Here is a 72,089-nt window from a genome sequence, read left to right as displayed (position 1 = left end):
CATCCTACTTAATCTGGAACACAGACTGATGAGCAATTTTTATCTGGAATGTGGCAGGTCTCATGGCAGAGGGAAAAGAGACAATGTCGAATCACAGACTCGCTCTTAAAGTTTCTGCTCAGAGGAGAGAGTTACCTCCACTTGCTTTCCATTGTTAAAGCCAGTTAGGCAGCCAACTCTGCTTCACTGAGGAAGGGAAATAGAATTTTCTCACAGGGAAGCATAGCAGGTGTTTTGAACAATAGTACCAAATCTACCACTTACTCAGTGAATGTGAATGGGACTCAACTGAGCATCATTATTTAACTCTGTACTCCAGATTTTCCTGACACGAAGGAGAGGTCAGGAGAGATGCAATGGGGGTGGGGTAGGGGAAAAAGCACACTGTGTGTACAATATTCAAAGAACCCAGCATGTCTGCTCACCTTTCTGCGTTCTGTTTAGGCACATTTCTACCTGGGAGGAACGAGGAAAGCTTCAGTTCTAGTCTTTTCCTTACCCGTCTTCTCCTTTCCCAGGGTCATGGCTGGGAAGAGAGTCTAGCCATCCAAGCAGGATCAAAGAATAGCAGCTCTCTGATTTCAAACCATTCCAGCTCTGGGGCTATAATATGAATTCCTTCAATTATTTGACACCTATCCCTTGCCAAGTGCCAGGTACCGGGCACTGTCCAGGGGCCCATGAAGGTTTCAATGATGTCAAGGTTCTTGCCTTCAGGCAGCTTGCACTCAGTAGAGGAACAAGACATGTGCAAGTAATTCTAAGTGATGGGACATATGTCAAGCCCTCGATGCTTGAAATTCCTGTGTTCCAGCCCACTTGAGTCTCTCTGGTTGCAAGTCCTGGCCAGTTTGGGTTTAACCCAACACACTAGGTGAAGATGGAGTCCCAGTGGTTATTAAAGTGACTCCTGCCTTCTCCAGGAAGCCTTTCTCAACTCAGACAGAGGAGGCTTAAGTTCCTACCAGACTCAGTCTGACCCTTTCACTCCCCTCCTTTGCTGTGTGCTTTGAATGTAATTATAAAGATATTCAATTGAATTATCTATCAAATATTTGGGTGTGTCATGGCTCCTGTGATCCACCACCCTGAAATACAGTTATACAAATACAACTGGATTTTTCTAGTGATGCCAGGTTAGAATTTGGTCACCACCTTGGGAAGATCATTTCTATCCTGATGTACTAATCAGACAAGATAGGCATGACTAGAGTCCTTAGAACACACCCCGGGCAGACCACAGGCATTCTCAGCTGTGACAGTCCCTTCCAAGGCCACCCTAAGGACCACAGCAAGCCTCACAGAGAGTCACTTAGCTCCTAGGTGAACTGTTTCACCATCCACGTCTCACTAAGTGGTTTTGGGAAATTTAGAATTAGCTAAGGTCTCAGGACACATTTCTTAAAATGATCAGGGTTTAACCATACTCCCAAGCATACTTCCCAGCAGATTCTAGAGTTCTGATCCATTAACATTCTGATTCCAGGTTGACATCTCAGACTTCCGTTTTACCCATGAAAAACTGTAGTTTCATGTAGGGAGATTTAAGCAAGTTTTCCTAAGGTCATATATTGTCGATTGAAACATTCTACAACTCTAAAACGTTAGACCTATATATGAACTGGAATCTGTTAGGACATTTGATGGCCAGAAAGACAGGACAAGTTTTCATGAGTTCTGTGTTTACGAAGATGTGTCTTTTTATATTTTTCAGTTTATAAGAGTCACGTTAAATTAGGTAGCTCTGGGGAGCATGTGCTGCTTGTTTCACAATAGTACTGATACTTTAAAAGTCAGATTTCGGAGTCATGTTGAGTTATTCATACAAACAAAACCTGAACCTGGGAAATGAAATAACAGGGACAAACACAGTGATGTCTTGTCTCTTCTATAGAAGGCTAGAGAGACCCAGAAAGGAAGTTTCTCCAGGAATTAGGGCAAAGTTGAATATTGAGCATCACCCAATTACAATGACAGATAAAGGAAAATCATGTCTGCTGAACTCAACAAAATTGGTATATTGTCTTTAATAAACAACAAACTGCTGTTGGTGTGGAATTTAACTACTTAGTTAAAAGTGAACTGTATTATGAACTCCACTTTACTGGCTCCATGAATATCCTTATACTTTTGGGGTTCCTTTTTGGACCCTACTTCCTCTTCTCCAGGAGTCAAAATACTCCTTGTTTTTCAGGGACATGCTTATTCATAAGTTTCTTGATCCCTCTGGTTGGAAATACCTCCCCTCTCCTTGATTGCTTCTGATGGTGATTTGAATAAGCATCCTTTATAGCCTTCATTATACTCTAGCCAAGCACATATAATTATCATCATGTTTAATTTCCTCTGCTGTATAATAAGCCACCTGAAGATAGGGATTGTGTCATTTCTCCTTTGTGTCCTCATAAGGTCTAGCACTGTGCCAAGTGCACATTCCATATCCTCCAAATGTTTGTGCATTTAGTGAAACTGAATTATATTTGAATCGATAGGGCCACTGCTGGGGCAAGGCCTAAAAAACAGTCTGTTGATATAAAAGAAAACAAAGAAATGGTGAACATTTTAAACATCAGAATTAAGATGGAGGAACAGGTACTTTTCAAACTTGGAGAAAATTTTCTCTTCTGTTTATTGTATATTTTGTATGATATGATTAATATATATTATCAAAAATGAGTTAAGTATATTGTTTCATGCTTGAAAGAAAATATGCTTCCTTATGAAAATAGTAAAAAAAGACTTTGACATATTACTTTCCTCCTTTTCTATGCTTCTACTATCCTAAATAATACAAAGGCCACATTAATGACCTGCGTTAGAAAGTTGGCTTTTAAAAAATCACTGTAATACAAAGGCCACATTAATGACCTGTGTTAGAAAGTTGGCTTTTAAAAAATCACCATAAGGTGTTATATTATTATTTAAGTTCCATTTGCAGGCTTAGCCCATTTACCCTTTTTACCCTTTAAAAATTCTCTGTATTCACTGGTGGACTAGAGGGCCCGACCCTGTGGAAACACTGGCATATTTTATGAGTAGACAAGGCTGAGGCCAGCTCAGTCTAGAGTGAGAAAAAGATTAAAGGGACAAAGGCCAGCCCATGGCCCACTGTCGGCCTGCAGGCCCTAGTCAACACCTAGCAGATGTAGTGCAACCTCTCCACAGAAGATTCCTTCAGTAGATGAATCACTCTAGTTTACGGTGACATTTTGTGTGGTCAGTTGTATATAATTGGGTTGTGTTAAGAGAGTTTGTACAGACATTTAAAATGTATTGATACTCTAGGTAGTATGTGTATGTGTTATAAGGAACCAATACACAGGGAGAATGGATAAAGGAGACAATATTTGTTGAGTACCTGCCATGCTTTAGTTAATATAACTTTAAATAATTATAGTAATAATAATGATGATGATGGCAAAAGTAATGTTATTTTTAATAAATACTTGCTCTGTCCACACATTTAGCTATTTAATTCTTCCAACAAACTTTAAATGTACTCTGTTTGTTTTATAGAGGAGTGAAGAACCTTGGGGATTTTAAGTAACTTGTTCAAGATCTCATAGTCAGTTAGTGCCGGAGCCAGGATTTGACCTGATCTAGCCAGGGATGGTTTAGTTGCAGGCTCAGACTTTATCTCAGGCTAGCTCAAGGAACAAAAGAGGTATTTTCTTTAATTAAATTAATTAATTAACTAATTAATTAATTTTGGGGGGCTCTGACGGGTCTTCGTTGCAGTGTGGACTTCTAATTGTGGTGCTTGGGCTCCAGGGTGCGTGGGCTCTGTAGTTTGCGGCCCGCAGGCTCTCTCGTTGAGGAGCGCGAGCTCATTAGCTGTGGCGCACGGGCTTAGTTGCCCCACGGCATGTGGGATCTTAGTTCCCTGACCAGGAATCTAACCTGCATCCCCTGCATTGGAAGGCAGATTTTTTTTACCACTGGACCACCAGGGAAGTCCTCTATTCCTTTACTTAAAAAAATTTTTTTAAAAAAATTTTAGAATACTTTAGACAGAAAAAATTGTGAAACCAGTACAGAATTTCCTTACACTCAACAGTTTCCCTTATTGTTAACATATTGTATATTCTCTGTTATAATTAAAAAATAAATATTGACACCTTATTGTGAACTATGATCTATAGTTTATTCAGATTTCCTTAGTTTTTACCCAATGTTCTTTTTCTATTCCAGGATCCTACCCAAGATACCATATGAAATTTAGTCATCCTGTCTCCTAGGGCTCATCTCAGTTGTGATGGCTTCACACACTTCCCTTGTTTTTGATGACCTTGACAGTTTTCAAGCATACTGGTCAGGTATTTTGTAGACTGTCCCTCAACTGAGGATTGTCAGTGTTGTTCTTATACTTTGACTGAGGTTATATGTTTGGGGAGGAAGAGCACAAACATAAAGCACCATCATCATCGCATTGTATCAAAGTTACATGCCATCAATATGACTTGTCACTGTTAATGTTGAATCTGATCACCTGGCAGAGGTAGTGTTTTCAGGTTTCCCCACTTTAAAGTTACTCAAAACAAGTTTTTTTTTGTTGTTGAAATAATTCAGAGAAACTTCACAAAAATGAATTCTAGCTGGTTCCTCAGGAATTGAAAATTATCAGGAAGCTACTGATGTTCTCTCTTTGGGACTATAGGCTCTCTCATTTCCTTTACTTTGAGTGTTTTCTTCATTATCTCTTTTTTTTTTTTTTACTAACTGGTGATAGATTTCTGGCTCTCAGTAACTCTATTTTCTGATTTCACTATTCTCCTCTCACTATGCTTTTTGACTTGGCTGCCAGCAACCTGCCCCACATCCCTCTCACCTCTTCCTGGTCATGAACCTCCTCAGCTTGTGTCTCACTTTCTTCTAGTTTCTTTTCCCATCACAGGTGCCCCTTGATCTCACCTGGTGCCAGTCACTGTCCCAAGCACTTGTCCTTGAACTAACTTGATCATTAAAACAACCTTATGAGGTGGGATTTCATTGGTGGTGGTCCAGTGGTTAGGACTCAGTGCTTTCATCGCTAAGACCCTGGGTTCAATCCCTGGTAGAGGAACTAAGATCCTGCAATCTGTGAGCCATGGCCAAAAAAAAAAAAAGAACCCTGTGAGGTAGGTAGAATATCCCTATTTTATAGATGATGAAATTGAGGTTGAAAGTAGAGAAGGTTAAGAAACTTTCTTAAATTGCTATAAGTGATAGACTTGGCCTTGAAGCCAGGTTTTTCAGACTCCAAAACCAATGCTTGAAAGCCTAAAGGCACATCACCATCCTATATTGAGCCTCTAGAACTCCCAACAATCCTTTAAGGTTAAGGAATTTAAGTGGGACAGTATAGGATTGTCTTTGCCCTTGAGTAGCCAGCTAGTAAGTGGTGGAGCTGGGCTTAGACCCCGGTTTTCACAGCCTGAAGTCCACCACAACAGCTTGTCTTCCAAAATACTGAAATATATAAATTAACCAGATGAATTTCATTGTTTTAGGCCTGTTCTGAAAATAAAGATGTAAAATCTAATACCCAACTATTCCTGACTAAATCAGTTCAGATCCAGGCTTTGTCACTCATCAGCATTCACCTTGAGTGAGTACTGAATCAGATAAGGCAACTTTAGATCTGAACCTTGTGATTAAAATATGTATTAAGAAGTTTGGAAGGCTAGTGGATGAGAAGAACAGAAAGATAAATAAACAATAAAAATACTGAATCTTCAGTGGCATTATTTACAATAGCCAGGCTGTGGAAGCAACTTAATTGTCCATTAGCAGATGAATGGAGAAGACGTGAGATATATATATATATATACATATATATAGGCATATATATGTATATATACAATGGAATATTACTCAGCCATAAAAAATGAGATATTGCCATTTGCAGCAACATGGATGGACCTAGAGATTATCATACTAAGTGAAGTGAAGTAAGTCAGACAGAGAAAGACAAATATCATATGATGTCACTTATATGTGGAATCTAAAAAACTGAACCAAATGAACTTATTTACAAAACAGAAACAGACTGACAGACATAGAGAACAAACTTACTGTTACCAAAGGGGAGACAGGGAGGGATAAATTGGGAGTATGGGATTAACACTCCCATATATAAGATAGATGAACAACAAGGATTTACTGTATAGCACACTTTATTCAATAACTTGTAATAAACTATACTGGAAAAGAATCAGAAAAAATATAGATATATACATATCTATATATATAACCAGATCACTTTTCTGTATACCTGAAACTAACACAATACTGTTCATCAACTATACTTTAATAAAAAAAAAATACTGAAGCTTCCATAGTTGGTAAATGTGCTGTTTTGTGGATCTTAATGTGTATGTACATTGGTGCAGATGCTGGGAACCATGCATGTTGAGGGTGTTTCCTGATACCCCTGATATCCTGAGATATTGAGTGACTGCCATGGCTTTGAACTTGTAAGAAACAGCCCCACTTAATCTTGACTTTTCTTAGTATGTCAGTGGATATAGTAACCACAAAGTAGTTAGTAAAGGTGAAAAATGATGGCATCTTGGATGAGATAGTACTAGAAGGGTAGAGAAAAAGAATGAGTGGTTTCAAGACATTGAATGTAGAGGCAAAGATGTGGAAGTCGTCAAGGATGATGGCATGCAAATTAGTGTCATTTACTAAGACAAGGACACCAGAAAAAGACCATGTTTGGTTGGGTGGTGTGGGGTGGGGGCGATCATGACTATGGATTCTTTAGACATCCAAAGGGATATGTCAAGGGTAGACCACTAGATATATGACTAGAATTCAGGGAGAGATCTGGGCTAGAGTGATGTATTTGTGAGTCGTCTACATATAGGTAAGTAACACTATGGGTATTGTTCAAAGCTCCTAGAGAGTGAAAAGATAAGAGGGCCTAATGGCTAGATAATGATTAATTTTCAAAGGAGAACAATAAGTGATAGGCTAATAATTGGAGACAAGCTGGAAAAATTCCACATGAATAAATATGAGAACTGGAAATAATCTAGTGCCAGGAAAGAGACTATTTCAATAAGAGAGATAAGTTACAGATTAACAAACTATGGAATCATTAGTTAATTCATCAATTAATCAGACAGATAGTGAAAATTTCTTCTGTGCCAACAATGGTTAAAAACTGGGACTATTAAGACTATTAGGACCCTAAGAAACGTAGTTCTTTTTTGTTTTGTTTTGTTTTGTTTTTTTGCAGTATGTGGGCCTCTCACTGCCATGGCCTCTCCCGTTGCGGAGCACAGGCTCCGGATGCACAGGCCCAGCAGCCACGGCTCACAGGCCCAGCCGCTCTGCAGCATGTGGGATCTTCCCGGACCGGGGCACGAACCCGTGTCTCCTGCATCGGCAGGTGGACTCTCAACCACTGCGCTACCAGGGAAGCCCAGAAACGTAGTTTTTTGATATGGCCTCTTGAGTCAGAAACTGGTCATGGATTACTTGTGCTAGTCACTCTCCTCCTGATTTCTTCTCCACTTTATTTTTGTCATTTCTTTGCATTTAGCACTTCCATGAAGGACTAGGCAATAATAGAGAAATGAAGTTATAGTAAAAGCACTAGTTTTTTTTCCTCCATATTTCCTAGTGCTGATACAAAATTGATGGTGTAGGAATAAAATCCTGGGAACGACTAGGCTTTTAAAAGTTTGTTTTTTATTGTTGTCACTGAATCTCAGAGGTTGACATTACTTAAAGTGGACTACAAAGTATCTAACTGTATGTATTTTTCTGATCAGTCTCATGTAGTATTTCAAAGTAATTCAAGTAAATATAATGCATCGAGAAAAAATGAAGAAGCTAATATTATTGAGGAGACAATATGCATTTGACAGCTAATATTTCAATGTCTTTTATGTTCAAAGCCATCTAAATATTAAGAAGGTAATAACATGTACAGTTAAATACAGGATCATATAAAACAGTGTCCTACTAGCAAAAGTAATTATTTTCCATCCTCGCTGATTGTTATCCCGGAGGGGGAAGAACCTTGATATATCACAACTCCAAGGTTGCACTGGGATGGGATAATGTAAAAACTCAGAATAACTTGAAAATGCTTTCATTTCATTTAGAGACAAAACAGGATTCATTTTGTGAGAGTCCTTTATTATGCAGAAACTTCTTATATTCCTAGTGTATCCTGACTGATACTGACTAAACGTTATTTAAGATTACAGCTTTCAGATTGTTGTATCTTTTGGTATGAAATGACATTATGTAGTAGAAAGGCCATCTATTTGCTGGCAAACCTATCATTCAAATCAAATATTCTGTCACGCCGTTTCACACCAGAAACAGAGCCAGGTCTGGCATTAGGAGCTCGGGAGGAAGCAAAAACCTGTCTTCTGCGATTTAAGGTCTCTCCAAAAATTCTTTGCTCATAACATCTCCATGCTTAACTCCCACCCTCAACCAGCCATTGTGTGAAGAATTCCCATTACTCACTCTTTTGAATAAAAGCACTAACATAGAAATGTTATCTTGGAGTGATAAGATATAAAGTCATTTTTTTAAGATAAGACATTTCATTACTTCTTGGGAATGAGACATTTGGATATGGGAAACAGCCAGTTAAATACTCAGTACCATGTTAACTGTATTGCATGATATAAAGTAGTATGTTTTGTTCATGTCCTCACACAAGTTATATTCTAATTTTAAGCTATACTGAACAGAAACTGAGCTAGGCATTCATCTTAACATTGTGAAGACACAAGAAGAAAGGAAAACATAGAAAAACAGTGCGTTCTAAACAAAAGGAAAATGACCAAAAGAGATCCTAAGTTTGATCTAGGTACTTTAATGATCTTTTAAGGGGAAAAAAAGAAAATAGCCAGGTCTTTTAGGCAGGAACTTCAAAATCCCACTTTAATGGCTCATGGAGTTACCATTCCTTGTGTTTAGCAATGTTACTCTTTATTCTCTGGACCATTCATTTGTTTTTCATATTTCACTTATTGACATCCATTTCCCCATTACAAAAATTGACCCCCAGGTGGGATATACTGTGGAAATTTGCTCATCTCACTACTTACTTACCACATCGCAGCAAACTCCCACCAACAGTCTCCAGTGATCTTGACCATAACTGAAGGGCCAGGACTCTCCACCTGGGAGTCATCCTAACACACGAGCCTCCCTGTGCACAGGCAGAAAGGCGCCTGCTTGTGAAATAATGCTATTCCCTTCGTTCCTGGATCAGGGAGTCTACTTCTGCCAGCTTGGTCCAGCTATGAACCTTGGTCACTAAGGAACTTCTTTTAACTTCTTCCCCTCCTCCCCCAGCTCTGCTGCTCTTGACCATCTGTGCTGTAGCTCATTATCCTGCAAGGAAGCACTTCCCAGCGTGGGACGAACACTTATCTGCAAGACTGACTCTGCACATTGTCGTTCTGGATGACTGTGGTCACTAACTAAAATTTAGACAATAAGTAAGTCAGAACATGTGAAGGGTACTTGGAAAAAAACAGTTAAAGAAAAATTACTTGGGTGGAAGATAAAAGTCCAATATGTTTTCATTTAATTTGGCTGAGATAGCATGGTATTAAATTATCCAATCATCCATATTCATAGCCAGAGAGTCATTTTTGTGGTAGCTAAATCTAAAAGAAATCTGTAATAAATAGACATCCATAAATAAAATCAGCTGCCTTATAATTTTTATTGGCTTCAATGAGAGGATAACATAAATAGTATTTTGTTTCTATTATAACACAGTTATTAAGTCAGGAGAGTCAAACATTATTGTAGCTCCTCCTAATTATATAATTGCTATTATATAAATCAGTTTCCTTTCTGCTGGTTAAAGAAGAGACTTTCTATTTTATAGCAGGTCAACAATGTCACTGGTGTGTTAACAAAGCACTATTTGTATCGTTCAGGATTCACCCATCATTTTATACTCACAAAGTTTTAATCAACATCATCATTGCCTCTATTTGGAAGGTGAGAATTTTACTTTTGCAGGAGAACATAAGCTTGCCTTATTCATAGAGTGGATTTTTATTAAGAACAAATTTCCATACAAAATAAGTGATGAATGTTCTTTCCAGTTGGAAAAGACACTGGAATGTATAGTGTGTTCTTTCCTTATGGACTATGCAAAACTAGCTTCATTTCTTCATTTCTTAACCTGTAATAGAAGTCTTGGCCTGCTTTACAAAGCCTATTGCCTTGAATTGGGGTAAATTTGAGATGTTCTCAGACCATCTTTAATCAAATGGGCAGAACAGATAATATATTTAAAATAATAGCATGCCTGTAATCCTTGTTCACAATTCTTTATAGGAAAGACAGTAGATTTCCTTCTCTCTATTTCTTGGACATGGCTAGAAAAGCAACTGGCTTTAGTGGAGTCAGAAACTCTGGCCCTGTGATGCTGGGAAAGACGTTTAGTATATTTGAGCCTCAGTTCTCTCTCTGCAAAGTGAGATGTTGAATGGGATGTTCTTTGAGTTCCCTTTAAATTGTATAGAAATTGTAAAAAGCTGATTAAGCTGGCTTTCCATACTTATTTATGAAGGTTCTTTGAAACAGATGATGGAGAGAAAAACAAGCAAAACAGTGGAGGAAGAAAACCCAAAAAGTGGAGAATGTGTAGGACGAAGTGAGGGCGGCTCATCGTGGCTGGCAGCCTGACTCTCCTTCCTCCCTCTGTTTCCGATAACTTTCTCCACGATGCCCTGAATGATCTCACACCACGAGGAAAGTCTGGGTGTGGGTTGAAAAGGAAGAGGGTGAATTTTACTTGTTGAGAATGCCAAGTTTAGTCTGAAATTCATTAGTTCCTTAAGTGATAGTTAAAATAATGGAACATTAGGTCAGAGGGGCAGTAGTTAAAGACAGGCAAAAATGACTGCTAATCCCAAATTCCCCTGTAATGTCATTCGAGGCAAAAGTTTTCCAGAATTAAAAAAAAAAAAAAGTTTAGTTATATCATTTAGATGGTCAACATATGTCATACCCCAAAAACATATGCTTCTCCCTAAAATGCTACTTGGAAAATGTTATCTTCTAAATTTGTATCCTAACTACTCTTTCACTGTGTGCGTGTGTGTGTGTGTGTGCATCCATGTGTTTATTTTTTATAAAGTCACCTGGAAACCTATGAGGGCCTCAAGTAAATCTGCCTGCTGCCTGAGGCACATTTTTTTCTTGGCTCTATGTTTCCTCGAGGTCTGTGTTTGCCATAGTGTGCTGTGGTGGTTTGTCTTCATTTCACCCAATGAGAGAAGTCCCTTGAGGACATAAATTACATCTTATATTTTCCCAGAGCCCAAACTGCCCATGGATCAGGATGGATCAGTCATGGTGCTAGGGTGGTCGATGGACAAATGCAAGTCCAAACTTAGATGCTTAGAGTTCAGTGGGGGTACCTGGAGTGAAAAATGTCTATGATGTCAATATATGGCAATAGATCCTCTAATTGATATGTGAGCCAGGGGACAATAAGTCATAAAATATTTGCTTGTAAGGGCAGAAGAATGAGAAAGAGTGATGATAGAGTAGCTTGCCTTATAATCACTGAGTATTAGACTTTTCCCATTACTACTAGATAATGCTGAAGTTAAAGATAAGAAATGCTGAATTAGAGAGTACGTTTCCTCACTTCCAATGAGATGATGATGTCTCATAGTTCCACACAGGTGCGACATGAAGTCAGGATTTAAAAAACTGAACAGTAGGCAATAGCCCCACATTGCTCCCAACTCCAACTGTGGGCCCCATACTCCAAACTAGGAGAAGATAAACGCAGACTTCACCTCCAGCTTCTGTCCACACAGTTTGTTCTCTGGGTCTGGAAATGCTTCCCTCCACTTTTCTGTCTGATGATTTCCCACACATCTGTGATAGGTTAAAGATGGCTGCAAATCCTCTCATTGAGAGATGGAGTCTGTATCTCTTCACTTTGAATCTGGTTCAACTCTGTGACTACTTGATAGATAGAATTTGATGATCCCAAACCTCAGAGACTGGTGGCTTCCACTTCCTATCTCTTGGAATGTGAACACTGGAGGAAGCTAGCTGTCATGTAATAGGTCTGGCTACCCTGAGACTGCCATGCCTGTGGGAAGCCCATGCCCCGAAGAGAGGCCATGAAGGGTGAGATGTCATGTGAAGAGAGGAGAGGCTAAGGGACACTGAGGTACCAGACAGACAAGTGAGGGAGCCTCTTGGGAGTGGATGCTCTGCCCCATTGCCTCCACTAACACCCATGGGTCAGAGATGAACCATTCACGTGAGCCCTTCCTGAATTCTTGACCAACAAAATCATGAACAAAATAAGATGGATATTTTAATGCAGTAGGTTTTAGTGTAATTTGTTACATAGAAATAAAAACCCAAAGCAATATCCTTCAAGACCTGGTTCATATATTATTTCCCTTGGGCAGTAATTTTCCTGTTTGTGGGGCAGATTTAGTCTTCCCTTCACTTCCCATGTTCCTCTGTCCAAAGCAGTCATAGCAGTTGCCTTTGGTTGACTATCTCCTATGTGTTAGGCACAGCACTTGGTGTTTTACATACATTTTCTCACTGATCTCTCAGAACAAATCTATAAAGAAGATATTCTCATTACATTGACCAGTAAGTTGGGGCTGGGAATTACCTGAGATTATTGAAGGTCCCCCAGGGAAACGTTGTGGAGCTGGAATCTGACCCTCTGTCTGCCTGACTCTTTCCACAGCAGAGCCCTGTATCCATTCCAGCCATTGTCTTTCTAGATTATGATTATCTCCTTATGAATCTTTCTTCCCACACTGTGCAAAGGAGAGTTTTCTATTCACTGTGATGCTCTCCAGTGTCTAGCACAGTGTCTCATGCTCAACCAATCTTCCTTGAATGAGTGAACAGCCTGCAGAACAAATTCTAGAAAATCAACACAAGGCCCTATTCATGTAAGAGAGTTGCCTTCCAGTGGAAAGGGAACAAGTCTCAGCCATACTTTGAAACCCAGGTTCTGCGATCCCTACCTATTCCATCCTGAGAATATTGGCAATGGTAGCATCCAGTGCATAGCCACAAGCCTGGCCTATCTTTACCTGAGTCCTGAACAGATAATATGTCAACAGGTTAAAAGGGAGTGAATATTGTCTGCAGTTCCTGTGAGAAAACCTGTCTAATAAATGAGCTTGCTCTAAATAATAGAGAACTCAGTCACCTCTATGGTGAGAGGATTCTTCTATCTTTCACAGCTAAAGCTATGGGAATTGAGAATGCAGAGCTGATGCTTACTTAAAATCAGGGAGACAGATAAGAAGCCTTAGATAAGGCAAAGGCCAGGTAGAGATAAGATGTCCCAGAGGTGGGGCTTTCTGATTTGCTGGCGCTCTCACTCTTGTTTATTATGGGCAAGAATTTTCTCTGGTCCCCTAAATCTTGCACTCACTGACATCGTTCTCCCTTTGACACTTTATTGGGTGCATTCCATAAGCATTTGCCCAACAGGAAATATTCAGCAAAGAATATTTAAGAGAAAGCAGTTCAGTCCAACTCCTTTTGTGAAAGCAGAGCTGATGCAAGGGATTTCCAAGCAGAGCAAGGCAAATAAAATGTCATCTTAGAGCTTAAATCCTGCCAGAGGATCAGAGATAACTTACACAATGTGCCCTTTTCCCAAGCATGTTTGCCTGCAGGAAGGGCTACAATAAGAAGTGAGAAATGGTCTGCAAGAAAGAATAGACCTTGAGATGTCACTTGGTGTGTCCTGTGAATATCCCTCAGTGTGCAGTTAAAGACAAGTGAATCATTTAGGAGAGGGTAGAGATTTTGTTAATTTGTCCTGTATTGAAAGAGAGAAATGAATTTCCGTTATAATTCCTTTACATTTTGATAATGGATTTGAAGAAAGAGACAGATTTTTTGATGGATTGATTTTTAACTAGCTTTCTGTTCCACTCCTGAGTACAGTGAGGTATAATAATAATAAAAAAAAAATCTTTAGTCTTATTGGGGTCAAACAGCTGTAATCTTGTGGGTTTTGGGATGAGCATGCACCATTTTGCCGGCCATGAGAGGGTCTGCACTCTTGTTAGTAACACGTAGGTATTGTCTGCTGTGTGAGGAATGTGTTTGAAACTCAAGGGGAAAATATGGATCATCCAATGCTTGTATTATATTTCTTTCTTTGCATGTCTGTCATTTTTGTTGGAACATTCAGCGAAATTAGGTCAGTTATGGTTTTAGTTAGCAATGCAGCTCTTGTGTTGTACACAAATCATATGATGTTTCTAATTATGTCTGCTTTTTAACATCGATCTGAAACCAAATCCTTAACTATGCATGGCTTAGAGGTGTTTCCCTCTCCCCCTCTCCTTTTTGCTTTGACTTCTTTCTGGGGCAAATATGGAACTTAATCTTGCAATAGCAAGATACAATATTTTTGGCTTTACAGGCAGCTTGAAAGCCCAGGGTTAAGAGGCAAAGAAATGGATAATTACTGGATGTATAGTTGTAGATGGAAATTTTTGGAGTAATTAATTGGATGATCCATTACTCTACCTCTGAGAGGTACTGTGATGCTTATCTGTATTTTCTGGCTATACCAAGGGACCTTTGGAAATCTCAGTGGTCTGCCTTAGGCCAAGAGCTCTAGATTTTCTGACTCTTGAGCTGTGCTCAGTTTCCAAGGGTATGGAAGCAGTTGGAAAGGATTTCTGAGGGTCTCAAAATGTGGGTTTCAATGTGGTGACAGAGGGAGGGGAACCTGGGAAACGCAACATGACATGTAAGGAGACAATAAGCTTTATTTTTTTAACCAAGTACTAGTGGGAATGGAGTCCCAAAAAGAGTTTTTCAAAAGCATGTCTCTGTTGGCTTTTAAAAGCAGGATTGATTCTGTTCAGTCTAGCTTATCAGATGCTAGGATGATCTAACTGTACAGATGTACCTCAAGGCAGAGACCAATGACTTCTGAATGCCTTCAGATCTGCAGCTCTGTAAAGAGACAGGAAAACCATCAGTGTTAAACCATCAGTGTTACCTGGCCCTCTGGGGCTGGTCCTTGGTTATGTTCCTTGAGAGTCCTAGGCATGATTTGCAACAACATGGATGGACTTGGAGGACATTGTACTAAGTGAAGTAAGTCAGGCAGAAAGAGACAAATACTGTATGATATCACTTATATGTGGAATCTAAAAAATACAACAAACTAGTGACTAAAACAAAAATGAAGCAGACTGACAGATATAGAGAACAAACTAGCGGCTCCCAGTAGGGAGAGGGGAGGTGGAGGTGGGGCAAGATAGGGGTAGGGGACTTTTTTAAAAGGGTTCTTATGGGGTTATATGAAATCATGTGTGTGAAATTTTTGAAAATTGTAAAGCACTATAGAATTTTTAAATAAATAAATGATTTTTAAAAAAGGCTTAGGCATGGAAGATTCTTGGAAGCCTAAGACTTGAGAGAAGCTGTACATTAGGAAACGAGAGAGACAATTTCATTTATAACCCACTTGCTTTTCTTTTCCTTCTTCAGAAACATATTTATTAAGTACTTATTAAGAGCTATGATAAGCCATGGGGATTAAGAAAAAAAAGAGTAGGAGATGGTCCTTGCCTTCAAGGAGCCCAACGTGTGATGGAAGAGACATACATGTAAACAAATTCTTATGATACAGTTCTGACAGAGGAATTGTAGTGAATTGAGTTGTGTCCCACAGAAAGATAGGTTCAAGCCCTTACCCCTGATACCTGGGAATGCAAGCTTATTTGCAAATAGAGTCTTTGAACATGTAGTTAAGTGTAAGTAAGATCATCCTGGATTTGGGCTGGGCCCTAAATCATTGACTGGTGTCCTTATAAGAGAAATGAGAGGAAAATTTGAGACGCAGAGACACACAGAGAAAGGCCATGTCATGACAGAGGCAGAGATTGGATTTAAGCAGCCCAAGCCAAGGAATTCTAAGGTTTCCAGCAGCTATGAGAAGTGAAGAAGAGGCAAGGAAGGACCATCTCTCAGAGCCTTCAGAGGGAACCATCCCTGGCGAACCCTTGATTTTGTACTTCTGGCCTCCAGAGCTGAGGGAACATACATTTCTGTTGTTTTACGCAGCCTGTGTTAATTTGTTATGACAGCCTTAGGAAACGATTACAGTTATGTATAAAAGAAGAATCAAAGAGTAGTCATGTCTAAAAGCTCAGGGAGGGCTTCTCAGAGAAGGAGTCACTTCAGCACAGTCTTGAAAGGAGAGCAGTTCACCAGTTGTGCAAGGGGGTAAAAGACATTACAGGCAGAGGGAGCCTAACAGTGAATTCAATGTTAACAAAAGTGATAGCCTTTAAGAAATTCTGTGTCATCAGTGTCGCTGGAGTACAGAGGGTGATGTGGGGAATGAGAGACAATAAGAAAACTTGGAGCAAAATTGTGAAGTCTTTGTACGGCATGCTAAGGAAAAATGGAATTTTCTCCAGGCTATTTGTCCTCAATTTCTATGCCACGATGCAGTGTGTCTATGAGATATATTGCAAGTGATTTATTAAGAGTAATAAAGTGCTGACGTTTTCTAAAATAATTAGTTTGACTTTCAACTCGAGATGATTTGAAGTTATTCAGGTAAATAAGTCATCCTTACTCCCTTGTATTTTCGATGTTTCTTCATTGGGAGGGAAAGGGGCAGAGCTATGACAAACATTCAGAGAACGGTGTATAACTGGTACCCATTGGTGAATATGAACATCTGTTCTCTGTGTGGCAGAAAAGAGGTTGAGATTCACTGATTTGGGCAGTAGGGATCTAACGGAGATTTTGAAGCTGAACAGTGAGAACATGATTTTGACTTTTCAGGATACCTTTGAAGGTGATGGTGAGAATGGAAAAGAAATGAAAAGATGTTTGTGCTGGGGAGTGGGTGGTAGTAGTTGTGACGAAGATCAGTGAAGTCGTGATCTTAGACAGTGACTTTGGGGATGGAAAAGTGAGGGGGCAGTTTTCAAGAGATGTTTCTGAGACAGAAATGACTAGTCTATGTGATGAGGATGATTTCTTCAAAGCTTGGAAGAATAGATGGCGATGCCATCAACTGAATTAGGGAATCCTGGCCGGAGTGGGGGTGGCATGCGGAAGGAAGGGGATAAGTTTGTGAGAGAAGATAATGAGTTGAACTTGGGCATATTTGATTTGAATTGAACATCCAGAACATCCAGAAAGAGGTGGCTGTGTTCTTCCAGAAGATAGAGTACTGGGTATCAGCGCCCATTATGGAGTCTGAGACCATGACGGGGAACTCTCAGTTGAAGGAAAACTGTCTAAGGTATACAGAAGAAGGCCAAGAACAAAACACTGCAAGAACATCTCCTGATAGGAAACAAGAGGAGGATGAGCCAAAGAAGGGTCTTGAGAAAGACTGATCATATATATAAGGGTAAGAGGGTAACAAAAATGAAGGCTGTCTTGAAAACAAAGGAAGAACTGGTGTACTAAGGCTGCCATAACAAATTACCACAACCTTGCCTTAAAACAAATATTTATTCACTCACAATTCTGGAGGCTAGAAGTCTGAAATCAAGGGCCCAGTAGGCCCATGCTCCTGGTATGGGGGGAGAATCCTTGCTTGCCTCTTCCAGCCCCTGCTGGCTCCTGGTATTCCTTGGCTTGGGCAGCACAACTCCAATCTCTGCTTCTCTCTTCACATGGCCTTCATCCTTTCACCTCTGTGTCTCAAATCTCTCTCTTCATTTCATTATAAAGACACCACATGTCATTGAATTTAAAGCCCACTCTAAATCCAGGATGCTCTTATGTTGAGATCCTTAATTTCATTACATCTGCAAAGACCCTATTTCCAAATAAGGTTACATTACCTGGGGAACTGGAGGTTGGGACTAGGACATAGCTTTTTGTGAAACACAATTTAACCTGCTACAGAAGTCATGGTAAATGTCAGGGGAAGGAAGACTGGGAATTGGATTTGACAATAAGAAGGTTACTGATGACTTGAATCACAGCAATTCCAGCAGAAGAGGGGCTTGGAAGCCAAACTAGGGGGTCAAGCAACAGATAGGAAATTATTTCTCTCTCAAAATATTTATTCATCTCATGACTTGAGAAACCTACAGGTATTGATGGGTATAGCGTTCCCCCTAGAAGAAGGCAACGTCAACACCGCAGCAGGCAAGATAACCCAGTTTACAGATGATCTGGCAGAAGACGAGAAAGGTTAAGTAATTTGTCCAAGGTCATATAATTGGAGTTCAGCCTAGATTTCCATCTTCCAGGGCTCTGTTCAGTTTTATTTATTTTTGAAAAATACAGAAATCTCTCCTCGAAAGTAAAAATCATTCATAAACCTGTAGCTTTAGAAAATAACCTGACAGAGGGTTAGAGAGGTTAGTATTCTACTTTGGGACTGAAGGGGAGTAGGGTAGCCAACAATTCCCTGTTTGCCCAGACCTGGAAGTGTTCCTGGGACACTACTTTAGTGCTAAAACAGAGAATCCTCAGCAAACTAAGATGATTTGATTACCGTAATTAGAGGATGGAATTATTATTGGGACCCAGCAAGAACTGTAGCTCAGGGACAGAAGCAGAATACAGCCACTGAGTAACCAAGGTCTAGCATAGAGGGCGCTGGAGGTAGGGAAGGTGGAGAGAAGGAGGTGGAAAGACTTAGGGAATAAATACCCCATCCTCTCTCTCCTCCCAATTTCCAAACTGCTGACTTAACTAGAGGGTTGAGGAGTCCAGGTTTGTATTCCATCAAGGTCATTCTCCTGGACACTTAGAAGTTTAGGGAAGTGCTGAGAATGGATCTGGGGAAACAAACGGCAGATAACCCCCAGAAGCATCTATTATGTGCTGGACATTGTGCTTGATGTTTTAACAAAAATTATCTCCTTTAAGAACAGTATGGAAGTTCCTTAAAAAACTGAAAATAGAGGTACAATATGATCTTGCAATCCCACTCCTGGGCATATATCCCGAGAAAACCATGATTTGAAAAGATACATGCACCTCAATATTTGTTGCAGCCCTGTTTATAATAGCCAAGACATGGAAGCAACCTAAATGTCCATCGACAGATGATTGGATAAAGAAGATGTGGTGTATAAATAAATAAATAAATACACACACACAATGGAATATTTCTCAGCCATAAAGAGAATGAAATAATGCCATCTGCAGCAACATGTACAGACCTAGAGATAATCACACTAAGTGAAGTAAGCCATACAAAGACAAATATCATATCACTTATATGTGGAATCTAAAGAAAAATGATACAGATGAACTTATATATAAAACAAGAATAGACCTACAAACATAGAAAGCAAACTTAAAGTTACCAAAGGGGTAGGAGTGGGGAGGGATAAATTAGGAGTTTCGGATTAACGTATACACACTAACATATAGAAAACAGATAAACAACAAGGGCCTGTTGTATAGCACAGGGAACTATACTCAATGTTTTATAATAACCTATAAGGGAAAATGATCTGAAAAAGAATATATATATACATATATATATATATATATATATATATATGTATATATATATATATGAAACTAAATCACTTTGCTGTATACCTGAAACTAACACAACACTGTAAATCAACTATACTTTAATTAAAAAATTATCTCCTATAATCTTCAAAAGCACTTTGAGAGGTAGAGATCACTAAGTTCAGCATTCGCAGATGAGGGAGTTTGTGCTTAGAGGAGAGTAAAGTAACTTTATTCATGAATGCTTTCTTATGTCCGGCCACAATACAATACCTCAATTTCCTCCTTTAAATCACATAATCATCCTAGTTACCCAGATTTGACTTGGGAACTTCCAAATCTGTATATTTATAGCTACAAACTTATTGATAATTTCTAGGGTTACTTTTACATATTTTTCTCTTCATTCTTACATAAAGAATTTAAATTATTTCATTAAAATATAGACAATCATAAAGAGTCAAGGATGGCAAAAAATGTAGCTTTGAAAAAAGTCAAAGACTGAAAAACAAATTGAATATAGATACTGAGGTTGCAAAGAATTATCAGTTGCTATAATTGGGCTGAAAACTTGACCTGAATTTCCTGGTGGTCAAAATGAAAAGGGAAACACGGGCAGTCACATAATTCTTATTGTTCCCAAATGATAAAAATGAGCACTTACTATGAGATAAATACTCTTCTAAGTGCTTACATGTCTATCTCATATGACCCCCCACCCTTATTTGTAGATGAGGAGAAAGTGGTATTGAGAGGTTAGTAGTTTACCCACAAGCATATAACTAGTATTTGGTGGAGCTGGGTTTCAAACCCAGACCATCTGACTCCAGGTCTGTGCCTTAACCACTATACTAGGCTGTTCCTAAAGGCAACCATCTGTCCTCAAGAGAAAGAAAAACTTTTTCAAATACTTAGTTCTATGTTTTCTAATGTGGGACATTATACATAGAAAACCCTAAAAGAAGTAGTGGATCAATGTCTTAATGATCCTTCTTTGCTCAAAATGAAAGATTTACCAAAAATGAAAGTTAGTAGGTAGAATCCTTCCTGAAACCAAGACAATATGATACACACTTGGGTAATTCACCTATGTATTAACCTTTGTTAGTCTCACTAACTGATTCCATGTTCATGAAATACCTTGCTTTTTTTCTTATGCACAATACAAAATATAAGCCATGTGTGCATAGGCTATAATGGTAGTGAGGAAGATGAAAGAAGGAAGGGCTGGTTCTTCATAAAAATGCACACCAATGCAAGGAAATTAAATTACTAGGGTCTGGAAGAGGGATTGGTGTTATGGACTGAAAAACTTCCCTGGTAAGAGTTAACTGGTGTTTAGCCTGCAGATATGGAATAAACACATGGATTTCAATACTTTGTCATGATTTATTTCATGTTATGTTGAAAGGTCTTTGAACCGTGACAAATGTCTTATGATCTGTTCCAAGACGTTTGGTCATTAGGATTTTTCGAGTATAATCATGATCGCTGAACATTGGAGAAACACACATCTTGACCAATATATTTTTCATGTCGTGTGCACAGGATTTAGAAAGTTTTAGGTCTATGCACACTTGGTTAGCCTGCAGGTGGCTTGCAAACAAAACAATTTACAGTATAGTTCCCATTATGTAGCTTGGATTAAAAATATTTGGCATTGAGGGACTTTTTACTGCTTGTTTGGGAACCTGTTGTCAATCTTCTGTATCATTATACATTCAATCCACAGTAGGCGTCTACTTCAGACATTTGTCAGAATGGTTACAGTTTTGATTTATTGATTTTTGTTGGGTCATTTTGGTTTTGGAGAGACCATTTATGCCATCTTCACTGCATGCATGTCAGATAAATGTGCTCTCTCTGAAGGTGGAAGACCCAGGGCATGTGAACAGCTTGGTGGGAACGGGGAGGGGGACTGGCACAGAACAGGTTGTTGACTGCTGGGAGTATCTATGCTGAAAATATATGAGGTAGAGGCAATGATGTGGCTGTGCATCATTTTTTTTTTTTTTTAGTTTTTTTTAATTTTTTTTAATTTATTAGTTTCTGCTTTATAACAAAGTGAATCAGTCATACATATACATCTGTTCCCACATCCCTTCCCGCATGCATCTCCCTCCCTCCCACCCTCCCCATCCCACCCCTCCAGGCGGTCACAAAGCACCGAGCTGATCTCCCTGTGCTCTGCGGCTGCTTCCCACTATCTATCTACCTTACGTTTGGTAGTGTAATATGTCCATGCCTCTCTTTCGCTTTGTCACAGCTTACCCTTCCCCCTCCCCATATCCACAAGTCCATTCTCAAGTAGGTCTGTGTCTTTATTCCCGTTTTACCCCTAGGTTCTTCATGACATTTTTTTTTTTTAATTCCGTATATATGTGTTAGCATACGGTATTTGTCTTTCTCTTTCTGACTTACTTCACTCTGTATGACAGACTCTAGGTCTATCCACCTCATTACAAATAGCTCAGTTTCGTTTCTTTTTATGGCTGAGTAATATTCCATTCTATATATGTGCCACATCTTCTTTATCCATTCATCCGATGATGGACACTTATGTTGTTTCCAGCTTCGGGCTATTGTGAATAGAGCTGCAATGAACATTTTGGTACATGTCTCTTTAGGAATTATGGTTTTCTCAGGGTATATGCCTAGTAGTGGGATTGCTGGGTCATATGGTAGTTCTATTTGTAGTTTTTTAAGGAACCTCCATACTGTTCTCCATAGTGGCTGTACCAATTCACATTCCCACCAGCAGTGCAAGAGTGTTCCCTTTTCTCCACACCCTCTCCAGCATTTATTGTTTCTAGATTTCTTGATGATGGCCATTCTGACTGGTGTGAGATGATATCTCATTGTAGTTTTGATTTGCATTTCTCTAATGATTAATGATGTTGAGCATTCTTTCATGTGTTTGTTGGCAGTCTGTATATCTTCTTTGGAGAAATGCCTATTTAAGTCTTCTGCCCATTTTTGGATTGGATTGTTTGTTTTTTTGCTATTGAGCTGCATGAGCTGTTTATAAATTTTGGAGATTAATCCTTTGTCAGTTGCTTCATTTGCAAATATTTTCTCCCATTCTGAGGGTTGTCTTTTGGTCTTGTTTATGGTTTCCTTTGCTGTGCAAAAGCTTTGAAGTTTCATTAGGTCCCATTTGTTTATCTTTGTTTTTATTTCCATTTCTCTAGGAGGTGGGTCCAAAAGGATCTTGCTGTGATTTATGTCATAGAGTGTTCTACCTATGTTCTCCTCTAAGAGTTTGATAGTTTCTGGCCTTACATTTAAGTCTTTAATCCATTTTGAGCTTATTTTTGTGTATGGTGTTAGGGAATGATCTAATCTCAAACTTTTACATGTCCCTGTCCAGTTTTCCCAGCACCACTTATTGAAGAGGCTGTCCTTTCTCCACTGTACATTCCTGCCTCCTTTATCAAAGATAAGTTGGCCATATGTGCATGGGTTTATCTCTGGGCTTTCTATCCTGATCCACTGATCTATCTTTCTGTTTTTATGCCAGTACCAGACTGTCTTAATTACTGTAGCTTTGTAGTATAGTCTGAAGTCAGGGAGCCTGATTCCTCCAGCTCCGTTTTTCGTTCTCAAGATTGCTTTGGCTATTCGGGGTCTTTTGTTTTTCCAAATAAATTTTGAAATTTTTTGTTCTAGTTCTGTGAAAAATGCCAGTGGTAGTCTGATAGGGATTGCATTGAATCTGTAGATTGCTTTGAGTAGTAGAGTCATTTTCACAATATTGATTCTTCCAATCCAGGAGCATGGTATATCTCTCCATCTATTTGTATCATCTTTAATTTCTTTCATCAGTGTCTTATAATTTTCTGCATACAGGTCTTTTGTCTCCTTAGGTAGGTTTATTCCTAGATATTTTATTCTTTTTGTTGCGATGGTAAATGGGAGTGTTTTCTTGATTTCATTTTCAGATTTTTCATCATTAGTGTACAGGAATGCCAGAGATTTCTCTACATTAATTTTGTATCCTGCTACTTTACCAAATTTATTGATTAGCTCTAGTAGTTTTTCGGTAGCATCTTTAGGATTCTCTATGTATAGTATCATGTCATCTGCAAACAGTGACAGCTTTACTTCTTCTTTTCCGATTTGGATTCCTTTTATTTCCTTTTCTTCTCTGATTGCTGTGGCTAAAACTTCCAAAACTATGTTGAATAAGAGTGGTGAGAGTGGGCAGCCTTGTCTTGTTCCTGATCTTAGTGGAAATGGTTTCAGCTTTTCACCATTGAGGACAATGTTGGCTGTGGGTTTGTTATATATGGCCTTTATTATGTTGAGGAAAGTTCCCTCTATGCCTACTTTCTGCAGGGTTTTTATCATAAATGGGTGTTGAATTTTGTCGAAAGCTTTCTCTGCATCTATTGAGATGATCATGGTTTTTCTCCTTCAACTTGTTAATATGGTGTATCACATTGATTGATTTGCGTATATTGAAGAATCCTTGCATTCCTGGAATAAACCCCACTTGATCATGGTGTATGATCCTTTTAATGTGCTGTTGGATTCTGTTTGCTAGTATTTTGTTGAGGATTTTTGCATCTATGTTCATCAGTGATATTGGCCTGTAGTTTTCTTTCTTTGTGACATCCTTGTCTGGTTTTGGTATCAAGGTGATGGTGGCCTCGTAGAATGAGTTTGGGAGTGTTCCTTCCTCTGATATTGTTTGGAAGAGTTTGAGAAGGATGGGTGTTAGCTCTTCTCTAAATGTTTGATAGAATTCGCCTGTGAAGCCATCTGGTCCTGGGCTTTTGTTTGATGGAAGATTTTTAATCACAGTTTCAATTTCAGTGCTTGTGATTGGTCTATTCATATTTTCTATTTCTTCCTGAGTCAGTCTTGGCAGGTTGTGCATTTCTAAGAATTTGTCCATTTCTTCCAGGTTGTCCATTTTATTGGCATAGAGTTGCTTATAGTAATCTCTCATGATCTTTTGTATTTCTGCAGTGTCAGTTGTTACTTCTCCTTTTTCATTTCTAGTTCTATTGATTTGAGTCTTCTCCCTTCTTTTCTTGATGAGTCTGGCTAATGGTTTGTCAATTTTGTTTATCTTCTCAAAGAACCAGCTTTTAGTTTGGTTGATCTTTGCTATCGTTTCCTTCCTTTCTTTTTCATTTATTTCTGATCTGATCTTTATGATTTCTTTCCTTCTGCTAGCTTTGGGGGTTTTTTGTTCTTCTTTCTCTAATTGCTTTAGGTGCAGGGTCAGGTTGTTTACTCGAAATGTTTCCTGTTTCTTAAGGTGGGATTGTATTGCTATAAACTTCCCCCTTAGAACTGCTTTTGCTGCGTCCCATAGGTTTTGGGTCGTCGTGTCTCCATTGTCATTTGTTTCTAGGTATTTTTTAATTTCCTCTTTGATTTCTTCAGTGATCACTTCGTTATTGAGTAGTGTATTGTTTAGCCTTCATGTGTTTGTATCTTTTACAGATCTTTTCCTGTAATTGATGTCTAGTCTCATAGCATTGTGGTCAGAAAAGATACTTGATACAATTTCAATTTTCTTAAATTTACCAAGGCTTCATTTGTGACCCAAGATATGATCTATCCTGGAGAATGTTCCATGAGCAGTTGAGAAAAAGGTGTATTCTGTTGTTTTTGGATGGAATGTCCTATAAATATCAACTAAGTCCACCTTGTTTAATGTATCATTTAAAGCTTGTGTTTCCTTATTTATTTTCATTTTGGATGATCTGTCCATTGGTGAAAGTGGGGTGTTAAAGTCCCCTACTATGAGTGTGTTACTGTCGATTTCCCCTTTTATGGCTGTTAGTATTTGCCTTATGTATTGAGGTGCTCCTATGTTGGGTGCATAAATATTTACAATTGTTATATCTTCTTCTTGGATCAATCCCTTTATCATTATGTAGTGTCCTTCTTTGTCTCTTCTAATAGTCTTTATTTTGAAGTCTATTTTGTCTGATATAAGAATTGCTACTCCAGCTTTCTTTTGATTTCCATTTGCATGGAATATCTTTTTCCATCCCCTTACTTTCAATCTGTATGTGTCTCTAGGTCTGAAGTGGGTCTCTTGTAGACAGCATATATATGGGTCTTGTTTTTGTATCCATTCAGCCACTCTGTGTCTTTTGGTGGGAGCATTTAGTCCATTTACATTTAAGGTAATTATTGATATGTATGTTCCTATTCCCATTTCCTTAATTGCTTTGGGTTCGTTATTGTAGGTCTTTTACTTCTGTTGTGTTTCTTGCCTAGAGAAGTTCCTTTAGCATTTGTTGTAAAGCTGGTTTGGTGGTGCTGAACTCTCTCAGCTTTTGCTTGTCTGTAAACGTTTTAATTTCTCCATCAAATCTGATGAGATCCTTGCTGGGTAGAGTAATCTTGGTTGCAGGTTTCTCTCCTTCATCACTTTAATTATGTCCTGCCACTCCCTTCTGGCTTGTAGAGTTTCTGCTGAGAGATCAGCTGTTAACCTGATGGGGATTCCCTTGTGTGTTATTTGTTGTTTTTCCCTTGCTGCTTTTAATATGATTTCTTTGTGTTTAATTTTTGACAGTTTGATTAATATGTGTCTTGGCGTATTTCTCCTTGGATTTATTCTGTATGGGACTCTCTGTGCCTCCTGGACTTGATTAACTCTTTCCTTTCCCACATTAGGGAAGTTTTCAACTATAATCTCTTCAAATATTTTCTCAGTCCCTTTCTTTTTCTCTTCTTCTTCTGGAACCCCTATAATTCGAATGTTGGTGCGTTTAATGTTGTCCCAGAGGTCTCTGAGACTGTCCTCTGTTCTTTTCATTCTTTTTTCTTTATTTTGCTCTGCAGCAGTTATTTCCACTATTTTACCTTCCACCTCACTTATCCATTCTTCTGCCTCAGTTATTCTGCTATTGATCCCATCTAGAGTATTTTTCATTTCATTTATTGTGTTTTTAATCGATGCTTGAGTCATCTTTTGTTCTTCTAGGTCCTTGTTAACTGTTTCTTGCATTTTGTCTATTCTATTTCCAAGATTATGGATCTTGGAAATAGAATCTTGGATCAGCTTTACTATCATTATTCTGAATTCTTTTTCAGGTAGACTGCCTATTACCTCTTCATTTGTTAGGTCTGGTAGGTTTTTATCTTTCTCCTTCACCTGCTGTGTGTTTTTCTGTCTTCTCATTTTGCTTATGTTACTGTGTTTGGGATCTCCTTTTTGCAGGCTGCAGATTCGTAGTTCCCGTTGTTTTTGGTGTCTGTCCCCAGTGGCTAAGGTTGTTTCAGTAGGTTGTGTAGGCTTCCTGGTGGGGGTGACTAATGCCTGTGTTCTGGTGGTTGAGGCTCGATCTTGTCTTTCTGGTGGACAGGTCCACGTCTGGTGGTGTGTTTTGGGGTGCCTATGGCCTTATTGTGTTTTTAGGTAGCCTCTCTGCTATTGGGTGGGGTTGTGTTCCTGCCTTGCTAGTTGTTTGGCATAGGGTGACCAGCACTGTAGCTTGCTGGTCGTTGACTGAAGCTGGGTGCTAGTGTTGGGATGGAGATCTCTGGGAGATTTTCGCTGCTTGATATTATGTGGAGCTGGGAGGTCTCTTGTGGACCCGTGTCCTGAAGTTGGCTCTCCCACTTCAGGCACAGCACTGGCTCCTGGCTGCCGCACCAAGAGCCTTTCATCCACCCTGGTGCTCCGGACCAGACCTCCTCCTGTGAAATGGCTGCGCAGGCTGTGCATCATTTTTTAATGTTCTTATTATTAATATTTTTTTGGCTTTAGTTCTGTGATTAAATTTAAACGTGGGAGGATCTTGTGGGTGTGTGTATTTTACATGAGAAAAGAAGTTCTTTGATGATGCTATGAAAGTTTGATTTCTTCAGTCAGGTTCACAGCAATTCACATGGTCTCAAGCCACAAACATTACCTCATAAATGGCACCATGGAAATGTGTCAACAAAATTCGACCTACTGAAATCAGGTCTTAGAATAACAGCTGCTGGTGCTCTGGCTCAAAAAGCAGGTGTGAGACCACCTACGGTACCAGCTCAGGAAGTTTCCTGTCAGTATGAAAACAGCCTGGGCTTCCCCCAAGGTGCCAAATAATGCAGCAGATAGGGTAGCAACATGAAGATAAAATGTTAATACAATTTGCTTTTCATAAGCACTTGGGTTAGCGCCAGAGAAACAAATTAATTATGAAACAACTGCTCAAACCAAAGCGCTCAGCCTGCAGCTAATGTACCAGGGTCTGTTTCTGAACATTTATGTTTTTCTGTTTATGGAGTACCAGGCTGTGAAAATCTTTGTGGATGGAGGTGGGGGGAGACAGGCTTGGTTTAATCCATTGTAGTCCAGCACTTTGCATCTGCTTTTACAAGAAAGGACATGTAATGTGAGATGTATGTGCGTGTGTTAGAGGGTGGGGGGTTGGGAGTGATTAAGAGTGGAAAACTGAGAGGGCCATCAGGCATGGTGGTGTGAGAGTCCTCAGTCAGGGAGGTCCAAGGTTTTATTGCCTGAGAACTGTCTAACTCACTGCCAAAGGGGAAACGGCTCCACCCTCCCTGTGCAAATGAAAGCTACAAAAGCAAAGGACAAGTGAAGAAATCATTAGGAAATCCTTGCCTACAACACAGAAACAGCATGGTGCTCCCTGCTGTCCTTGAGGGGACAGCCCCTACCCTTGCAGTTCTGAGCCAGGCAACGTTGTGTTCACCGTGTTGGAAAAGACATTGTGTGAACTCTCAAAATCTTGAAAATTTGGCTTGCCTTTGCTTCCCTGCTACTTGGAAATTTTTTTTTTTTAATCACTGCATGCTTTTTTTTTTTTTTTTTGCTGTAGCCTCTCCCGTTGCGGAGCACAGGCTCCGGACACACAGGCTCAGCAGCCATGGCTCATGGGCCCAGCCGCTGTGCGGCATGTGGGATCCTCCCGGACCGGGGCACGAACCCGTGTCCCCTGCATCGGCAGGCGGACTCTCAACCACTGCGCCACCAGGGAAGCCCTCACTGCATGCTTTTAATAGCAATTTACCTTAAAGCTCTCTGGTTAATTTTATAGTTTATTAAATGTCTAAGGTTTTATGGTACAAATGAATATGGGCTGGGATTAAGTGTTGGAGAAAGGAGCAAGCTGGCTGACTATACTGCAGGAAGCTGCAGGCAGAGCAGAAAAGAAGCAAGAAACTGTTTTGCTTTTATGAATTTCATCTTGATATGAAGGGTGTCTGGATTTGAGAGGGCCATATATACTCTAAGTAAGGTTGTCTATGGCAGCTAATGCATACTGTGTGGTAGTCTAAGAGTGTTTTTATTATGTTGTTTGCTCACTACAATCTATTTTCCATGAAACTGATATCTGTGAATAAAATGTAATAGTTCAGTACTAAGGCAGCAACAATTACACTGATTAAAATTGAATCCCATGAGGTTTACTCTCTTTGGAAATCCAGCGTCCTCTGATAAAGGAGGGCAAATCAAGCCAGGTATGACTGTACTGTTCTCAGTTCAGCCTCGGTTCTTATTTGGGTTGCCTGGGACCAGGTAGGAGAGAGATTATTGCAATTAAAAAATAAAACTCTGAGGAGATATTTTAAAATACTTCTCCTGTATAGACAGACTTTGGAATGATCCAGTAAAAAAAGAAAAGATATCCTTCTGTGTAAGCGCTGGACAGGCCTCTTCCTCAGGTATTCAATTTGTTAAAATTAATTAACTTAGTCTTTTAGAGCAGTTTTAGTTTTATGGCAAAACTGAGCAGAAAGTACAGAGAGTTTCCTACATAGTCCCTGCCTCGACACACGACATACATGCAGCCTCCCCAACTACCAACATCTCTCACCCACCTCCCCCCCAAAAAAATACATTTGTTACAATCCATGAACCTACATTGACCCATCATTTTCACCCAAAGTCCACAGTTTACATTAGGGCTCATTCATGGTGTTGTAAATTCTGGGGGCTTAGGCAAATCTATGATGACATAAATCCACCATTGTAGTATCATATAGAATGGTTTCACTGCCCTAAAATTCTCTGTGTTCTGCCTTTTCATTCCTCCCCCTCCCTTACCCCCTGACATCTACCGACCTTTTTACTGTCTCCATAGTTCTTTCTTTTCCATAAGGTCATATGGTTGGAATCGTGCAGTGTATAGTCTTTTTACGGTGTCTTCTTTCTCTTAGTAATGTGCATTTAAGGTTTCTCCATGTCTTTCACAACTTGGTAGCTCATTTCTTTTTTAGTGCTGAATAATATTCTGTTGTCTGGATGCAGGTATTTAATTTCAAGTGAAGGATTCTGCTGAAATGGAAGAAACAGGAATGTGGTTTGCGCAATGTGGGGCAGAAAGGGACTTAAATAAACAGCTGTCTCCACCAGTGATAGTTGAGTGAATGTGACCACACCATTTTTCTTGGTAAAACAGACTTGAGTTTTCCAATACAGAATATGGCCTCCATTCTGGGAATTTCCTCATTGTCCCAGGGGAATCCCATTCTACTGGGTTCTCTAAATATTTAGACTACATTTGTTAGTGAGGACAGAACTTCCTGTTCAGCCACAGCATACTGGATTCTCTGTACCCCTGGACTGAATTTTTCAGTAGAGAGAGAGCTTTCCATTGAAAGAAAATTTCTGGAAGTCAGCCCCCATCACATGAAAAGTTTGCATGTCATTCATGGAACATCATACTCTGGCATGCTGGGTACTGTTTTGACATAAAGGACAGTTCTGTACTGGTAAATTTTAGCTTTTTTTTTGCTTTTGTTGATAAAGGAAGCCTTTTCCTCTTTAGATTTAATAGTGAGAGAAGAAAAGCAGCTTCATATAAAAAGCAAAACAGACATAGAAGAGATGTTTAAAGTTAGTATGAAGATGTTCAGTATGGGGGCCCTTGAAAGAATCAATTAATTATATAACCATGGTGTGTAGTAGAGTAGATTAGGGAGATGATCACCAGTTTTCCAGCCCTCCTGGGTTTAGGAGAGTTAGCTTTGAATGTTTTCCAGCTTGATGCTGTATGTCACGAGGAGACACATGGGTTGTGCAGTTTGTTAATGATGTGTTGTTAGCATTTAGTTGAGTACCTACATGGAAGAGCTGGTGCAGCTGACTCAATGCAGTAAACATTTGACTCATCCTGACAGAGCCTCTTTTCATGATGAAGGGCACCACCTGGCAGAGGGAGTGCCAAAGATTGATTTATAGTCCTTATAGCATTGACACCAATGAATTCTGGATTCCCTCCCATTGCCTGCCACCTTTACAATACCAGAATGGGCATCATCCTGTTTCATCCCATCACCTTCAGCCCTGGAGTGCTTTTACCCTGATGTTTGACTCAATGTCCCCTTTCCAAATTCTCAGCCCCTCAATTCTTCTATTTTGAAATGAAGATGTTTTATTTCAAAGTTGATTTCTATCAGGCATTATAACCAGGGCATGTAAAAATTCCCAGAATAGATCCTGAAAAATTATCTGTATAAACATGAAGGGAGGGCCTCCCTGGTGGCGCGGTAGTTGGGAGTCCGCCTGCCGATGCAGGGGATATGGGTTCATGCCCCGGTCCGGGAGGATCCCATATGCCGTGGAGTGGCTGGGCCTGTGAGCCATGGCCGCTGAGCCTGCACATCCGGAGCCTGTGCTCCGCAACGGGAGAGACCACAACAGTGAGAGGCCCGCATACCGCAAAAAAACAAACAAACAAACAAACAAACAAACAAACAAACATGAAGGGAATTAAGGGTCAGTAAACAGTCACATTGGATTAAGACAGATTAAGCTCTTACCACATACCAGGCACTGGGTTAGGGACTGAGGCTGTAGAGATGAATAAGCTGTTGGCAGTAAGTGTGATGGAAAGTCCTTATAAGCAAATGCTGAGAGTAAAGCTTGATATGGGCAACAGTATACACATCAACACTAGGGTAATTAACTTTGTGTGGGAACCAGTTGCAGGGTGTGTATCATGGAAGACTCGATTTGGCTCACTAGATGGACAAAAGGAGGAGGGCATTCCAGGCAGAAAGAATTGCATGTCCAAGGCACAAATGTATAGTATGTTACAGTAATTAGAAATTTAGAATTTGTTGTTGCTGGAGCATAAAGATGGGAGAGAGAGGGTAAGACAGCTGAGTGACTGGAGAGTCAAGTAACACAGCCATATTGGGAAGCAGTTTTTAGGCCACTAGGACCTTGTGTTTATCTTATAGATAATGGGGAGGCATCAAAGGCTCATCAAAGGAATGACTTGGTTTTCCTTATAATTCAGAGATACTTGTGAGCCTTGTAGAGGTGATTTAGAAGAGGACAAGATTGGACAGAGGGAGACCAATTAGGAAGCTATCACTCATATATCAGGTACCATCCATAATTAAGAAGATTGAAGACATGATGAAACAAACAGAGAAGACAGAGTCAGATGGGAAGTGGACAGAATCTGGAGATATGGTTGAATGTGAGGGGAGAGAGAGATCTGGATGACTCCCAGATTTCTGTCATGGGGAAGTAGTCACCACCACAGTGAGGCCACAAGGGAGGGAGAGAATGCAAGGGGAGAAGCAGGATTTGTGAGTTGTGTAGTGGGCGGTGACTGAGAAGGCATGAAGAATAAATATTTGGGGGCTGGGCACTCTGCATCTGGGGGTATCTGTGGGATAGCAGGTGAAGGACTCTAGTAGACAGTGGAAATGTAAGCATCAGGGCTGTACGGTCAGATTGGCATATTTCATAGGGACTCTCAGCTCTAGGTGTTTTGTTCTTTGACAAAAAAGATATGCTAAAACTTAGGTCTGGATGCTACTCTTCAGGTGTTCAGCTTGGCAAGGTTCTTGTTCCTAAGATACCTGTTATTCCAAATACCACTCAAAATTTTCATTTCAGTTTTTGTTTTAAGTGCTTACGGTTAAGACACACATCTGTTCCTACTCTTATTCTTTACCTTTTCTTCTTGCTGTGGAGAATATTAATAACACCTACTTTGACAAGTAGAGATATGCCTTCCAATCTAATATTCCAGCTTCATCTATGTCTTTTCTCTCTCTCTCTCACCATGTTCTAGTCACCACAATAAATGTAACACCTGTCCCATGTTATCAAATCCTCATGGCAACTCACTGAAGGAAATGCTTTATAGTTCCATTTTGAAGATGAGCAAAGGGGCTGAGACGAGCTAAGTGAATTGTCCATTGACAAACAAGAGCTGGAATTTGAACCTGACCAATTTCAACACCTATACTCTTAACCACTAACTTATGTTGACATATTTCTCATGATTTACTTAAATAAGTCAAAGAAATTTTTTGATATATTCCATAGTATTCATACAACATTCTGTGGAGTTGAAAAAATGAACAAAGGAATACAATTCAACACAACCCCAGCCCTTTTTTAATATCTCATTTAGTACAAGGGTCTGTCTATAACATACTAGAAAAATTCCATCATTTGGGGTGGTTCAAGATAATGTTTCTACTTACCAAAGAACACTCAAGAGCCTCATTTTGAGGTTCTTCAGATGCAAACATCTCCATTTGCAAACCTTACTGCAGGAGTTCCAAAGAGACACAGTGGATTGCACTTGTGAGGACATGAGATGGGTGATCTGGGAGCCCTGAGTCTGGTCTTGCTCTAGCTCCCTATGCCTTTAAGAAAGTCACTTTGCCTTTCTGGGCCATAGTTCCTTTTCCATGAAATGAGAGTTTTATATTAGATCAGTAATTTCCAAACTTTTTGAAGCAACAGACTTCTTCCTTCTGATGACAGCTTAAAAGAAAGTCCAATATGATAGACAGGTAATGGATAAAATGCTTGGTTTAAAAAGAATGATGATGTGTAGAGTCCCAACCGTCCCTCTTCTAAACTTCTGATTTTGATGATGTCTTGAGAAGGGAAAAAATGAAAACATCTTTAGGTCTGACATGAATCAAATATTCCATCTTTGATTTCAAAATAATGACCAAAAAACAGCCAATGGCAGACAGTGTTCCCAAAAATGGAAAAAAAGGGAGAGACAGAAACCCCTAATGGGAGAGAGCACAGGTTCTGGGGTCAGACAGAAGCCACACCTCAGTTCTGCTCCTCACTAGCTCATGAGGTCATGGAGTAAATTGGCCTGTCAAAATCTCACTTTTCTCCTCTTTAAAATAGGGTTAAGAATAGGCTCTATCTCATAGCAACATGGTGAAGAATGAATAATGTGCTCTTTGTAAGTTGGTTAGGACAGTGCCTGACACATAATAACTCAATAACTGTTAACTGCTATTAGTGTTATTCTTTTGAAATTGCTATTCAAGCATTTCAATGCATGGCACCAAGTGTTTAGCAAATGATTGCTGATATGATGAAAGGATGACAGTGACCATGACCAAAGAAAAGAAAAAAAAAATCAACTCCAGATTAAAGATTTAAATGCCAAAAACCACCCTCCCCCCAAAAAAAAACCCCACTTTAAAATCTTTAGTAGAAATTCTAGGTAAATCTCCTTTAGACCTTAATGGTGGGAAAGATGATAGATTATAAACTTACATGTCAAAAACAAAGCTTCCGAATCCTTAATAGAAAATATAAGTGATTGTATTTTAGACCCTAGGGTTGAGGAGAATACTCAGCATTGTTAGTGATCAAGGAAATGCAAATCAATATTTTACCTGGCAACAACTTTACACTCAAATGGCAAAAATTTTTAAATTTAATAATACCAAGAGTGGGAGAGGACCTGGGTGTACACGTTGCTGGTGTAATCAGGGCACTTTGGAAAGCAGCTTGCTATTATCTCCTAAAGTTGAACATTCACTGAGTTCCAGTGATTCATTTCTAAATTTAAAAAATATAGATGATGAAGATGTGTAGAGCCCCAACTATCCATCTTCAGGCCCCGAGGAAACTCCTCAGGGTCTAGCTTGAAAACCATTGAATTGGATGATCTCTAATACTGATTTTAATATTGCCTGGTAGGACCTTGATCAAAGCTGTGGTGGTCTGCGGTGTTATTTTTTTCTTTTTTTTGGAAGGGTGGTAGCTGCCATCTCGGAGGGTATCCTGGGGACCTAGGACAGAAGACCCCAGGTGTAGCAGCCAGGATGAACTGAGGATCCTAAACTTCCTCAATGTTTCAGGATTGTGCAAATCTCTGTGTTCCTGAGAATCACAGACAGCAAGGGAAATTTTCCATCAGAATGATTCGATTGTCTTTCCTGCCATCCCTGATGGTGGGAGCTTAGCCAGACTGAATCACACTCAGGACTAAGAAGGGATGGACCATTTACCTTGAATGCTTGGTGCACTCACGGTATTAATTTGTGCTTTAACGGATTTGAGGAAGTGGGCGTATTCAAGCTCCATCACTACCCCACACAGGATGGAAAGGAGGAGGAAGGAGCCATCCATCCCAAGACAGTATTTGTTGAGCAAAGATGTGTTGTTTATTTTAAATTTATTTTTAAATTTAAAAAAATCCTCTTTTTTGTTGTATAATTTTTTTCTTAGATTCCACATCTAGGCTATATCGTATGATATTTGTCTTTCTCTGTCTGACTTACTTCACTTTGTGTGATAATCTCCAGGTCCATCCATGTTGCTGCTAATGGCATTCTTTTTAGTGGCTAAGTAATATTCCACTGTATATATGTACCACATCTTCTTTTTTTTTTTTTTGCGGTACGCAGGCCTCTCACTGTTGTGGCCTCTCCCGCTGCAGAGCACAGGCTCCAGAAGCACAGGCTCAGCAGCCATGGCCTAGCTGCTCTGTGGCATGTGGGATCTTCCCTGACCAGGGCACAAACCTGTGTCCCCTGCACTGGCAGGCAGACTCTCAACCACTGTGCCACCAGGGAAGCCTGTACCACATCTTCTTTATCCATTCATCTGTCAATGGAAATTTATGTTGCTTCCATGTCTTGGCTATTGTAAACAGCACTGCAGTGAACACTGGGGTGCATGTATCCTTTCCAACCATGTTTTCTAAAAGCTTTAGGCATTTTCAACATATAATAAATTGCACGTATCTAAAGTGTGCAATTTGATGAGTTTGACCTATATATACACCCAAGAAAACATCACTGCAATCAAGACAATGAATACATCCATCACTCTCAAAACTTTCATGTGAACCCCCCAATACTTTGCCACATCGCCAGGCAACTACTGACCTGTTTTTGTCATCATGGGGTAGTTTACATTTTCTAGAGTTTTATATAAAAGGATTGATAGAGCACATACTCTTTTTATTTCTGGCTTCTTTACTCAGCATAATTATTTCCAGATTTGCCATGGAGTGCCTATCCATAGTTCCTTCCTTTTTATTGCCGAGTGATTTTCCATTTTATGGATATACCACTTTGTTTATCCATTCATTCATTGGTGGACATTTCGGGTGTTTCCAGTTTTTGGCTATTGAAATGAATCTGCTATAAACATTCATGAACAAGTCTTTGTATGGGCATATGTTTTCTTTTCTCTTGGGTAAAAATCTAGGAGTGGAATGGCTGGGTGATACGGTTGGTGCATGTTTAACTTTCTATGAAACTGCCAAACTGTTTTCCAAAGTGATTGTACAATTTTGCATTATTACTGGCAATGTATGAGAGCTGCAGTTCCTCTATGTCCTTCAAACATTTGATATGGTTAGACTTGTCAATTTTAGTCATTCTGCCAGATGTGTAGTGCTATTTCATTGTGGCATTTTGCATTTTCCTAGTGACTCATAATGTAGAGCATCTTTTCATGAGCTTATTTGCTACATATAAAACTTCTCAGGCAAAGTGTTTATTCAAATAGTGCCTATTTTTGAAAATCGTGTTCCTTTTTTATTAGTGAGTTTTGCGAGTTATTTGTGTATTCTTGGTACAAGTTCTTTGTCAGATATATGCTTTGCAATTTTTTTTCCTTTCTGTGGCATGTCTTTTCATTCTCTTAACAGTGTCTTTAAAAGAGCAGACATTAATTTTGATGAAGTTGAATTTGTCAACATTTTCTTCTATAGAGATGCTTTTAATGCTGTACATTTAATGCTATAAATTTCCCTATAAATACTACTTCGTCCCACAAATATTGATATGTCCTCATTTTCATTTAGTTGACAATACTTTCTAATTTCCCTTTTGATTTCTTCTATAGCTCACTGGTTATTTAGAAGTGTATTATTTTGTTTCCTAATAGGGATTTTCCATGTAATTTTATGCTATTGATTTCTAATTTAATTCCATTCTGATCAGAGAATATACTTTGTATGAATTAAAATCTCTTAATTTACTGAGACTTGTTTTATGACCCAGAAGATGATCTATGATCTATCTTCAAAAATTTTCCTGGACACGTGAAAAGAATTTATATACTGAAGTTGTTTAGTGGAGTACTCTATAAATGTCAATTAGATCAAGTTTGTTGATAGTGTCTTCTATAAGCTTAGGATTTTCTATTTGTTTTTATCAAATACTGAGAGATGTGTATTGACATCTCTCTAAGCATGAATCTGTCTATTTCTCCCTGGAATTTTATTAGTTTTTACTTCATGCTGAAGCTCTGCTATTAGGTGCTTAAATGTTTATGCACCTGTTGGTGGATTGACCCCTTTTTATTATTATGAAACAACTACTTTATCAGTAATATTCTTTGCTCTGAAATCTTTCGATTTGAGTTAGCATCTTTCAACCCTTTATTCTTAACCTGAATGTGTCTTTATATTGAAAACGCATTTCTTTTTTTTTTTTTTTAGCGGTACGCGGGCTTCTTACTGTTGTGGCCTCTCCTGTTGTGGAGCACAGGGTCCGGATGCGCAGGCTCAGTGGCCATGGCTCACGGGCCTAGCCACTCTGCAGCATGTGGGATCTTCCCAGACCGGGGCACGAACCTGTGTCCCCTGCATCAGCAGGCGGACTCTCAACCACTGCGCCACCAGGGAAGCCCGAAAGTGCATTTCTTAATGGGCATAAAACTGGGTCTTGCTTTTAATCTAATTTTATAGTCTCTGTCCTTTAATTGAGGTACTTAGACCATTTGCATTTAATGTTATTAATACAATTAGGTTTAAATCTATCTTTTAGCTGTTTGTCCCATTTGTTCTTTGTTTCCTTTGTCCTCCTTTTCTACCTTTTGAATTAACTAAATTTTTTAGGGTTCCATTTTATCTCATTTTCTGGCTTATTCTAGTTTTTATTTCAGTGGTTGTTTTCTGATTTACAGCATGCATCTTTAACTTATCACAATCTATTTTCAAGTGATATTAAACCACTTTATGAATAGTAAAAGAACTTTACAACAGTGTACTTCCATTTATCCCTTTACAACATCTGTGTTATTGTTGGCATACATATTACTTTTATGTATGTTATGCTGTTATTATTTTTGGTTAACCACCAATCACCTTTTAAAAAGGTTTAAATAATAATAAAAACATCTTATATATTTACCATGTAGCTACCATTCCTAGTGCTCTTCATTCCTTTATATAGATCCATTCTTCCTTTAACATTTCTTGTAGTGTAGGTTGACAGGTGATATATTCTTTCAACTTTTATATGTCGGAAAAAGTGTTTCACTTTTGTTTTTGAAAGTCATTTCCACAGAATTCCAAATTAACAGTTTTTTTTTTCTTTCAGTACCTTAAAGATGTTGCTATACCCTTTTCTCACCTGCACTAATTCTGATGAGAAATCTGCTGTCATCTTTACCTTTGTTCCTTTTTCATGTAACTTACCTTTTTTATTTATTGGCTGCTTTTAAGATTTTCTTTTTATCCCTGGTGCTCAGCTGTGATGCATGCTGAGAACTTAGTCAACTGGCCACTTCGGGTAAAGGAAACTGGGAATAGGCTTATATATTGATATATGGGCTTTAAAACTCAAATTGCCCTAGATAGTGTCTGGCCAGTATCCCCCCAGGAGGGCAGGGGTCCCAAGTCAGGAGACTAATGGCATAGGATGGGTGTTATGACCAAGAGTAGGAGGACACTGAATCTAGACACTCCCATGTTTCTGGCATTATGGCTCATTCCAGAGTTCTGTGGCTGATGACTGAAGCATGGGGTAGCAAGTGGTGTGGCTGAACTAGATAGGGAGGCAGCAGAGATCCTACTGGAAAGACTGGGAGATGGCAGACCTCAAAATAACCCAGAGTAAGATTAGAGTAAAATAATGGAAGTGATACAGGGGATTATATCCTAAGGCTTTAACTCACGGAAGTAAATATTTAGGTGTGTGTGTGTGTGTGTGTGTGTGTGTATTTGCCTAGTAGAATTCCATTACATTTCCAAAGTTGCCCTTTCCAAATGGGCAAAAAGTAAGAAGCACTTTGTACAAAATAACTGTCTTATAAAATATCTTTAAAATATATTTTTAAAATATTATAAACTAATAATATTATTAAAACACAGTTTTGTATTAGACATTTTGGAATAGTATCAGGAAGTCAAAAAGACCACCCCCCTTGTCCCCCAAACAAAAACCAACCTTTACTGTTCCTGTGCATTCAATTAAAAAAAATTCTTTTAACATGTTGAACTTGATATGATTTTGTTTTGACTTCCTATTTTTTGCCTCTTGTTCTGTATGGGCAAGTTCCTGCCACCTATGGCCATCTTTGCAAACAGGGAACTCCTCTAAAAGCTTTCATTTAATCTGGTTAAATAAGTTACTAATGATCTTTAAGCAGGGACAAATCCAAAGTCACCACATGAAGGATAATTCATAATAGTTTTTTTTAGCAACAATTTTCTCCTTTTCTTGCCAAACTAGTCAGCAGTCTGGCAGTTTGGTTTTTGCAATGAATCAGAATATATGTGCCAGGCCATTTGCACCATCTGCTCCAGGAGTGTCACGGGAGAGAGGACTGTGGACACCTGGTGGGTTGATGTTGAAATGTCAGCTCGAGGGTAAATGCCAGCTCCAGTGAAGAAAGTCCAAGAAAGCATAAAGCCTGGGAGGAGAAGTTGCTGGTAGCAGCAAAAGAAAGAGGCACATGTGTTTCTGAACTGGGAAGAACATAGTTATGCATGTGTGTATGTACGTATTTTCAACATTAGTGACTTTTAAGAATCTTTAAAGATAGGGATTAAATTCTTGAGAAAGATAAGACCATCAGACAACATTATGCATGCAAGTTCTGGTAAAGGCAATAATACTATTTGTAGAAAGAACTGTAAAACATGCATATATACATATGTTGTCTGTGGATAACTTGAGTGAGATTTTCCAACTGCATCCTTTGGGAATAAAGCCATAACCATGAACTCAGAAAAGCTCTTTTAATTTTCCTCATTGTATTTGTCATCCAATATACTTAATTTTGGTGTCTTTTTTGTTAAGGAATTATTCAATATCCCCCCCCCCCAGTTTTTAAGGTGATTAAAACATCCAGTGTTTGAAACCAGCTGTGAAGTTGGCTTAAGGATGTTGGTTTTGAGTAATACAAAACACCTGGGCAGGACAGGACAGGAGTTGTGAGTCACTTTCCAGTTACGGACTCTTGAATTTGGTTCTCTACAGAGACAGTTCCCTGTAAAAATGAAAACGACTCTTTTGTGTGCATTTTACCAGCTTACATGTACACACACACCATCATGTATGCACACGTGCTCAAACATCTTTTCCTTCTCCCTGGTGATACACAAGAAGTAAAGGTCATCATCATGCTTGTAGGAGTTTAAAGTCAAAAAGTCAGTAGAGGGGGCAGCTTTCAAGGCCAGGTCCTCAAGCCCCAAGGATCATATGTATTTTTACTCCACCGTGCTTCATGATAAGACTTTTGTATAATACATTAGCTCCAACTTGCCCCATTGTTGATAAGCAGGGTCAAAGGAGATTGGGCAGTGGGTTGTAGTTGACCTCACTGGCATCAATTTCAAAAGTTCAGACCCCATTCCAAGCATTTCTAACTTCCTCGAAGAGTAAACTTACTGTAATGAACATAAATGTAAATCTTTTTTTTTTCTGGCTGCTGCGTAGTTATAATTTTGTTATACGTCTAAAATTCTTATATCTAATCTTCCATTTTTACTCTCTTTTCTCTCTCCAGTTTGCATCCATTTTCTCTGTCCCTGTCTTAGTTCAGGCGCTTAGAATTTTTCACCTGGAACTTTGCAGCTTCCCATAGGCATTTCTCCTGATCCTAACTATGGCACACATGATCATTTGTGATGTGACCTCTCATACCTTGCTTCCTTCCTGGCATCCTGAGCTACCATCTATTTGTTAGATGTTAAATGTACAAGACTGTTTTGTGTCCCTGGATCCTTTTCTCTTCTCTGCTCTAAGCCTCTTATCTGAGTTGCCTGATAACTCACTCCTAAGACTTAGCTCAAGAGCCTCCACTATCATGAAGCCTTCACTGATGGTTCCAGGCTTTCTCCTCCTTGCTCTTTTAGCACGTTGATTATCCTAATTACATTGCTCTAGTGATTTTTTAATTGCCTATCAACCTGCTGCACTGTGAGGAGCTCCTGAGTTATATTCATCTCTGCAACTTCCAAACCAGCAGAGCACTTCACACATAAAGGTGCTTAATGAGAATTTTCTGATATTGTTCCTGAATGCCTTCTGAAATCTTCTGGAAGTATTGTTGGTGTTTGGGGAGAAGTATTATTATTGATTATCTGTGGTGTGTTTTTAGGGGAGGTATTTGAACATGACTGGGAGCTACCAAAGGGAACTTGACAAATTATCTACTTTATGAACATAACTAAATGCCTTGGGATTAGAACAGTTTTTCAACTCTGATGCTCAAGGGATCAGGGACTTAAATTCATGCAGATGATTCCAGCATTTAACTGTTACCCAGAGAGCTCTCTGGAGGGAATGCCATACCCAGAGTACCTATTAAATATACCTGCTTGCATACCTCCCAGCGCACCCAAATCCTCCCCACTCCCCACCATTGCAAAGAAGTATGAATGGTACCTAGATGCCCAAGCAACAACCTGGGAATTATTCAGAATACTGCTCTCCCTTATGCTCCTACATTCAATAATCACCAACTCCTGCTAAATCTCCCTCATTAATAATATTGCAAATCTGTCTTCTTTGCTCCGATGTCATAGCTCCCCATTAGGGGTCCCCGGTTTGTTCTCCCCGCATAACTGAAAACAGCTCTGGTTTGTTTTGTCTTCTCCCATCATCTGTTCTCTACAATGCAGATTTTTTCCCGAAAAGCAAATGTGATCATGCACTGGTTCTACATAAAGCTGTCTGTGGCTTTCCATCACCTTCAGAATCGACCCTTCATCCTGTGGTGACTGCTTCCTTCTCTAGCTGAGCTCCACTCACTGCCCCGCCCCCAATGCTGTGCTTTAGCCATACTGAATTACTTGCTTTTCCCCCAAAAGTGACATATTTTTGCCTTCAGGTTTTTGAACATAATTTCTCTTTTTCTAGAACCTCCCGCTTACCTCCTCATTCCCACTTTCAACTTCCTACTCATTTTTCAGTCCTTAACTTAAACATGATCTCTTTTGGAAGAATTTCTTTATTCTCCAAAACTGAGTTAACTGCTCCTCCTAAGCAGCCCACGAAAACATCTAATATGATTCTTACCACCAGCATTGTGGTGATCTAATTTGTGTTTGTCTCTCTCACTGGACTGTGAATTCCATTGGTACAAGGCTAGATCTAATTCATGCTTATAATCCTAGTTTCTGACACAGTGTCTGGACATAGAAGTTGCTCAAGAAGTGTTTGTTGACTAAACAAATAATTGTCAATACATACCCACATAAATACATTGCACAATTTGCAAATACTTTGAAGATCTACTCAGGCAAAACTCTTCCTAACTAATACAATATTGACATTTGTTTGAACCCAGATATGTTGAGCATTTAAAAATACTCACCTACTTCATTCAGATCTCTGTTTGTTTATGAAGGGTGAAAAAATCAGTCCAGTCTAATTAGGAGTGGAAAAAGTCTGGGGTGTGCAGCCCGACCCTACAGTACATAGGAAGGGCGTGTATTGTCTTGGCCACCACTGGATAAAATAATGGTAAAGAGAAGTGAAACTAGGAGAGAGTTCATATATCTTCTTATGGCTTGAGCAAATTATGAATTTAAGACAAAGGAGATTATTTAAGCAGAAAATATTTTAACCTTGAATCATAAAACGCTGGAGAAAAGTTTGCATAGGTAGAGAAATAATACTAGCCTTCTTGCCCTAGTTTACTACTGAGGGCAAAATTTACATATGATTTCCAATCCCTGTATGGATGACCTCATTTAAAAGGTGTTGAAAGTCAGTGATTGATCATTATCTACACTGATCTCCTTTGCTTAATTTCAAGTCTAGGTACAATTCATGAAACTTTTCTGGAAACACCAGGAAGACTAGTTAAGAAAAAAAACCACATGCATGCACACACACACATGCACATTGAGTTGAATTACCAGCAACAGTGTGTTGTATGGATAATTAATTTTAAGTTCAAAAAAATTAAATAAGCTATTTGAAAAAAATTCATATCCACAGTAGATTTAGAGAGAGAACTCAATTTTTAAAATATAGGAAAATGAGGGCTTCCCTGGTGGTGCAGTGGTTGAGAGTCTGCCTGCCGATGCAGGGGACACGGGTTCGTGCCCTGGACTGGGAAGATCCCACATGCCGCGGAGCGGCTAGACCCATGAGCCATAGCCGCTGAGCCTGCACGTCCGGAGCCTGTGCTCCACAACAGGAGAGGCCACAACAGTGAGAGGCCTGTGTACCACCAAAAAAAAAAAAAAAAAAAAATGTAGGAAAATGTTTATAATCCCATAAATTGTTGATATTTTGATAGTGGGTAAAAGAGATCTTGATAGTGGTAAATCTTTCAGAAAATATCACTGTTCCGTTTGAGAATGGTTGTTGTCAGCCAGCTTGGTTTGTTGTTATTTCCTGTGTATATTTCTTGTCAGTTTACTTCTACTCTGACTTATTTAGCACTCTTAGTTCATTCATTAAATATTTATTGAAAACATAGTATGTGCCAGGTAATCCCTGGTGTATAAAGTCACCTGAGATGGAGATGCTACTTATGAGAAGTGCCTAGACTCATAGGGTAGAAACACTTATAGAAATAATTACAATTTTACAGGATGGGTAGAGGGACTGATTCTGCTTGGAGGAGAGAGGGAAGGTTCAGGAGGGCTGATGTGACCTTTGACTCATATAAACTCCTTACAGGAGTTTTCCAGGCTTTTGTTGAAGGTAAAGATTGCAGAATGGGGAGTAAGATGGGGTTTGAGGAGAAGATTCTAGCCATCAAAAATGGTATGGGGGTGCTTCCCTGGTGGCGCAGTGGTTGAGAGTCCGCCTGCCGATGCAGGGGACACGGATTCGTGCCCCAGTCTGAGAAGATCCCACATGCCGCGGAGCGGCTGGGCCCGTGAGCCATGGCCACTGAGTCTGCGCGTCCAGAGCCTGTGCTCCACAACGTGAGAGGCCACAACAGTGAGAGGCCTGCGTACCACAAAAAAATAAAAATAAAAAAATAAAAATATTGGTATGGGAAGAGCAGAGAAATATAAAAGTGCACAGGATGTTAGGGAAAGGGTGGGTATTTTGTAGGGGCAGTTGAATAAGATTTTTGGAAAGGGAATGACAAGATGAAGCTACAAAAGTGGGCTGTTTTCAGATCTTGAAAAACGTGGTATAATAACTTCAAAACATTATTACCAAGTTTTATTAATTTCTTAGACTTTTTAACTTTTTTTTTTTGAGGTATGCAGGCCTCTCACTGTTGTGGCCTCTCCCGTTGCGGAGCACAGGCTCTGGATGCACAGGCTCAGTGGCCATGGCTCACGGGCCCAGCTGCTCCGCAGCATGTGGGATCTTCCCGGACTGGGGCACGAACCCATGTCCCCTGCTTCGGCAGGCAGACTCTCAACAACTGCGCCATTAGGGAAGCCCCTAACTTTTTAATTCAATTAAAATTTTATATTTAAATATATACCCATATTCAAATTAAAATGAGAAATAGTTCTACTAGACTTACTACATAATTTTATTCATTCATTCATTCATTCATTCATACATTTGTCAAACACTAAGATTGCTCTTCTTATACACCAGTTGCTCTACTAAATATTTTACCAATATTACCTCATTTGAAACAAAACAGCTGTCTTCTTGCCCTCTCTACGTCACGTACCAGATTCTTACTCCGCGGGACAGCATTTTAAACTATTTTAGTTGTTTCTTTTGGTGTTTTCCTTCCTGTTTCTAAAATAAGAGGCTTAGGTTGCCATTGATATTATCAGTTGAATTCCTGCTATTGTGTAGTTAAATCATCATTTTTTGGTTAGAACAGTATTCAGTATTTACATTATTGTGCTCATGCAAATGCAACTCACAGATGAGTCATATAGAATTCTATGGTAAGTTTAATATTTTTTGTGAAAAGTTCTTGTCCTTTCTAGATATGATAATTGTCTTGTATTTGCTTCCTTTTTCATGTATTCATTCTTCCCCCAAATCTTTGTCAGAGGTGTTAGTATTCTCTTAACACATCCAAGTACATCAGGAATTCTATCAGTTTCTTGTCTTTTGAAGACATCCCTCTGGGGCCCTCTACTCTTCTGCCCTAGTCTGAGCCTCTGACTCTGGGTCTGATGCCCAGTTATTACTATTAAGTCCTCTTGGACCATAATTCTGGGGATTCCTTTCACTTCTTTCCTGGGTTCTTGGATTCTTTGTAGTCGTTTCTTGGTTTACTTTCTTGTTTTGGGAGAACATTTGCTCTAGTACCTTTTCAAAACAATTGTGTACATGAAATTTTCATAGATATTGAATTCCTGAAAATACCTTTATTCTACTTTAATAGATTTTGGCCAAGGTGGAATTTTGACAGTGTTGGTCCTTTTTCTTTTAATACCATTGGGATTCCTGTTGCTTTGCAATAAACCTGTTTCTGTTTTACCTCACTTAAGCTTGTAGGATTTCCTCTTTGTCCCTAGTGTTTTAAAATTTCATCATAAATATCTTGATATAGATCTCTTTCACTCTTTACTGAGGACACTCAATGAACATTTTCAGTCTGGAGACTCATGTAATTAATTCTGGGAAATTATCTTGAATATTTCCTGTTTCATTTCCTCTTTTCATTCTTTTTTTTAAAACATCTTTATTGGAGTATAATTGCTTTACAATGGTGTGTTAGTTTCTGATTTATAAAAAAATGAATCAGTTATACATATACATATGTCCCCATATCTCTTCCCTCTTGTGTCTCCCTCCTTCCCACCCTCCCTATCCCACCCCTCTAGGTGGTCACAAAGCACCGAGCTGATCTCCCTGTGCTATGCAGCTGCTTCCCACTAGCTATCTATTTTATGTTTGGTAGTGTATATATGTCCATGCCACTCTCACTTCGTCCCAGCTTACCCTTTCCCCTCCCTGTATCCTCAAGTCCACTCTCTAGTAGGTCTGCATTTTTATTTCTGCTTACCCCTAGGTTCTTCTGACCATTTCTTTGTTTGTTTTTTAGATTTCACATATATGTGTTAGCATACAGTATTTGTTTTTCTCTTTCTGGCTTACTTCACTCTGTATGACCGTCTCTAGGTCCATCCACCTCACTACAAATAACTCAGTTCCGTTCCTTTTTATGGCTGAGTAATATTCCATTGTATATATGTGCCACATCTTCTTTATCCATTCATCTGTCGATGGACACTTAGGTTGCTTCCATGTCCTGGTTATTGTAAATAGAGGTGCAATGAACATTTTGTACATGACTCTTTTTGAATTATGGTTTTCTCAGGGTATATGCCCAGTAGTGGGATTGCTGGGTCATATGGTAGTTCTATGTTTAGATTTTTAAGGAATCTCCATATTGTTCTCCATAGTAGCTGTATCAATTTACATTCCCACCAACAGTGCAAAAGGTTTCCCTTTTCTCCACACCCTCTCCAGCATTTATTGTTTGTAGCTTTTTTGATGATGGCCATTTTTTTTTTTTTTTTTTTTTTTTTTGTGGTATGCGGGCCTCTCACTCTTGTGGCCTGTCCTGTTGCGGAGCACAAGCTCTGGACGCACAGGCCCAGCGGCCATGGCTCACGGACCCAACCACCCCAATGCATGTGGGATATTCCCGGACCGGGGCACAAACCCTCATCCCCTGCATCAGCAGGCGGACTCCCAACCACTGCGCCACCAGGGAAGCCCGATTATGGCCATTTTGACTGGTGTGAGAGTATATCTCATTGTAGTTTTGATTTGCATTTCTCTAATGATTAATGATGTTGAGCATTCCTTCAGGTGTTTGTTGGCAATCTGTATACCTTCTTTGGAGAAATGTCTATTTAGGTCTTCTGCCCATCTTTGGATTGGGTTTTTTGTTTTTTTGCTATGGAGCTGCATGAGTTGCTTGTACGTTTTGGAGATTAATCCTTTGTCAGTTGCTTCATTTACAAATACTTTCTCCCTGTCTGAGGGTTGTCATTTCGTCTTGTTTATGGTTTCCTTTGCTGTGCCAAAGCTTTTAAGTTTCATTAGGTCCCATTTGTTTATTTTTATTTCCATTTCTCTAGGAGGTGGGTCAAAAAGGTTCTTGCTGTGATTAATGACATAGAGTGTTCTGCCTATGTTTTCCTCTAAGAGTTTTATAGTTTCTGGTCTTACATTTAGGTCTTTAATCCATTTTGAGTTTATTTTTGTGTATGGTGTTAAGGAGTGTTCTAATTTCATTCTTTTACATGTAGCTGTCCAGTTTTCCCAGAACCACTTATTGGAGACTATCTTTTATCCACTGTATATTCTTGCCTCCTTTATCAAAGATAAGGTGACCATATATGCGTGGGTTTATTGCTGGGCTTTCTATCCTGTTCCATAGATCTATATTTTTGTTTTTGTACAGGAACCAAACTGTCTTGGTTACTGTACCTTTGTAATATAGTCTGAAGTCAGGGAGCCTGATTCCTCCAGCTCTGTTTTTCTTTCTCAAGATTGCTTTGGCTATTCAGGGTCTTTTGTGTTTCCATACAAATTGTGAAATGTTTTGTTTTAGTTCTGTGAAAAATGCCATGGGTAATTTGATAGGGATTGAATTAAATCTGTAGATTGCTTTGGGTAACACAGTCATTTTCATAATTTTGATTCTTCCCATCCAAGAACATGGTATACTTCTCCATCTATTTGTATCATCTTTAATTTCTTTCATCAGTGTCTTATAATTTTCTGCATACAGGTCTTTTTTCTCCTTAGGTAGGTTTATTCCTAGATATTTTATTCTTTTTGTTGCAATGGTAAATGGGAGTGTTTTCTTAATTTCACTTTCAGATTTTTCATCATTAGTGTATACGAATGCCAAAGATTTCTGTGCGTTAATTTTGTATCCTGCTACTTTATCAAATTCATTGATTAGCTCTAGTATTTTTCTGGTAGCATCCTTGGGATTCTCTATGTATAGTATCATGTCATCTGCTAACAGTGACAGTTTTAATTCTTCTTTTCCGATTTGGATTCCTTTTATTTCTGTTTCTTCTCTGATTGCTGTGGCTAAAACTTCCAAAACTATGCTGAATAAGAGTGGTGAGAGTGGACAAGCTTGTATTGTTCCTGATCTTAGTGGAAATGGTTTCAGTTTTTCACCATTGAAAACGATGTTAGCTGTGGATTTGTCATATATGGCCTTTATTATGTTGAGGAAAGTTCCCTCTATACCTACTTTCTGGAGGGTTTTTATCATAAATTGGTGTTGAATTTTGTTGAAAGTTTTCTCTGCATCTATTGAGATGATCATATGGTTTTTCTCCTTCAATTTGTTAATATGGTGTATCACGTTGATTGATTTGTGTATATTGAAGAATCCTTGCATTCCTGGAATAATCCCACTTGATCATAGTGTATGATCCTTTTAATGTGTTGTTGGTTTCTGTTTGGTAGTATTTTGTTGAGGATTTTTGCATCTATGTTCATCAGTGATATTGGCCTGTAGTTTTCTTTCTTTGTGACATCTTTGTCTGGTTTTGGTATCAGAGTGATGGGGGCCTCATAGGATGAGTGTGGGAGTGTTCCTCCCTCTGCTACATTTTGGAAGAGTTTGGAAGATAGGTGTTAGCTCTTCTCTAAATGTTTGATAGAATTTTCTGTGAAGCCATCTGGTCCTGGGCTTTTGTTTGTTGGAAGATTTTTAATCACAGTTTCAATTTCAGTGCTAGTGATTGGTCTGCTCATATTTTCTATTTCTTCCTGGTTCAGTCTCAGAAGGTTGTGCATTTTTAAAAATTTGTCCATTTCTTCCAGGTTGCCCATTTATTTGGCATATAGTTGCTTGTAGTAATCTCTCATGATCCTTTGTATTTCTGCAGTGTCAGTTGTTACTTCTCCTTTTTCATTTCTAATTCTATTGAATTGAGTCTTCTCCCTTTTTTTGTTGATAAATCTAGCTAATGGTTTATCAATTTTGCTTATCTTCTCAAAGAACCAGCTTTTAGTTTTATTGATCTTTGTTATCATTTCCTTCATTTATTTTTCATTTATTTCTGATCTGATCTTTATGATTTCTTTCCTTCTGCTAACTTTGGAATTTTTTTTGTTCTTCTTTCTCTAATTGCTTAGGTGTAAGGTTAGGTTGTTTATTTGAGATGTTTCTTGTTTCTTAAGATAGGGTTGTATTGCTATAAACTTCCCTCTTAGAACTACTTTTGCTGCATCTCACAGGTTTTGGGTCATTGTGTTTTCATTGTCATTTTTTTCTAGGTATTTTTTGATTTCCTCTTTGATTTCTTCAGTGATCTCTTGGTTATTAAGTAGTGTGTTGTTTAGTCTCCGTTTGTTTATATTTCTTACAGATTTTTTCCTGTAATTGATATCTAGTCTCATAGCGTTGTGGTTGGAAAAGATACTTGATACAATTTCAATTTTCTTAAATTTCCCAAGGTTTGATTTGTGACCCAAGATATGATCTATCCTGGAGAATGTTGCATGAGCACTTGCGAAGAATGTGTATTCTGTTGCTTTTGGATAGAATGTCCTATAAATATCAGTTAAGCCCTTCTTCTTTAATGTATAATTTAAAGCTGTGTTTCCTTATTTATTTGCATTTTGGATGATCTGTCCATTGGTGAAAGTGAGGTGTTAAAGTCCCCTACTATGATTGTGTTACTGTCAATTTCCCCTTTTATGGCTGTTAGTATTTGCCTTATGTATTGAGGTGCTCCTATGTTGGGTGCATAAATATTTACAATTGTTATATCTTCTTTTTGGATTGATCCCTTGATCATTATGTAGTGTCCTTCTTTTTCTCTTGTAATAGTCTTTGTTTTAAAGTCTATTTTGTCTGATATGAGAATTGCTACTCCAGCTTTGTTTTGATTTCCATTTGCATGGAATATCCTTTTCCAACCCCTCACTTTCAGTCTATATGTGTCCCTAGGTCTGAAGTGAGTCTCTTGTAGACAGCATATATATGGGTCTTGTTTTTGTATTCATTCAGCCATTCTATGTCTTTTAGTTGGAGCATTTAATCCATTTACATTTAACGTAATTATCAATATGTATGTTCCTATTACCATTTTCTTAATTGTTTTTGGGTTTATTATTGTAGTTCTTTTCCTTCTCTTGTGTTTCCTGCCAAGAGAAGTTCTTTTAGCATTTTTTGTAAAGCTGGTTTGGTGGTGCTGAATTCTCTTAGCTTTTGCTTGTCTGTAAAGCTTTTAATTTCTCTGTGAAAGCTGAAGGAGATCTTTGCTGGGTAGAGTAATCTTTGTTGTAGGTTTTTCTCCTTCATCACTTTCAATATGTCCTGCCACTCCCTTCTGGCTTGCAGAGTTTCTGCTGAAAGATCAGCTGTTAACCTTATGGAGATTCCCCTATGTGTTATTTGTTGTTTTTCCCTTGCTGCTTTTAATATTTTTTCTTTGTATTTAATTTTTGATAGTTTGATTAATATGTGTCTTGCTGTGTTTCTCCTTGAATTTATCCTCTGTGGGACTCTCTGTCCTTCCTGGACTTGGTTGACTCTTTCCTTTCCCATATTAGGGAAGTTTTCAACTATAATCTCTTCAAATATTTTCTCAGACCCTTTCTTTTTCTCTTCTTCTCCTGGGACCCCTACAATTTGAATGTTGGTGTGTTTAATGTTATCCCAGAGTTCTCTGAGACTGTCCTCAGTTCTTTTCATTCTTTTTCCTTTATTCTGCTCTGCAGTAGTTATTTTCACTAATTTATCTTCCAGGTCACTTATCCGTTTTTCTGCCTTAGTTATTCTGCTATTGATCCCTTCTAGATAATTTTAATTTCATTTATTGTGTTGTTCATCATTGTTTGTTTACTCTTTAGTTCTTCTAGGTCCTGTTAAACATTTACTGTATTTTCTCCATTCTATTTCCAAGATTTTGGATCATCTTTACTATCATTATTCTGAATTCTTTTTCAGGTAGACTGCCTATGTCCTCTTCATTTGTTAGGTCTGGTGGGTTTTTGCCTTGCTCCTTCATCTGCTGTGTGTTTCTCTGTCTTCTCATTTTGCTTAACTTAATGTGTTTGGGGTCTCCTTTTCACAGGCTGCAGGTTCGTAGTTCCCATTGTTTTTGGTGTCTGTCTCCAGTGGCTAAGGTTGTTTCAGTGGGTTGTGTAGGATTCCTTGTGGAAGGGACTAGTGCCTGTGTTCTGGTGGATATGGCTGGATCTTGTTTTTGTGGTGGGCAGGTCCTCGTTTGGTGGTGTGTTTTGGGGTGTCTGTGTCTTTATTATAATTTTAGGCAGGCTCTGTGCTAATGGATGGGGTTGTGTTCCTGTCTTGCTTGTTGTTTGGCATAGGGTGTCCTGCACTGTAACTTGCTGGTCATTTAGTGGAGCTGGGTCCTGGTGTTGAGATGGAGATATCTGGGAGATTTTCACCCTTTGACATTATGTGGAGCTGGGAGGCCTCTTGTGGACCAGTGTCCTGGCCCTCCCACGTCAGTGGCACAACTGTGACACCTGGCTGGAGCAGCAAGAACCTGTGCTCCACATAGCTCTATAACTCTGTGCAGTGCAGTTTTTGCTTTAATAATTCCTATCCACCTGCAAAATGAATTATGTCCCACAGGATTCCACTCGCCCAAGTCACAGGTAGCACTCTCTTCATTATTTATGTAACTCCTAATATTTTGTTTTTGGAATTCATAGGCTTCCCTCTCCTCCATTTTAAATACCTCAGTGAGAAGTGAGATGAAAACCAAATGAAGACTAACACCCAGTGATAACTCAGGCAGGAAAATAAAGTAATGTCAAGGGGTTGAGTCCATTCTTTTTACACATTAGCAATAAGAGAGGCCATTTTAAATAGATGGCTGCTTGGGTAGCTGGCCAGCTATCTAGGAAATGCAGCTGCAAACTTCTAGCTTTCTGGACCATTCTAGAACATATGCCTATGAAGGACTGACCTCACAAAACTGGCTTCATGTTTTTTAGGTGTTTATCTAGCAGAAATTACATCTAATATTAGAAAGTTTTAAAAATTTGGGAATAGTTGTTTTGAGTTTTGTCCAGATAAAAATTAGGTTAGTGTATTCACCTAGTAGAATGCAGGCTCAATGCAGGAAGATTACAAATTCTGTGGGAGCATGACACACTCAGAATTTCCTTTAGAATAGGCAGACACCTGGAAGTGGTAGATCCTTCCCCCTTTTTCCCAGAAACTTGACTTTTAGTGTTATATCCTTTTCCATAAGGTTTTATGAAAAGAAAAGTAGTTCCACTAAATAAGAGCTGAGGTCTTTTAATTGGAGAAGAATTCGTGATGTTAGCTGTTGGTGGAACTTGCATATATGTAAAGAAGCCAGGTAACCACCATAAGCTTGAAGAGAATTCTTAAGGTACTTGCAACACTTCTGGACAATCTGAGTCTTAGACTGTGTCATTCTTCAGGATTTAGAATAAATGGAGGATTAAAGCTGCCTCCACAATCTAGGCATGAAGTCTGAAGGATGGCAGGGACTCTTATGTTTCAATTTCCTTCCTTTGTACCAATGCATTGTCCTAAGTAGACCTAATAGTGGTATACTAGCTAAAATGTGGTAAGCACCTACCTGTGCTTTCTATATAAGTAACTGTTCCAGGTCCTATTTTCTCTCTCTCATCTCATTTAATTGTTTCAATCATTTTCTGAGATAAGTCTAATTCATTATATCTATTTTACAATTGAGAAAATAAGAGGCATAGAGAGGTTAAGAGAGTTGGCCCAAATCACAAATCTACTGAGAGAGAGAGGCAGAATTTGGACACAGGTAATGTAACATCAGACCCAGTCTTATTCGGCTCCCCAGGAATGAAATTAGTACTGAAAACACTCATGAGCCACCAGAGGCAGCACTGCCGACTGCTGTGGGGAGCGTCATGGTGCAGACTTATGTGTGCCTGTGCGAGAGAGTTGCTGTGGATGTGCAGTCAGAGAGCCAAGTGGTTCATACTAGCCACTTACTTGTTCTTTTGTTTTGTTTTGTTTTTTAATTAGAGTATAGTTGCTTTACACTGCTGTGTCAGTTTTTGCTGTACAGCAAAGTGAATCAGCCATATGTATACATATATCCCCTCTTTTTTTTGCTTTCCTCCCCATTTAGGTCACCACAGAGACTTAGATGGTTTTCAACTATACATTCAGAAATCTGGCTTTCACTTCCAGCATTTATTTAACTTAAATTATTTTCTTTGAGATTAACAATGACCTCCCAATACTAATGATTTAGTATCTGATGGCCTTTCTTGGTCTCTTTGAACTGTCTGCAGCTCTCTCTCTCTCTCTCTCTTTTCTCTTTCTCTTCCTCCTTCTCTACTGTAAGTCTCTCTGTCTCTCTTCTCCTTTGCTCTTTTGTTCTTTTCCTCTTTCTCTCTGTACTCTCTTGCTTCAGAAAGGGACAAATGTCTATAATAAAACAAAATAGTGTGAAAACAAACTTTGATGAGGAAAAGTGGCAATGGGAAGAGAGATAAGAAGGTTATGAAGGTCATGGGTGAGATAATACACAAAATGTCTCATCTCATTTGGAACATTTGCTAGAGTTGGGCCACGAATTTGCATCTAAGGTTCTCCACAGCTACATTAAAAAGTTTCACAATTGGTTACCAGATTCACAGTGTCCTTAAGATAAAAACAAAGTGGTTGTTCAAGAGGAACAAATATTTCCTAGAACTGTGACTCAACAGACATCTCCCTGGGAACACAGTGAACGTTTTCCATACCACTTGGCTGTAAACCCAGCAGTGCACGTCACAGTGCTCTTCCTCCAGGTTTCTCTGAGGTCTACTCCGTCACTTCATTGCAGTCTCTTCTCAGATGCCACCTTCTCAGATAGTGGCCACATCTAAAATGCCACTTGCTCTCATTCCCTCACAACTCCTTTCTTTGCTTTACTTTTCTGCTCACCAGCTGACGTATCTTTGTTGGTTTGTTTAGTGTCTATCTTCTCCTTTAGATTGTAAGCTCCACGAGAACTGGGACATGGTTTTGTTCATATCTTGCAATTGCCTAGGACAGTGACTCTCACAGAGTGGTATCACTATATCATTTTGAACGAATGTATGGCTAAAATGTCATCAGTAAGCTCTAGGGGCTTTAAGGTTGTACTTATGGAAAAGTATGTTGTTGGAGATAGAGCCTGACTAGACAGTTCCTGTAACAGTTGAGGTTGCTTTCTGCACCAGTTGAGTTTGGCTTTTTGCACCAGGTCAATATAGTAGGCTGAGACTCAGTGGTCAGCAAAAGAAGAAATATTCTCAAGTGAAATTGTGAGGAGAGTGACTCCTGTCCTGTTTATGAGCAGGAAGGATTGGAGACCATGTCACTTCCTGAGGTGGGAAAGGAGTTATGGGTTAGCAAGTTGTAAAATAATGGGGCAAGATTGGTTCTCAAAGAGAGAGCCCCTTAGCATACTTTTAAATGAGGATCTGATAGGACTGCTATGGGATGAAATTGTATATGGCAGGGGCGTGGCCTTTACAACTGAGCCATCCTTTGGAGACTCAGTCTTTTCCTTTTCTTCCTTAAGAAGACAGGAACAAAATTAGTGAAACCAACCTCAGTGATGTTCCTAAAACTTTCTGAGGGAAACTTACACCCATTATATGGAGGTAAAATCACTCTCTTCCTGTCCTTAGGATTTCCAACCTAAGTCATGACAAAAAAGGGCAGCCTCTAGCAAGAGCATATCAGATTCACATTTTTTAAAGTCTTATTTTTGATCACTTCCACTTTGGCTAGCTTATCCTCATCTTTTATAAAAAGGGAAAGAAAGCTACCCCAAGAAGATGCTTCTCTGAATCTGCTGAGAAGGGGGGTGGTGACCAATCTGGAATTAAGTATATTAGAAGCATATGAGTTTATAAGTAGTACAAATAATCTGGCCCAGGGCCATCTACTTTGCTTTCTTTTATGAGTTTCAAAATCATTTGCTTCCTCAAGATAGCCTGGCCTGGGTGTGTTATAAAAAGGGTTAATTTTTGTTGATCCCCCAGTTATCATTTCTCCTTGGCTTGTACAATATTGACCTTCTTTGCCAAAAATTCATAGGCTATATATGTCAGAGGTCATGGATTTGAAAACATAGTTTCTCTTTTCATTATAAAGTTATTTATTTTTTATGGTTTTGATTCAGTCTTATAGAGGCTAGAGGATCCATGGGGGTCACCAGAAAGGCCTTTGGATACTGGTGGTTCAGGAGGTTAGGGGATGCAGGTGAGGGTGGGGAAAGGAGTGCCCAAAATTCCCTAATTATGGTGATTTGAGTCCTTTACCTATCGTCCCTTGATGTTCATTATAAAAATATGTTAAAACCAAGAAACAATATAAAAGAAGAAAAAATGATGGAAAATTTTAAAAAATTAAAAGGGACAGTTGGTTAAGTAGAGGTTAAAATTTTAAAAGGGAGAATAAGGTAAGAAAAATTAAGCTAAAAGAGAATGAAGTGGAAGCTAAAATAGAAGATTTAAAGTCCCCACAGAGATAAAAGGTTAAGAGTTTAAAAATACAAAGCACAAGAGATTTAAAAATAAAATATAAATACTATAAGCCAATGAGATAACAGGTTAAAACATGAGTAAAAGCTATAATAGTTAAGGCTAGAAGGCTAAAGCCTGTAAGATGAAAAACTAAAAACAGATTATTCCTTGGGATTAAGGTTATGGAACAGGAAATCAGAACTAAAAAGACAAAAGAAGGAAAAATTTAAAATTAAAATTAAATTAAAATTCTAAGAATAAAGTGGATTAGGGGAACTATTATTTTTTAAAAATTAATTAGCAGAAAAACAAAGAAAAGAATGGGTTAGAGGAAATGGAGTATGTGACAAAATTCTCAGGTCAGCCTGGCCTTCCCTGTGGGAGAGAGGCTGGGTGGGGGCTGCATTGATTGTGTCTTTGGATGTGGAGTCCAGGGGCAGAGGGCAGGAAGCTGGGAGGAGGACCGCACAAGTAAGATATGGTCTGGCATTTGGAGACATCCTGAAGAAGCACCCCCTTCCTCCTCCTCATAAAAATTCCCTCTCACTTTCTCTCCATGTTCCATCCCTACTGCCACTCACCAGCCTTGGCCTTCAGCAGCTCCTCTGTGATATTTGATTTGGCTACTGCCCCAAGGCTTTCCCCTTCCAATCTCTCCCCACACTGCAACCAGACTAATCTGAAAACACTATTTTGGTCATGAAATTCTATTGCATGAAAACCTTCTGTACTTATCATTTTAATTATTAAACTCCCTAAAGGGCTTACAAAATCTGACTTTAATAAGTTTTTTTCAAATGAGTAAGAAATCTTCTATGTTTGTACTTAAAATTCAACTTTGTCTGCTGCATTATTTATGCTAAACTCCAACATAACTGGAGGTTAAATATTTTGAAGGTCAGAGTCTGATTATGATTTAGAATTATTTCAGAAAAAAGGAATCCTTAATTTCATTTAAAAAGGAGTCAAAGTTAATCGATATTTTGTTTCAACTTCTGGTTCCCAGAGGAATTAGAGAGAGAGAGACAGAGAGATGGAAAGAGGGAGAGAGGGAGAGAAGGAAAAGAACTAGAAAACTAGAATTCATGCGCACATGATGTACTTCTGGGAAAATTAGATTTTTATTTTAATCAGAATGAAGATGGAGCTCTCTTCTGAGCTCTGCCCTTGAATGACTGTCTTTCCTGAGTTTAAGGCTATATCATCTTTAAAAATGCTTCTTGAGTATTTCTCTACTCAGTTCTGAAAATAATGAAAATTTAGCTTCTCTCAGTGTTTGAAGGGGGAAAAAAAAAGATTTGGGAAAGAAAACTAACCATATTTAAGATTATTCCAACGAGCTTTCTGCCAAAACACCAGATGCTACTGGAAAAAAATATCTGCCACAATTTGCTATCTGGGAGCTGTGCCTGCTTTTTTTTTTAACAGGAGAGCAATGTAAAAGAATGAGGTAAATGGCAATCGTACTCCAGATAAACAGCACTTTTATATTAAAAAATGTTCTAATTAGAACTCTTATGATTATAGCACTAATTCATGATAAAATTCTATTATTTATTAGGAAATACCAGGGCACCTCAGAGCAAATGCAGTATAAATGCTGGTCACTGTCACACTTGGCCTTCCAAAAATTTTTAATATCTTTATAATTAAACTTTCTAGCAATATTGTAAATTTTAGCCTGAGAGCATTCTAGATTAGGAGCTAAGTCTTACATTTCTATTTTCTCCTGTTGATTTTTGTTTTCCTTTTAATTTTTACATGGCTTTGAAAAGCCTTTTATAAGCCAAATCTATGCTGCATTTGCCATATCCACATTTAGATCCATTTTCTCTCTTCTCAGTGAACTAAAGACATAGAATTGAATTTTGAGAAATGGATTACGTGTGTAGCTTAAAGTGAGACAATTGAAGAAAACCTCAAGTGAGAAGATTATTCCAACTTAATATTATTTTTGAGCATTAAAATTGCTTGGGTGACTTGTGTCCTCTATTTTCAGGAAATTCTGCTATCTGCCTCCATCCTACAGCAGGAACAGAGGTTCCTATAAATTGTGTGAAAGGCAGATTTTGCTATACTTCTCATAATTCTCCAGGATGTAAAGGAAACCCAGAAGGAAGATGGGATCTAAAATTTCCTGCCTTCTGCTTTTTGAGTTACCCTTTAGAACACGGAGGAGGACCTGGCTCATGGAAGGTACTCAGTATTTATTTTGTTAAATGAATGAATAAATGAGTAGATGAACAAGTAGATAAAACATCTAAGCTTCTCATAACTGAACTGATCACTGAAATGGATTCCGAAAGGGAGTATTGCATTTCCTCCCTTAAAAATGTTATATGTATACCTGTCTTGTTTATTTCTGATTGTTTTGGGGCAGTCCCAACTCAAGGGCATCCTACTTTTTTTCAACTCTGGATTTTATTTGGATTTCACTAGTATTCACATTAATATTTTCTCTTTTCCAGGATTCAGTTCAGGATACCATGTTGCATTTAGTTGGCATGTCTCCCTAGCCTCCTTTGGTCTATGATTGTCTCCCAGTTTTTCCCTTGTTCTTCATGACCTTGAGGAGTACTGGCAAACTATCCTGTATAACGTCCCTCAATCTAGATTTGTCTGATGTTTTTCTCATGATCATACTGGGGTTATGGGTTTTGGAAATAATACCTCAGAGGTGAAATGCCCTTTTCATCATGTGATATAAGAAGGCACATGGTAGCCACATGAAATCACTAGTGATGTTAAACTGAAGTTGTTTGTACCATATTATTATGACTACATAATACTTCTGTAGTTTTTGCAACAGTAATACCTCGTATCTTCTGGTTGGACATAGAAGATCTCAACCTCTTGTCCCTAAATTCAGAAATGAAAGCTTCTTCCTTTTCACTAATGTTATAGAAAGTGAGATATGTATATCTTTGTGTATGGTCTTCTATGTAATGAATATTATCTTTTTAGCCTAATCTTTTTCTCTCTATCTGAAGAACCATAGTGAAATAAGATGGATAAATTTATAAGGAGGGGTTTTCCCTAAGGTTCTTAGTTCATTTCTGAGTTACAGATAGGAACTTTGATAGCATAAAGCCCAACTTAGCTCTTCCTGTATTAGTGCATTAGGCAACTTATAAAATATAATTTATTTAATGTCCTGCCAGCCATACCACCCTCAAGTGTGATGTCATCAACACATTAAATAAGGACGTTTGGGACCTCCAAAAATGAGTTTTGGCAGGTAACCCAGAAGGTAGTATGAAGGTAGTGGTGTGGGCTCCTTTTGTTTACCCCTGAGTGATGCACTGGTGCATAATCACAGGGCAGGGTGCTGTGAGCCAATGAACAAAAATAAAAAGCCATAAAACTGAGTCAGACCACTTCATTTTAAAAAGATTGAGATGTATCACTCAGCCTTATATTTTGTGGGAACATTGATATTGGAGCTTATTCAAAGTTGAGTCAAATTAGGATGAGTAAAGTAGCCTGTGGGGAATAGAGTGCTGGTCCAGAATGGGTTATTCCCTTGGCCAGGGTTTGGCACATGAATGAACACTTTGCTCCCAGCAAGTTCTTTAAGTTGCCCAGCTTCATTCTTGAATTGGGCCCATTGTGCCTCACTAAACTCTTGAAATTTTATTGGCTATTCATTATTTACTTTCTGTCTTGGGATATAATTTAATGCATCCATGGTCACAGTGTACTCAAGAAGTGCCTGTGACTCAGAAAATGACATGTTAAGTGCAGGTAGGTAGTAAAGAAAATTTCTGGATTAAAGTTATTTTGACCACAAAGGTTGACTTGAACTATAATTTCAAAAGTGCCTTTTTCTAGTTCAATAACTATTTTTGAGTGTCTTTTATGTGCAAATCATTATGTTAGATCTAAAAGGGTAGAAAGAGAAATAAGAAATGGCCCTGCTTTCCCTTAGTGTCAGAAAAAGATCAAACCTGCACTCACCAATAATCAAATCCAGAATATTAAACAAAATAAAAATAGAATGAAAGTATAGCAATAGATTTTATGAAGCTGCTTATTTTGTTAAAATATAGAGAGCTATGTAAATTAGGTGGACATTTCATTTTGTTAAGAGGTAAAGTTGTGCCTGGGTGATGTGCCTTGTATTTGGTCACCCATAAGCATTTCCATATCTCATAGATAAGACTTCACACTTGCCTTTGGGATTTGTTGTAGGGATATTATCTCACCAAACTAGAGGACAACCTTAGACCATTCAGTTTCATAACTCGGCAGTTCTCAGTACTGTATGCACATTCCTTGGCAGAAAAAGGCTCTCAGGAATTCTGAGTTCCTAACCTCTATGTTTTCTTGTCATCAACCACACATGTAGTCACCCCTTCATTCCTTAAGCATTCCACTAAACTGAGTAGCAACCAGTAATCTATTCAACACATATACTTAACTTTGAGAATATTAAATGATGCAATAAATATTGGGAGGCTTGCCGAGAAAAGAACGTGTGAAAGCATTGTAGTGAATTTTGTCATTTGTTAAGTATGATACGTCTTTCCTAATCTGTGGTCCTAAGTAGGTTCTAATTTGGAATGCACTGCCCAGGAATAAGGACCCTGTGTCTGGTTTTCAGGGATGACACTTTTCCCAGGGTATCCACACTTTTTTTCTTTGCTTCTTCCTTTTTTTTTTTTTTTTTTTTTTTTGGTGGGAGAGAGAGGGTGAGGGATGTGGAATTTTTCTTATTTTCATATACTCTCAGCAATGCATTTAAAATAATTGTATTTTATTTAGCATTTAGGTTTTTATTGTTGAAGAGCTTTACAGCATATCTAGTGTACCATACTCTTCAAAGTGGAAGTTCTCTCTAGAAACTGGAGAGACAGGAAGTAGAATAAATGCATGTGATTTTGTCTCATTCCTTTCGGTTTTTTCTGGTGCTTTACCCATAAAATACTCTCTTGCAATGAATGAATGAGGTACTACAGTCTATTCATTGATATTATTAGAACACAGAATTTTGCTAGGTTCTCTTTTATACTTTCTGCAGCACCATCTCCCCCATCTCCCTCCCCTGCTCCCCACAACTGAGTCATTTTTGTGGAAATAAGAAACGTGAAAATGTGACGTGGTCCTCCTCTGAAAGAGCAACAGTAAGTCAGGCCTCTTCTGCCTGTTCTCTAGGCAGCTGTATAGGATGGCTTGGCCTTGTGCAAGAACTTGGAAGAAAGTTTCATGGTGGAGTGTAAGTTGGTATATCATTGCTAGGGCCAGGGATAGAATTGGTGTATGATCAGAATAACCAGGGGGTCAGTGAAGGTACAGAAAGAATGATGATGAGGCTGGTAATGACAAAAATACTTATATCAGTGCTTAAGATCTGTCAGGCATTACTTTAAGCATTTTATATATTTAAACCATTTAATACTTACCATGACTCTGAGAGGGAGGTAGCATGATTTTCTCCATGTTATATTGTTCATACACTTTGCCTAAGGTCATGCAGATAGAAAGTAGAGGGACCTGGCCTCTACTAACTAACATTAGTCCATGTTCTAAATCTCCGTGCTGCATCTCATGAATCACTCTAGATGTCTAACTTTGTGGCCTGCATTCTTAAGTCCACAGGGTCATCTACTTGGATATATGAAAGGACATACATTTCAGTCTTGTGTTTATTAGCAATAGGTGATTAGTTACACCTAGGCCTTTTTGTACATTTACATCATGAATTAATAGTTTTAGTTTTCTGTTTTAGAGGTAGGTGGTAAGGGTAAGATCAAGTTATGTCCTTTCTGTGTTTAAGACAAAAAATTGGGAAATATATCAGCTATGGACTTAACTAAATTCAATTAAACTGTAATCCTTAGATCCTTTCCCATCATTTGTGTCCAACGGGTGTCTATCACTTGATAGAACAGTGAAGAAGAAAATAAGTTTATTTCCTTGCTTTTATATCTACTCTTGTTCAGCTGTAACATTCAACAAATGTTTCTTTTTATTTTAAGTGTTCTTTATGTGCCAGTTGTTATATTAGGATCCAGGATAACAGGTGTTGAACAGGACGAACAAGGTTGCAGGGCTATGTGGTTTTAAAATCTGCTGGAGGTTATACACAAGTAAATAAGAAATGTAAATACAGCTGGATGAAATCGAAGAGATATTCAGTCTTTTCTATACACAAACACCTACTTATCTTGAGATTTTGCTATTAAAGTCAAAATTTTAAATAAAAAAAACCACTAATACAGATACAAGATAAACGTAAAGAAATTGTGGCTGTTGATCTATGAAATTTTGCAATGATGATTCTCTGGCATAGTGAGATTTTACATAATAAAAAGCATTAATGGGGGAAAAGCTGTGATTCTGACATCCCTAGGTATATAATTTAAGAAGATGGCAGCAAATTGGAATGGCACTAAATGAAATTCAGATATATTTGTTGAATGGATGAATGAAGAAAAGCAAAATTGGCTACAGAGCTCTGCCATCTTGCCCCTCACCTGAGATGAATTTGAACTATTCTTGTAACTTGCTTAATTTCATTCCTCATGTTGATGATTGCCCTGCTAGTTCTCAATTATTCTATCAGGTTTTATTTTTCTTTGCAAAGAATTCAGCAATTCTTTTCTTTGTTCTGTCTTAGGAACATCTGTTGCAAATCTAGTGTTGAGTTTATTTGAAACTAACAGCAGCCCAGTAGTATGTTAAGAGAAACAGCCTAGGTGAAATTGCCCTGCAGATTCCTTTCTGAAAGGGCTATTTCTAAAAATTTAACTTTAATTACATTTAAATTATGTGATATGAAGAATACGGGAATGACAACCATTCTCCCTGTTTAGCATGATGGATCAGTGTTTTGTGTTTATGATAACCCTAATGTATTTAGTCCAAATATTTAGATATTTAAAGGCTACAACAGCAAAAAAAAGTTACAATTTGAACTTGAGGCCAGCTCATTTATCTGGCTCTTGGCTAATGCTTTCCAAGTGAAGTGCCACTGCCCAGACTCTACTAGTTTCTTTGACAAATTCCCAGCTCATGTCTGCCTACAAATCACATTAAAATAAATTTGAACCGTCTAACAATCCGAGTCTTTGAGAGGAGCTTACTCTTCACAACTAAACAAACAACAAGCTACTAGTAAAACAACCATTAAAAAGAAAACCACAAAACTACTACCAGACTAGACTCTACAAATCTTTGGGCCTCTTGATACCCAAGTCAGAAGTTTTAACTGATTCAGTAAGGAGCACATATGAAATGTTTGCAAAGTCTCCTGTGGATGCATAAAATACAACAGCAAATTCTTTAAACCTTGAATTTGTGGAATTGCTCAACAACCCAATAGGACTTATGCTCATATAATGTAAATTTTTGTACAGAGTCTATTAGGCTAAGCTTCTACCTACACCACCTCTCACTCCAGACAACAGCCTTGAGAGGTGAGGATTATTGCTAACCTCATGTGGAAAAGGAGGAATGAAAATTGAATAATTCATTTAAAGTCAGGTACCAAACAGACGTGCCAAGTCTAAGGTCACTGACCTAGCAAATGGCCAGGCTGGGACAGACACAGCCTGTGTCTAATTCAAAATCCCATCTGCCTTACTGCAGCTGACGACTTTTAGGTATCTGCCCTGGGAGAGTGCAAAAGTCATAAAGAAAACAGTAGGGATGGAACTCATAAGACAAGGAAACACTGGGCAGTTCTGTGGCAATATGCTGGCTTTCTCTTTTAACTCCATCCCCTGAAAGTGAAGCCCTTTCTACCTTCTCCTTTTCCCTTTCTTTCCCTCTTGCCTCTACACCCCTTATTTCCTTTGTTCTCTGTACTGTTTATTCCTACTAGGTACTAAAATGGGTAATTCTTTCTAAGTGCTCATCAAGATCTACAAAACTCTCTACACATAACAAGACAAAGGGAATTCAGAAGATAGCTAAATAAAAGAGTGTAGAGACCAAAATATATCATTCAACCCTCACAGTGAAGTTCGTTTTCTTCTGTTCTCTTCCAATAAACTGGACACAAAGGATCATTGACTGATGGCATTTTAGAGCTAGAAAGAGACATAGGTGTAATCAAGTCAAGGTCTTCACTGTAAAGATGAAGGAAGTGTGTCCTAGGGAGCAAGGTTGACTTGTATAAGGTCACAACACCAGTAACTGGCAGATATGGGACTTTGCCATGGAAATCTTCATGGTCAGTTTATGTCCCCTCCTTTGAATCTATGTGACAATAGTCTCCTTCATGGCACACAGAGGGACTGCTTGCCTTCTCTCCAAGCATGGGATTCCATGCCATGCTGGATGAGGCAGTGTACGTTGCCTTCCAGACTTTGAGTTCTGGAGTCAGATAGACCTGGGTCCAAATCTCATCTCCACCACTTCCTAACAGTGATTCAAGGTCTGTTACTTACCCTCTTTAAGATCCATTCTCCTCATTTGTTAAAGGTGGTTGATACTTCATGCCTTCTGTGGTTGCTGAGAGGATTAAAGGAAATAATACTTAATGTTTATAGACTGCCTGTTTGCTCTGTGTCATGTTCTGTGTTAAATATTACACATTGTTTCTTTGATATAATACTTATAATGTATTTAAAGTGCTTAGACGGAATAATAGTAAATGTGTGTGTGTGTGCGTGTGTGTATGAGCACATACATATATCAGTTAAATAAGTAACAGTGTCCTGTGGTAGGCAATCCAGGGCCCTTGCATTTGTCCCATGAAGGTACCATGGCTCACACTCTTTCTTTCTGTCCTGCCAAAACCTTGGTAGCAGGCTTCCATGCTCAAGGTCACAGGATGGCTGCTTAGTTATACTACCATGTGTGCTTCAGGCAGTCAAATAGTGGGAAGGATATAATAAGGAGCAGAAGGGCAAAGCATGTGCTCCTGGAAACTTTGTCCAATGATACATAAGTGCTCCTATTTACTTATCGTTAACACTTCTATTTACAAGAAACGATGCCAAAGAGAGTTTTATCTGGGCATATTCTATCCCCAAGTGTATGAAATGTGTAGGTAATTGGCAATTTCTGCCACATATTAAGGTCAGATGAAGATTCTGTACAACCCTCTCCAATTTACTGGGAAATATATATGTAAATATATACACACACACTCACTGTATATTCACACATATACATTTTATTGTAAAGAAAACATGGCTACTTATCAGAAGTAGCAGTGGGTCTTAGTATATGTAAAGGTCAGGAATGTGAATATGATTTTTATGTCATCCCAGTGAATTGGTGGCTGGGATTTGGGGGTGGGATTAAGGAAAAAAGTGATCACACAAATAAAATGATTTGTTCCATGATGGAGTAACTGAAACAGGGTTCAGGAAGGAATATGACAGCAGAGAAGAGGCATATCAGCTAGACATGTGATCAAAGGGATAGCTATGGAAGGAAATTCACCTAGGTGGAGAAACATTGTCCAGGAAAGAAACATATCTACAAATATCTGTAAGTAGGAGATCTGGAGGGTGCTTTTGCTCAAGAAGTTAGGAAGCTGACTGAGGGGAGTGTCACCTAACCTTGGGGTCAACAGATGGAGGGAACTGCAAAGAAATGACTTGGCCTCTTCACTGATGGGACAGGGGAGAGAGAGAGAATCTCCAGTTCATATTTGGGACAGGAAGGAAATTAGGATTAGAAGAGGAACTTAATAGCTTATAATAATTTGCTCCAAGTTGAATTGAGTAATGAATCTCTATACTTACATTTCATGACTTATAATAAAATAAATTCTCCACCTTCACTGCCTCCCTGGGCTTGGGCTTTGTTCCACAACCCTTACTGAGCGGGTCACTGGGGAAAACAAACAGCAAAAGGACACAGAGCCAAGGCTGAAGTCTTAGGACAGCATCTCCTGAGACACTGGTTGAGAACCATAGAAAGTTACTTGTGGCACAAACTTTCTGGAACTTTTCCATTCTAAGATACTCTGAGCCCATTTTATTGTAGCCTTTGTGACTTGACAAATGAATGACATATGGACTAGTTCCTGCAGCTTAATAAAGGACACCGTGACTTCTTGTGGGTATATCAACCCCTTATTAGCTGTGTTTGAGGCTAAAAGTTACTCTATTAAAATGTAATTAAATTTATTAATTAAATTAAATGAATGAATAACTATCTAGATAGTTCTTAGGTGGCTCCAGTAAATGGCAATATGGTTATAGTATGTTTACTTATTCAGCTATGTTAGTGCTGCAAAAACTAGCTTGTAAAAGTACAATTTGAGTTTTTATTTTCTAGTATTTGGTTGAAACTGTCATGAATGGACCATGCAGTGAAAGAGTGCTTCAGAGGAATAACAGCAATAATTGCTTTAAAATATGTTGATTTCCTGTGAAAATGCTTGAAATCATATCACTTTGCTCAAATCTGCAATTTGAGAAAATCTTTCCTTGACCCACCAAAAAAAAAAATCCTCCCAGATTAAATTGATATTCATAACAGATTGGCTGAAAATCTTTTTTAAGTGAGGCTTTCTTCTTTGTTCCTACAAATAGTTTTTTTTTTGTTTTTTTGTTTTGTTTTGTTTTTCAGTATAAGCCTTAGAGATATGGGTCTGATGAGCTCAAAGTCTTTCCAACTTTGCATAACTGATGCTAATGGTCATTCATTCAACAACGATGTGGCCCAACTGTGTTTGAAGCAGTGAGTCAAATAAGATCTGATTACTGCCCTCAAGGAGCTTTTAGTCTACCAGAAAATAAAATTACATAAAGTATCAGTTAAAATACAGTGTTGTTAGGTGATGTAACTGCTGGCATACAGTGATGTAAGTGCTATAATAATGATGATTTGTGCAGGGTCCTTTGGCAATATACAGAGGCAGAATCATGTCATTTTAACAGCTTAACTTGGATTTTGAAATCTGTATTTAAGTTTTCTAACCTGCTTATGCCCCTCACTAGCTGTGTAATTACTTTATCTGTCAAAGTCTCAAATTCCTCATCTGTAAAATGAAGGTGGTAGTAATATTCATCTCAAAAGGTGTTGTGAAGACTTGATGAGATGTGTTTATGATGAAATCACTTAGAATAAAATAAAAACTCTTTAGCATTGGGCTAAGTTACAGCATGGTCTCTCACCAATGTTATCTTTCCCACCCTCTCTCACATGCCCTTTACACAAGCCACACTTCCTCCAGGTGCTGGGGGGCACCAAGCTTTCTCTGCCTCAGGGCCTCAGCACATGCTCGGGTTTTTTTGTCTGAAATGGTCTAACACCCCAATTCACCCTGCTAATTATGACTCATCTCTGAGATTTCAGCCCAAATGTCCCTTTTCTGATCCCAAAGTATAAATCAGTTCCATTCTTTTGCTGTCTTCTTTCCTAGCTGCCTACTCTTTTCTATATAGAACTTGTCATAATTTGTAATTCTATATTCTGCTGTATTTATATAGTATGTATCTTCTTCACTAGACCATACCACAGGAGGATAAGAGTCATATCTTTTTGGTTCATCACCATAAACTAAGTTCAGCACAAATCTTGGCATGAGGATGCACTTTCTTTTTTCTTTTTTTCTTTTTAACATCTTTATTGGAGTATAATTGCATTACAATGCTGTGTTAGTTTCTGCTGTATAACAAAGTGAATCAGCTATACATATACATATATCCCCATATCCCCTCCATCATGCATCTCCCTCCCACCCTCCCTACCACACCCCTCTAGGTGGTCATAAAGCCCTGAGCTGATCTCCCTGTGCTATGTACCTGCTTCCCACTAGCTATCTATTTTACATTTGGTAGTGTATATATGTAAATGTTACTCTCTCACTTCACCACAGCTTACCCTACCCTGTGCCCGTGTCCTCAAGTCCATTCCCTATGTCTGCATCTTTATTACTGTCCTGCCCCTAGGTTCATCAGAACCATTTTTTTTTTCAGATTCCATATATATGTGTTAGAGTACAGTGTTTGTTTTTCTCTTTCTGACATACTTCACTCTGTATGACAGACTCTAGGTCCATCCACCTCACTACAACTAACTCAATTTCATTTCTCTTTATGGCTGAGTAGTATTCCACTTATAAAAGTGCCACATCTTCTTTATTCATTCTTCTGTCGATGGACACTTAGCTTACTTCCATGTCCTGGCTATTGTAAACAGTGCTGCAATGAACATTGTGGTACATGACTCTTTTTGAATTACGGTTTTCTCAGGGTATATGCCCAGTAGTGAGATTGCTGGGTCGTATAGTAGTTCTATTTTTAGTTTTTTGAGGAACCTCCATACTGTTCTCCATAGTGACTGTATCAATTTACATTCCCACCAACAGTGCAAGAGGGTTTCCTTTTCACCACACCCTCTCCAGAATTTATTGTTTGTAGATTTTTTGATGATGGCTATTCTGACTGGTGTGAGGTGATACCTCCCTGTAGTTCTGATTTACATTTCTCTAATGATTAGTGATGTTTCATGTGTTTGTTGGCAATCTGTATATCGTCTTTGGAGAAAGGTCTATTTAGATCTTCTGCCCATTTCTGGATTGGGTTGCTTGTTTTATTGATATTGAGCTGCATGAGCTGCTTGTATAGTTTGGAGAGTAATCTTTTGTCAGTTGCTTCATTTGCAAATATTTTCTCCCATTCTGAAGGTGGTCTTTTCATCTTGTTTTTGGTTTCTTTTGCTGTGCAAAAGCTTTTAAGTTTCATTAGGTTCCATTTGTTTATTTTTGTTTTTATTTCCATTTCTCTAGGACGTTGGTCAAAAAGGATCTTGCTGTGATTTATGACAAAGCGTGTTCTTCCTATGTTTTCCTCTAAGAGTTTTATAGTATCTGGTCTTATATTTAGATCTTTAATCCATTTGGAGTTTATTATTGTGTATGGTGTTCAAGAGTGTTCTAATTTCATTCTTTTACATGTAGCTATCCAGTTTTCCCAGCATCACTTATTGAAGAGGCTGTCTTTTCTCCATTGTATATTCTTGCCTCCTTTATCAAAGATAAGGTAACCATATGTGCATGGGTTTATCTCTAGGTTTTCTATCCTGTTCCATTGATCTATACTTCTGTTTTTGTGCCAGTACCATACTGTCTTGATTACTGTAGCTTTGTAGTATAGTCTGAAGTCAGGGAGCTTGATTCCTCCAGCTCCATTTTTTCTCAAGATTGCTTTGGCTATTCAGGGTCTTTTGTGTTTCCATACAAATTGTGAAGTGTTTTATACTAGTTCTGTGAAAAATGCCATTGGTAGTTTGATAGGGATCACATTGAATCTGTAGATTGCTATGGGTAGTGTAGTCATTTTCATAATGTTGATTCTTCCAATCCAAGAGCATGGTATATCTCTCCATCTGTTTGTATCACCTTTAATTTCTTTCATCAGTATCTTATAATTTTCTGCATACAGGTCTTTTGTCTCCTTAGGTAGGTTTATTCCTAGATATTTTATTCTTTTTGTTGCAGTGGTAAATGGGAGTGTTTCCTTAATTTCTCTTCCAGATTTTTCATCATTAATGTATAGGAATGCAAGAGATTTCTGTGCATAAATTTTGGATCTTGCTACTTTACCAAATTCATTGATTAGCTCTAGTAGTTTTCTGGTAGCATCTTAAGATTCTCTTTGTACAGTGTCATGTCATTAGCAAAGACTGACAGCTTTACTACTTCTTTTCCAATTTGGATTCCTTTTATTTCTTTTTCTTCTCTGATTGCTATGGCTAAAACTTCCAAAATATGTTGAATAATAGTGGTGAGAGTGGGCAACCTTGTCTTGTTCCTGATCTTAGTGGAAATGGTTTCAGTTTTCCACCATTGAGGATGATGTTGACTGTGGGTTTGCCATATATAGCCATTATTATGTTGAGGAAAGTTCCCTCTATGCCTACTTTCTGGAGGGTTTTATTGATAAAAGGTGCTGAATTTTGTCAAAAGCTTTTTCTGCATCTATTGAGACGATCATGTGGTTTTTCTCCTTCAATTTGTTAATATGGTTTATCACATTGATTGATTTGCATATATTGAAGAATCATTGCATTCCTGTGAAAAAACCCCACTTGATCATGGTGTATGATCCTTTTAATGTGCTGTTGGATTCTGTTTGCTAGTATTTTGTTGAGGACATTTGTATCTATGTTCGTCAGTGACATTGGCCTCTGGTTTTCTTTTTTTTGTGGCATCTTTGTCTGGTTTTGGTATCAGGGTGATGGTGCCCTTGTAGAAAGAGTTTGGGAGTGTTCCTCCCTCTGGTATATTTTGGAAGAGTTTGAGCAGTATAAGTTTTAGCTCTTCTCTAAATGTTTCGTATAATTTGCTTTTAAATCCATCTGTTCCCAGGCTTTTGTTTGTTGGAAAATTTTTACACACAATTTCAAATTCAGTGCTTGTGATTGGTCTGTTTATGTTTTCTCTTTCTTTCTGGTCCAGCATTGGAAGGCTGTGCATTTCTAAGAATTTGTCCATTTCTTCCCGGTTGTCCATTTTATTGGCACATAGTTGCTTGTAGTAATCTCTCATGATCCTTTGTATTTCTGCAGTGTCAGTTGTTACTTCTCCATTTTCATTTCTAATTCTATTGATTTGAGTCTTCTCCCTTTTTTTGTTGATAAGTCTGGCTAATGGTTTAACAATTTTGTTTATCTTCTCAAAGAGCCAGCTTTTAGTGTTATTGATCTTTGGTATTGTTTCCTTCATTTTTTTTCATTTATTTCTGATCTGATCTTTATGATTTCCTTCCTTCTGCTAACTTTGGAGTTTTTTTGCTCTTCTTTCACTAACTGCTTTAGGTGTAAGATTAGGTTGCTTATTTGAGATGTTTCTTGTTTCTTGAGGTAGGACTGTATTGCTACAAATTTCCCTCTTTGAACTGCTTTTGTTGCATCCCATAGGTTTTGCGTTGCTGTGTTTTCATTGTCATTTGTTTCTAGGTACTTTTTGATTTCCTGTTTGATTTCTTCAGTGATCTCTTGGTTATTTAGTAGTGTATTGTTTAGCCTCCATGTGTTTGTATTTTTTACAGATTTTTTTCCTATAATTGATATCTAATCTCATAGCATTGTGGTCGGAAAAGATACTTGATACAATTTCAATTATCTTAAATTTACCAGGGCTTGATTTGTGACCCAAGATATGATCTATTATGGAGAATGTTCCATGAGTACTTGAGAATATAGTGTAATCTGCTGTTTTTGGATGGCATGTCCTATAAATATCAATTAAGTCCATCTTGTTTAATATATCATTTAAAGCTTGTGTTTCTTTATTTATTTTCATTTTGGATGATCTGTCCATTGGTGAAAGTGGGGTGTTAAAGTCCCCTACTATGATTGTGTTACTGTTGATTTCTCCTTTTATGGCTGTTATCATTTGCCTTATGTATTGAGGTGCTCCCATGTTGGGTGCATAAATATTTACAATTGTTATATCTTCTTCTTGGATTGATCTCTTGATCATTATGTAGTGTCCTTCTTTGTCTTCTGTAATAGTCTTTATTTTAAAGTCTATTTTATCTGATATGAGTATTGCTACTCCAGCTTTCTTTTGATTTCCATTTGCATGGAATATCTTTTTCCATCCCCTCATTTTCAGTCTGTATGTGTTCCTAGGTCTTAAGTGGGTCCCTCGTAGACAACATATGCATGGGTTTTGTTTTTGTACCCATTCAGCCAGTCTATGTTTTTTGGTTGGAGCATTTAATCCATTTACATTTAAGGTAGTTATAGATACATATGTACCTATTACCATTTTCTTAATTGTTTTGGGTTTGTTATTGTAAGTCTTTTCCTTCTCTTGTGTTTCCTGCCTAGAGAAGTTCCTTTAGCATTTCCTGTAGAGCTGGTTCGGTGGTGCTGAATTCTCTTAGCTTTTGCTTGCCTGTAAAGGTTTTAATTTCTCTGTCGAATCTGAATGAGATCCTTGTTGGTTAGAGTCATCTTGGTTGGAGGTTGTTCCCTTTCATAACTTTAAATATATTCTGCCACTCCCTTCCGGCTTGCAGAATTTCTGCTGAAAGATCAGCTGTTAACCTTATGGGGATTCCCTTGTATGTCATTTGTTGCTTTTCCCTTGCTGCTCTTAATATTTTTTCTTTGTATTTAATTTTTGATAGTTTGAATAATATGTGTCTTGGCATGTTTCTCCTTGGATTTATCCTGTATGGGAGTCTCCTTGCTTCCTGGACTTGATTGACTATTTCCTTTCCCATATTAGGGAGGTTTTCAACTATAATCTCTTCAAATATTTTCTCAGAACTTTTATTTTTCTCTTCTTCTCCTGGGACCCCATAATTTGAATGTTGGTGCGTTTAATGTTGTCCCAGAGGTCTCTGAGACTGTCCTCAATTCTCCTCATGCTTTTTTCTTTATTCTGCTCTGTGTTAGTTATTCCCACTATTTTATCTGCGAGGTTACTTATCCGTTCTTCTGCCTCAGTTATTCTTTTTTTTTAAACATCTTTATTGGAGTATAATTGCTTTACAATGGTGTGTTAGTTTCTGCTTTATAACAAAGTGAATCAGTTACACATAAACATATGTTCCCATATCTCTTCCCTCTTGATTCTCCCTCTCTGCCACTCTCCCAATCCCACACCTCTAGGTGGTCACAAAGCACTGAGCTAATCTCCCTGTGCTATGTGGCTGCTTCTCACTAGCTATCTATTTTACGTTTGGTAGTGTATATATGTCCATGCCACTCTCTCGCTTTGTCACAGCTTACCCTTTCCCCTCCCCATATCCTCAAGTCCATTCTCTAGTAGGTCTGTGTCTTTATTCCCATCTTACCGCTAGGTTCTTCATGACCTTTTTTTCCCCTTAGATTCCATATATATGTGTTAGCATACGGTATTT

Source organism: Mesoplodon bidens, assembly GCF_964165515.1.
Source record: "Mesoplodon bidens genome assembly, chromosome: 11".
In the NCBI taxonomy this organism is placed as follows: Eukaryota; Metazoa; Chordata; class Mammalia; order Artiodactyla; family Ziphiidae; genus Mesoplodon; species Mesoplodon bidens.
The sequence above is the reverse complement of the archived record's forward strand: the minus strand, read 5'-3'. Positions refer to the sequence as shown.